General features: G+C 48.2%; 5 protein-coding genes across 6 annotated transcripts in view; 1 reads left to right on the top strand and 4 right to left on the bottom strand.

Moving 5' to 3' along the window:
* Nucleotides 1-9148: 9148 nt before the first annotated feature.
* On the bottom strand, nt 9149-10012 carry LOC103648254 (lipid transfer protein). Its single transcript, NM_001348391.1, has one exon. The coding sequence runs from the start codon at nt 9962-9964 to the stop codon at nt 9419-9421; it is 546 nt and encodes a 181-aa protein (NP_001335320.1). The 5' UTR covers nt 9965-10012; the 3' UTR covers nt 9149-9418.
* Nucleotides 10013-13611: 3599 nt separating this feature from the next.
* LOC103648255 (non-specific lipid transfer protein GPI-anchored 2) lies at nt 13612-15783 on the bottom strand. Its single transcript, XM_020548736.3, is given in 4 exon segments — nt 13612-14155; nt 14158-14202; nt 14319-14387; nt 14505-15783. Coding segments are annotated over 4 exon segments (663 nt in total). The 5' UTR covers nt 14854-15783; the 3' UTR covers nt 13612-13955.
* Nucleotides 15784-58125: 42342 nt separating this feature from the next.
* Nucleotides 58126-60793, top strand: LOC100279445 (uncharacterized). Its single transcript, NM_001152450.2, is given in 3 exon segments — nt 58126-58283; nt 59297-59478; nt 59752-60793. Coding segments are annotated over 3 exon segments (909 nt in total). The 5' UTR covers nt 58126-58189; the 3' UTR covers nt 60385-60793.
* A 1269-nt stretch (nt 60794-62062) lies between these two features.
* LOC100276567 (uncharacterized) lies at nt 62063-62864 on the bottom strand. The gene has a single exon (NM_001150325.3). The coding sequence runs from the start codon at nt 62622-62624 to the stop codon at nt 62112-62114; it is 513 nt and encodes a 170-aa protein (NP_001143797.2). The 5' UTR covers nt 62625-62864; the 3' UTR covers nt 62063-62111.
* Nucleotides 62865-65608: 2744 nt separating this feature from the next.
* The window catches only part of LOC100285065 (biopterin transport-related protein BT1), a 6441-nt gene continuing 1157 nt past the window's right edge, over nt 65609-70892 (bottom strand). The window contains exons 2-9 of one of the 2 annotated variants that reach the window (XR_004855974.1): nt 70892; nt 70668-70732; nt 70427-70589; nt 68606-68749; nt 68260-68508; nt 67200-67368; nt 67029-67121; nt 65609-66660 (exon numbers count right to left, since the gene is read on the bottom strand). The exon at nt 70892 is cut by the window's right edge and continues 256 nt beyond it. Coding sequence is in view for 1 of the 2 variants with exons in the window: in NM_001157960.2 (NP_001151432.1) it covers nt 66376-66660; nt 67029-67121; nt 67200-67368; nt 68260-68508; nt 68601-68749; nt 70427-70589; nt 70668-70732; nt 70892 (1174 nt within the window). In the remaining variant the exon portion in view is untranslated. Of the gene's footprint in view, nt 66661-67028; nt 67122-67199; nt 67369-68259; nt 68509-68600; nt 68750-70426; nt 70590-70667; nt 70733-70891 lie in introns of both variants that reach the window. The other variant, NM_001157960.2, reaches the window with a different exon arrangement.

Below are 70892 nucleotides of genomic sequence, written 5' to 3' on the forward strand. Positions count from 1 at the left end.
GCAGTAGGCTTCCATCCTTCGGTCACGGCAGTGGGAGTTCTTCATGACTTGGTCAATGACAAGCTGCGAGTCGCCTCGAGCGTCGAGGCGTCGGACCCCTAGCTCGACGGCGATGCGTAGCCTGTTAACAAGTGCTTCATACTCGACCACATTGTTTGACGCCGGAAAATGGAGGCGAATGACGTAGCGGAGATGCTTTCCGAGGGGTGAAACGAAGAGCAGGCTAGTGCCCGCTCCTGTTTTCATGAGTGACCCATCGAAGTACAGGGTCCAGAGCTCGGGCTGGATCGGAGTTGTCGGTAACTGGGTGTCGGTCCACTCAGCCAGGAAGTCTGCCAAGACCTGGGATTTTATGGCCTTCCGAGGAGCGAACGATAGCGTTTCGCCCATAAGCTCCACCGCCCACTTTGCTATCCTACCCGAGGCCTCGCAGCATTAGATGATCTCCCCCAGGGGGAAGGATGACACCACAGTTACCGGATGAGACTCGAAGTAGTGTCGCAACTTTCGTCGTGTCAGGACCACTGCGTAGAGCAGCTTCTGGATCTGTGGGTAGCGAGCTTTGGTCTCGGAAAGTACTTCACTGATGAAGTAGACCGGCCTCTGGACAGGCAGTGCATGCCCTTCTTCTCGTCTCTCGACTATGATCGCGGCGCTGACCACCCGAGTAGTCTCGGCTATGTAGATCAAGAGGGCTTCTCCTGCGGTGGGAGGCACCAGGATGGGTGTTTTCGTAAGGAGCGCCTTAAGGTTTTCGAGAGCTTCCTCGGCCTCGGGGGTCCAAGTGAAGCACTCAGCCTTCCTTAAGAGATGGTACAGAGGCAAGCCTTTCTCGCCGAGGCATGAGATGAAGCGGCTTAGAGCCGCAAGGCATCCCATGACCCTCTATACTCCTTTCAAATCTTTGATCGGTCCCATGCTGGTGATGGCCGTGATTTTCTCCGAGTTGGCCTCGATGCCCCGCTCGGAGATGATGAACCCAAGGAGCATGCCTCGGGGGACTCCGAAGACACACGTCTCAGGATTGAGTTTCACGCCTTTCGCTCTCAGACACTTGAATGTCGTTTCAAGGTCGGAGAGGAGGTCGGAGGCTCTCTTCGTCTTGACAACGATGTCGTCGATGTAAGCCTCGACCGTTCTGCCGATGTGTTCTCCGAATATGTGGTTCATGCACCTCTGGTAAGTGGCGCCTGCATTCTGAAAGTTCCCTTTGGCCCGGGAACAGGATCTGGATGTCGCCTAGAGGGGGGGTGAATAGGCGAATAAAACTTATAGCTTTAAAACTTAAATTCTCACTCTACTCGAAGACTAGAACGCAGTGGAGTGAAGACCCTTCGAGTAGGTTGCAGTGGAATAGAAGATCCTGTCTCAAAATGTCCTGCACTTCAAATAAAGCTTATACCACAGATAAGTGTTGAGGTGCAGATATAAAAGCGAATAAGACAGATAGTCAGAATACAATACGGAACAAAGCACACAGACGCAAGGATTTATCCCGAGGTTCGGCCAAGCCTGAAATGCTTGCCTAGTCCTCGTTGGAGTTAGCCACACCTGGGCTTGGAGTCTGTTTCAACTCCTTCCTCCGTTTGCTCAGATCTGTCAGTATGACAGATAGAGCCTTTCACTATATTGAGTTGGGTTACAACAAAACTGTGGCTGCTTACAAACTTTTTGACAGCACCCCTGCAGAGTAACGATACGCTCAAGACCTTGCTCTAGCTCTTAGCAGCTCTTCTCCACTCTCTAAAGGCTTATAGTTGTGCCTTCTACACAAGCTAGAGAGATACACACAAGAGGGAGAGTGAGAATTGATCAGAGTGATGTCTACACTTGTTGGCTGCACTTGTTTACTGCTTGAGACGCCTAGGGGTCCCTTTTATAGGCGCAAGGGGCCTAGGAGCCGTTGAGAGCAATCCAGGAAGGCAATCCTCGCCTTCTGTCGGGTGGCGCACCAGACAGTCCGGTGCACCACCGGACACTGTCTGGTGCCCGATTTCCTTCCATAACTGGCGTAGACGACCGTCAGTTTTGGAGCCGTTGGCGCATCGGACACTGTCCGGTGCACACCGGATAGTCCGGTGCCCCCATCTGACCGTTGGCTCGGCCACGCGTCACGTGTGGATTGCGCGGTCGACTGTTGGCCCAGCCGACCGTTGGCTCACCGGACAGTCCGGTGAATTATAGTCGTACGCCGCCTACTTCTCCCGAGAGCAGCCTGTACACCGGAGTTCAGCCTGGCGCACCGGACACTGTCCGGTGCACCACCGGACAGTCCGGTGTGCCAAGCCGAGCTGAAGTTGGCTGCTCATAGCCAACACTTTTCCTTTTCTTTTCTTCTTCTTTTCTTTCTGTTTCCAGCACTTAGACAAACATGTTTGTACTCAAAAAACAATGTATTGGGTCTGGAAACATACCTCCTCTTGGAATTTCACTTCTCTAGCACTTGACATGCTTAAGGTTGATGTTGGACTCATAAATCATCAAGTCAGCTTAACTTGATCTAGATTGATATTTCTGAGCTCCAACATCCTGCAAAGGTCACATAGAATATCTCCAATCATAGAACAACCCAAACTAAAGGTCATAGTGCACTTAGCTCTTTTGGGTTGCTTCCCGTTCTGTTTTTGACATTTGTTCTCGTTCTAGTGACCTTGATCTTCTTCTTAGAGCTTGGTCTTGAGCCTTATGACTTACACCACATAACTATAGATGTTTCCTCATTGGTTGTAAGTCACGTCCCTATGTAGTGATCCTTGATGTGCCATAGCTCTTCTCAACTCGATCACCCTTGACTTTGCAAGTCTTCTCCTTCACCCTTGGCTTTGGGTTCCTCAGCCTCTTTGACCTTCTCCCGTGCACTTGGTACCTCGAAGCTCTTCTTGCCTCCATCCTTGGCTGATCAGTTGTCTCCGAGCTATGCACCCGAGTATCACTTTTGCAATGTCCATCTTACTTGTGATGCCCATTATCTATCCATCGTCTAGTCCTTGGACCATCACACTTGTTCACTTGTGTTGAACCCTGTTAGCTTTACATTAAGCACATGTTCAACACTTAGCACACTTGTTAGTCCTTTAATTGAGTTGTCATCCAAACACCAAAACCCACAAGAGAGCTTTCACATTCCTCAATCCAAATGACATTGTGGTGTAACAGTACATGCCAAAAGGTGTGATGAAAGAAGTCCCGAGCTGATCAGACTCTTTAATCTTGATTTGGTGATAGCCTGAGTAGGCATCAAGGAACGACAGGGTTTCGCACCCAGCTGTGGAGTCCACGATTTGATCGATGTGAGGTAGAGGGTAGGGAACTTTCGGACATGCTTTGTTTAGACCAGTATAGTCTACACACATCCTCCATTTCCCATCCTTCTTCCTTACAAGAATAGGGTTAGCTAACCATTCGGGATGGAATACCTCTTGATGAACCCTGCTGCGAGTAGCTTGTGGATCTCCTCACCTATGGCCCTGCGCTTTTCCTCATCGAAACGGCGCAGGGTTTGCTTCACGGGCCGGGCTCCAGCTCTGATGTCCAGTGAGTGCTCGGCGACATCCCTCGGTATGTCGGGCATGTCCGAGGGACTCCATGCAAAGACTTCGGCGTTTGCGCGGAGAAAGTCGACGAGGACTGCTTCCTATTTGGGGTCGAGCTCGGAGCCGATCCGAACTCGCTTGCTGGCGTCGTTGCTGGGGTCGAGAGAGACGGACTTGACCGCCTCAACCGGTTCGAAGTTGCCGGCGTGCCGCTTCACGTTGGGCGCCTCCTTGGAGAGGCGTTCAAGGTCGGCGATGAGGGCCTCGGACTCGGTGAGAGCCTCGGCGTACTCCACGCACTCCATGTCGCATTCGTACGCGTGGCGGTATGTGGACCCGACAGTGATGATCCCATTCGGGCCCGACATCTTGAGCTTGAGGTAGGTGTAGTTGGGGACGGCCATGAACTTGGCGTAGCACGGTCTTCCCAACACTGCATGGTAGGTTCCTCGGAACCCGATGACCTCAAAGGTGAGAGCTTCCTTTCAGAAGTTTGAGGGAGTTTCGAAGCAGATGGGTAAGTCAATCCGTCCGAGGGGGTGGATTCGCTTCCCGGGCATGATCCCGTGGAAGGGTGCCGCACCGGCCCGGACTTCGGATCGATCAACCCTAAGAGTTCCAGGGTCTCGGCGTAGATGATGTTAAGGCCGCTGCCCCTGTCCATGAGGACCTTAGAGAGCCTAACGTTGCCGATGATCGGATCGACGACGAGCGGGTACCTTCCCGGGCTCGGCACGAAGTCGGGGTGGTCGCCTTGGTCGAAGGTGATAGGCTTGTCGGACCAGTCTAGGTAGACTGGCCCCGCCACCTTCACCAAGCAGACTTCGCGGCGCTCCTGCTTGCGGTGCCGAGCCGAGGCGTTCGCCGCCTGCCCGCCGTAGATCATGAAGCAGTTATGAACTTCCGGGAATCCCTCTTCCTTGCCGCCCTCCTTCTTGTCGTTGTCATGGCCCTTGCCATCCTCCGCCGGGGGCCCGGTCTTATGGAAGTGGCGTCGGAGCATGTACATTCTTCGAGGGTGTGTTTGACGGGCCCCTGGTGATAGGGGCACGACTCTTTGAGCATCTTGTCGAACGCGCCGGGCCCTCCAGGTGGTTTATGAGGGTTCCTGTGCTCGGCCGCAGCGACGAGATTCGCGTCTGCGGCGTCGCGCTTCGCTCGCGACTTGTTTTTGGCCTTCCTCTTCGTGCCCCGCTGGGCAGACACCTCAGGGGTGTCTGTCTTCGGCTCCCCTGAGGCTGCTTGTCCTTCCGGAAGATGGCTTCGACCGCCTCTTGACCCGAGGCGAACTTGGTGGCGACGTCCATTAGTTCGCTCGCGCGGGTGGGAGTCTTGCGCCCCAGTTTGCTCACCAGGTCCCGACAAGTGGTGCCGGCAAGGAAAGCCCCGATGACATCCGAGTCGGTAACGTTGGGCAGCTCGGTGCGCTGCTTCGAAAACCATCGGATGTACTCTCGAAGGGACTCCCCTGGCCGCTGGCGACAGCTTCGAAGGTCCCACGAGTTCCCAGGGCGCACGTACGTGCCTTGGAAGTTCTCCGCGAAAGCTTTGACCAGATCATCCCAGTCGGAGATCTGCGCAGGAGGCAGATGCTCTAGCCAGGCTCGGGCGCGTCGGAGAGGAAAAGGGGTAGATTACGGATGATGAGGTTGTCATCATCCGCCCCTCACAACTGGCAGGCCAGTCGGTAGTCCGCGAGCCACAGCTCCAGCCTGGTCTCCCCTGAGTACTTGGTGATAGTAGTCGGGGCTCGGAAACGGGCAGGGAACGGTGCTCGTCGTATGGCCCGGCTGAAGACTCGCGGGCTGGGTGGTTCGGGTGAAGGACTGCAGTCCTCCTCGCTGTTGCAGCGTCCCCCACGCCTGGGATGGTAGCCTCGGCGCACCTTCTCGTCGAGGCGGGCTCGATGGTCGAGATGGTGGTGCTCGTTGCCGAGGCGTTCCTGGGCGGTGGGCGCCTCGTCCCGTGTACACTCGGGATGGACCGAGGCTTCCCGAATGCGCCGGGAGGACACCGCGTGATGCTCCGAGGGGTCAGCTCGCCTACGGGAGGCGGAGCTTTCGGCTCGTCGAACCGCAGCGCCCTCTAGAAGATTCTTGAGTTCGCCCTGGATGCGCCGTCCCTCGGTGGTGGATGGCTCCGGCATGGCCCGAAGCAGCATCGCCGCTGCAGCTAGGTCTTGGCCGAACCTGCTGACGGCCGGAGGCAGCGCTGCCCTGGCATTATCGACGATGCGGTGCCGGATGTCTTGGGCCTGGTGATAGGCTTCTCCGGCGAGTGATCGGCCTGCCCACTCCTGTTCGATGTTCTATCGGAGCTGTACAAGCCGGCCTGCTTCCCCGTCGACCCGTGCCTACATCTCACGGATTTGCTCGAGCTGTATGTCCTGACCCCCCGCAGGGACTGGGACGACAGCTAGCTCCCGCAGGATGTCAACACGAGATGAGGGCCCAGGGGGATCGTCAACCTTTGGCATACCGAGGTGGTTGCCTTCGTTGTGATCTCCCTGATCGACGTGGAAGCATTCGCGACTTGGGTCATAACCCTCGTCGTCAAGGTCATGGCCATCGTCAGAACAACCAGAGAGGCAGTGGTCACATGCGGACATGAAGCCCCGCATGGCACCGGGGTCATTGAGGGCAGAGAAATCCCAACCGGAGTCAGGGATGTCCTCCTCCTCAGAACCCACCGGTCCGAAGGTCGAGACGGCTGTCAGTCGGTCCCAAGTCGACCACATGTGGTACCCCGGAAGGTTTGGATACGCCTTTACGAAGGCGCTCACCATTGCGGGGTCGCTAGGTGGATCGAAGCTGAACTGAAAAGGTATGGGATGGAAAACGGACGGTACCTCTTGGTCGTTGGACGGTGGTGAAGTCGCGTCGGAGGCGGTGCACACCGTCATCTCAGGTACGAGGGTAATGCCCAGCAAGTCCTTCGCGAGGGTGCTGGCGTCATCAGTCCGCTTGGGGCTGACACGTCGCGGGGAAGTGACACCCGCCGTCGCCTCAGGTGCGAGGGCAATGTCCGACATGTCCCGCGGGGGAGTGCCGGCGTCGTCGACTCGCTCTGGTGCGACAGCCGACAATGTGCCGCCTCCTGCGTGGCCATGGTTGCCCCGTCTCCGCCTCCTCCGATGAGGAGGGTGGCGGGGAGGACCGGAGTGCTCCTCTTCTGTCGCGAGGAGATGCTGTCGTAGAGCTCGTCGTCGCCGTGCGAATCGAAGACCGTCGTTGTCGTCGCGCCGCGGGGGGAGGAGTACCATGTCGTAGCTGCCGTCGAGGGACATGAACTCAAGACTCCCGAAGCGGAGCACCGTCCCGGGCTGGAGAGGTTGCTGAAGACTCCCCATTTGGATCTCAACGGGAAGGTGTTCGTTAACACGCAGCAGACCCCTACCTGGCGCGCCAACTGTCGGCGTTTCGACCCCGGGGGGGGGTCCCTGGACCGACGAGTAAATTGTCGCTGCATGTCCCTGCCCAGATGGGTTTGCGCGGGATGGAACACAAGATGTGGGACAAGCCTTGTATTATCCTGCACCAGGGGTGCCGATCGCAGTAGGGGTTACAAGCGTGTCGCGTGAGGGAGAGAGAGAGGGGGGGGGGGACACAGAGCTCGTCCGCCGCTTTCCTCGCGCGAACCCCCCTTCAGGGTGGCCCTGGACTCCCTTTTATAGAGGCAAGGAGAGAGTCTAGGTGTACAACGGGGGGCGTAGCTATGCGCTAATGTGTCCGGCAGTGGAGTGCCTAAGCCCTGTGTACATGCCAACGTGGCCGTCGGGGGAGAGCTTGGGCGCTGTACATGTGATGGCGTGGCCGCCGGAGGAGCGCCTGAGTCCTGTAGGAGCACAGCTGGCAGCGCGACGAGGACCCTGCTGACGTCTTCTTGCTGTCGTAAGGGACGGAGAGCCACCGGTGTCATGGCGCACGCGGGGCACCATCATTACCCGTCGCCGGGGTAAGCCAGATGGGACGCCGGTCTTGTTCCTTGTAGCCTGAGCAGGCTAGGAGTAGGGGAATGATGCATCCCCTATCAGCATGGTTAGTCCGAGCCCGGGGTCGGTCGAGGCGGAGACTTCTCTTGTGGTCGAGGCCGGGGTCGGACGAGGACGCGATTCCTCCCGAGACCGGGGTCGAGGCCGAGTCCGGGGGTCGGGCGAGGCGGAGACCTCCTCCCGAGGCCGGAGCCTGAGGTCGGGCGAGGCGGAGACCTCCTCGTGAGGCCGGAGCGTGAGGTCGGGCGAGGCGGAGCTTCCTGTTGCGCCCGAGGCTTGAGCTCGGTGGTTGATCGTGACCTGTTGTCAGTCGTTGCCGGGGTGGCTGACACGGCAGTCGAAGCGGAGCGAGCGGTGTTGTTTTCCTGTCATATCGGACAGTAAAGAGGAGGGGCGAAGTGACTGCGGTCACTTCGGCCTGGCCGACTGAGGCGCGTGTGTCAGGATACGTCGTCAGGCATCCCCCGTATTTAATGCGCCTGCGAAGCGGTTGGTTGGTGAGGCGGTATGGCCAAGGTTGCTTCACAACGAAGCCTGCCCGAGCCGGGCCTCGGGAGAGCCGAGGGGGCACCTGCCGTCTGAGGAGGCCCTTGGGCGAGACGTGAATTCGTCTGGGACCACTGTTCCAACCCGAGGCTGGGCTCGGGTAAGATCGCGTCCTTCGGGTAGACGAAGTCTTGGCTTGAACCGCACTCGTCAGTTGGTCTGAGGGTGTTAACCGACCGTGATTAGGAGCGTTGGGGGTACCCCTAATTATGGTACCCGACAAGCTGTCTTACGTCCGCGGAGAGTCCTGTTTCTCTGACCACAGATCGGTGTTAGAGATGGCCAAACGGGTAGCCCGGCCCGAGCCCGATGAAGCCCAAACCGTTTTAGGTCCAGCTCGCTAGGCACGGTTAGAAAACCGGACCGGGTTGTCTAAGCCCGCGGGGTCATTCTCCTGTCTGAGCCCGGCCCGCTGTGGGCCTAAACGGGTCGGGACGACCCGGTAAGCACGGAAAAAGCATGTTAAAAACGGTCTAAACGGGACGGTAAGCATGATTTAGTACAAAAAACGAATTTGACGGGCTTAGAGGTAAACGGGTCGTGCCGAGCTAGCCCGCCGTGCTTAGTTTCCTGTTCGGGCCTAACCTGCATATTCGTGTCGGCCCCGCCCCGTATAAAAGCGAGCCGGACTAGGCTCTTACCGGACTAAAAAACGTGCTTCGAGCCGGACTTTCGTGTTTCGTACTTTCTGTACATCCATAGCGGGTATCTATAGCGGGTGTATAGTGTTTTTCAGGCAGAGGTTTAGGGTTCAGGGTTGTAACTAACGTCCTGAGAGAAGGAAATTTTAGTGCGAATTCATCACCACTTGGAACTGTTCTAGCTCATCAACTCTAATTGTATTATCACCTTGGAACTAACGTCCTGAAGACAGTCTTAGATTAGATTGAGGCTTGGAACTTTTCTAGCTCATCAATATTAGTACAAATTCATCATTTTTTAGCAGGAATCGTTACAAAGTAAACTAACACCCTGATAGAAGGAAATCTCTTACTATTCAAAATCTCCTCAATCAACTCTAATTGTATTATCACCAAACCAGCTCACCAGCTATTAATGATTTAGGGAGTGTTTGTTTGGGAGATTATAATCACCCCTTATTAGGGAGTAGCTTAAATTTTCTCATAGCCAAATGAGAAGCAATAAAGAAAAAACCGAGACAGGCGATGTCTTTATTCAGAGCGATGCGCGATTGCTGTGACGAATCGAGTCGATCGATGAATAAGAGACGGCTCTCTCTCACGGCCACTGAACGAATCACAAATGCACCACCACCACCGATGAAACAAACAACACAAACTCCGCTGCGATTCCTACGCGCACAAACGGTACCGAAGCTAGCTTCGGATCACGCGGCGAAGCCAGCGACGACGGCCGCGGCGACGAAGAAGCCGGCGACGAGACGGGCAGCCGAGCCCGGCGGCGACGCGGCGGCACCGGGCACGGACGACGTGGCGGGCGTCGTCTTGGACCCCGTGGCCGGCGCCGTCTGCCCCGCGGGCGTCGCCACAGGCGCTCCCCCCGCGGCGGCGGCGCCGCCCTTGCAGCTGCTGACGTCGGGCGTCGTGACCTTGCATGCGTCGGGGAGGCCCAGCGCGCGGGTGCGGTTGACGGTGAGGCCCAGCGACGCCGGGTCCGCGCTGAGCGCCACGCACAGGCACTGCGGGTCCGACTGCACCACCTTGCCCAGCTGCGCGCAGCACGACGGCGGCGCCGCCGACACGTTCCCGGAGATGTAGCTGAGGCACGGCGACAGGCTCACCAGCGCCGACGTGCACTGGCTCGACGGCGACGCCGACTGCGCCCGCGCCCCGCCCGGTCCCGCCGCCAGCACCAGCGCCGCGAGCAGTAGCACCGTCGCCGCCGCCTGGGTGGCCGCCGCTATCGCCGCCATCTGTGGTTTCTTGCTAGCTATCTCTGTGGCTCCCGTCCCGCTTTGGCCTTTGGTGGTGTGTGTGATCTGAGCCAGTGGACCTGGGGATCGCGAGCGGTTTTATAGCTGGGTTTCTTTCTTGAGGAGGCGTGGAGCGTGGTGTGGTGTGGAATGGTGGGAACGACGAGCAGTCGACCACGGACAGGCCGACAGACAGACATGGTGGTTGGTTAAGCAGGTGAGCAGCCGACCTTTCCTTCCAACTCCGGCCAAAAGGAAAATGGTTTGCGTGCAGGAGTTGTTTGTTATGCTGTGCAAGTATGCGTATGCAGGTGCAGCAGCCATCGCTTCCAGATTCCAGAAATTCAGCCATGGACATGGACTCTTGAGTCTTGACCCGCGTGTGCTGTCTGAAAATCTGAACTTTCGTCGTCACCAATTCAGACTTGATGTCGGACTCGGACCAGGTGTGTCGTGTGTGCCGTCGATCATCTCGGCGCAGCCGTGTTATCTCCAACGCTGACACGGCTAGAGTTAGAATCCACCAGGTTGGCCGGTGTGACTGGCGAACGACAACTAACGGTGGAGACGGAAGAGGAGGAGGTTGTTCTAGACATCACTTGCGTTTGCGTGAGGAAGAAGAAGAGCAAGTGCTTCGGGATTTCACAGCTCTTCTTTTTTTCCGGAACAATAATAATTGTCCTCGACGTGAAAGAACTCGCCTTTAACGATCTCGCATATCATTGGTGAGCTTTGGACGTTCCATACGGGCCGGCTAATCATGATTTGTTTTTTTTTTAAAAAAAAGAAAAAAGAAAGAAAGAAAGCATTGGCTCCTTTTGCTGCATTCCCTGCCTGTTTCCTGCGCGTCGGATCTCTCGCTCGTCGTCAGAGCCAATCAAAAGTTAGTTTGCAGTGGTTAAGAAAGAAAAGGGCCGGTTAGTTAGCAGCTGACGACACCTTTCGGTAGCAAGTATCATCTACTTTGCTCTTGTTTACGCAGGCAGATGCAACCACCCCATGTGTTTTGCTCGTGTCGCGTATGCTAACCTCACAGAATACTGTAGCAGCTGCCGAACTATTACCCGGAAAGGTTTTCAGGAAACATTTACCCGGAACCTTACAAATTAGTTAGTTTGGTTTAAATATAAAATCTTGTCATGGTATGCTAGCTACCATTAGTAGAAAAAAGCTTAAAGCCTACGGTGAGTAGGAGCGGGCACTTTTTTTTACCATAAACCGAAAATCGAACCGAACCGAACCGAAATTTCGGTTTTTTCGTATGTCGGTTCAGTTTCGGTTTTGTGTCTTAGAAGTTCGGTTTTCGGTATCGTAATCGGTTTTTACCGCATATCGTACCGAAATACCAAAAAAAACCGAATACCAAACTTTATCAATTCTAAAATTTGGCTATTCGATTATGTGAACTAAATGTGTGAAGCAATTAAATTGTGAGAGCACCTAGAGGGGGTGAATAGGTGATCCTGTAAAATTCAACACTAAATAGCCAACACTTGGTTAAGAAATGTTAGTGCAATTAAAACCAAGTTGCTAAAGTGTGAACTTTAGAAGAAAACTAATCACAAAGAACATGGACACAGGACATAGTGATTTATCCCGTGGTTCGGCCAATGCCTACTCCACGTTGTGGTGACCTCCTTCGGTCAAGGATTGCACTCAATCCCTCTCAAGTGATCCAATGATCAGCTTTGAGTACCACGGTTATCTTCCTCAGTAGTCTTTTCCCGTTTGCGAGGAATCTCCACAAGCTGGAGCCTCTCGCCCTTACAGTGTTTGATCACAAGAGAAACACAAGAGTAAGGGAGGGAAAACAACACACGCAAGACTCAATTCGCAGCACACACACACGCACAAGCCAAGATTTGAGCTCAAAACACGGCGCAGGGAGTTCACAACTCAAACGAAGCTCAAATCACTAACACAACGATCCAAATGCGTGGAGACGGAGTCTAGGTGTCTTAGGATGTTAGAGAGTGCTTGGTGTACTGCTCCATGCGTCTAGGAGTCCTTTTTATTGCCCAAGACAGCTAGGAGCCGTTGGAGATCAAATTGGAAGGCAATTCTTGCCTTCTGTCGGGTGGCGCACCGGACAGTCCGGTGCTCCACCGGACATGAACAGTCCCTGTCCGGTGCCCGATTTCCTTCCTTTTCTGGCGCAGTCGACCGTTCGGTCCCATTGGCGCACCGGACACTGTCCAGTGTGACAATCCGACCGTTGGCTCGGCCACATGCCGCCCGTTGATCACGCAGACGACCGTTGGCTGTGGGCGCCTTTGGCTCACCGGACAGTCCGGTGTACACCGGACAGTCCAGTGAATTTTAGCCGTAGCGCCTTAACTTTTTCCCGAGAGCGACGAGTCCGTCGCCGGAGTCTCGAGTGCAAGCGTTGATGGCTCACCGGACAGTCCGGTGATTTATAGCCACGTCGCCCCGCCGATTCTCGAGATCAGCGAGTTCACCGCCGGGCCAGCCTGGGCACCGTACACTGTCCGGTGCGCCACAGGCTGGTGCTGGTTTGGCTGATCACAACCAATTCTCCTCCAACTTTTTCCTCTTTTCTTGGCAATGTTTCTAGCACTTAGATAAACATGTTAGTACTAAAAAAACAATTTACTAAGTCTAGAAACATACCTTGTTCTTTGATGTGCACTTCTCATCTAATTACCACGTATGAGTTTAAAACAATGTGTTGGGCATCTAATCACCAAAACAATTATAGAAATGGTCCAAGGACACTTTTCCCGTTCAAATTGTTATTCGTTTATTTATATATGATGTATAATGTATCTCTAAATACTTGTATCTATATAATTTTTACTTTTTAAAATTATATGTAATCTATCATGTAAACTTGTTGTATGTGTTCTCTTGAGTATAAGTTTGGTATTCAGTTTTTACCGAGAAACCGAAGTAAAAAACGAAACCGAACTTCTTGGTTTTTCATTTTCTAGAAAACCGATCGGTTTCTAATGCCTAGAAAACCAAAGTTTTTTTAAAACCGAACCAAAGTTTCAAAAAAAACAAATGCCCGGCCCTAACGGTGAGATCTAATTTTTACAGGTGAATTCGGTTATCAACTGCCGGTGCTATTTTTGCAGGCGGTTTCTTAATAAAATCGTCAGTAGAAATCATATTTCTACAGACGTTTCGCTAAGAAAACGATCTGCAGAAATCCACGATTTCTAGTGGCGTTTTCTTAAGAAATCTGTCACTAGAAATCATTTGTATTCTTATTTTTTTGAGTTTTTTGAACGACCTCGGATGATAAAACTACCAAAAATAAAAGCTATAGATCTCGAGAAGTTATGAAACTTTATAGGCGACAACTTTTTTTTATTTGAAATCATCTCGACTATCAAAAATTACATCTAGATTTGTTAAATTTAAAATGCAAATTTTGCAAACGATCTCGAATGAGAAAAAATAATGAAAATAAAAGTTGTAGAACTTCAAAAGTTATTCAACTTTTTAGTTGACAACTTTTTTATTTAAATTAGTTTGGTAAAGAGAGCTTGAGCTCTCGAGTTTGAAAATAATTGTTGATCGGCTCCTGTTCCGAAAAGTGTTAGAGAGTGAATTGCTCACCTCTTTGTCAACTCAAATTTTTAGCTTAAATTGATTGTGGGCGTGCAAGTCAATTGCACAAGTGACAGAACAATTGCACATATATACTATTTGTAACAGAGCCATCAATCGCAAACAAACAGACAACGACTGTTATGCAAGCAGTCCTTCTGTGCAAGTGTGTAAGCAAACCATTTGATACATTAGATCGTGATCCAACCGTATGTCATATTTAACACTTAAATCCTTCCACCACCAGCTCAATAATCTTTATAAAAAAACCCTAACAAATTATGGTTGTATCTATGGTTGGATCGTAATCTAATGGATTAGATGGTTTATTTGCACGCTTGCACAGAAGCACTGCTTGTATAACATTCGTGGCCAAACAAATATACGTACGTACAGTTAATACAGTGCTACAATGCTACAAATTAATCAAGCACCACTGCACCAAACAAAGCACTCCACCAGACAATATATATAGCGCACCGCCGTGCGCGATCACACAAGCGCGGCCGCAACGGCGAGCAGGAGCAGCAGCACCAGCGCCGGCGTCGCGGCGACGCGGGCGCTGGCTCTCCGGGCGGAGCCGCTGGTGGGCAGGACCGCCTCCCGCCCCTGTGTCACCGGTGGCGTCGCCGTGGGAGCGTCCGGCGTCGTCGCTGCCGCCGCTGCACACGTTTGAATCGAGAGAGGACGTCAGAACGAGCGAACCGAACCAGCTGCTGGTGTTGGTCAGCTGAGCTCACAGAAGGACGGAACAGCAGCAAGGGTTTCGTGCTCTTACGCGACGCGGGCGTGGCGGGCGGCGTGTCTGCTGCGACGGGGCCGGTGGCCGGGCTCTGAGCCGACGTGTCTACATGCACAGCACAGCACAGCGACGGGTTAGCTAGTAGCTATAGCATCATCCTGTGGGACGACGTACGGACATGATATGCATGGAGTCGCACGCACGCCGAGCGACGACACGTACCTCGGCACTGCAGCGGGACGGACATGGAGTCGCAGGCCCTGGGCAGCGACACGGCGAGCGTCCGGTTGACGGGCACTCCGAGCGGCACGGCGCCCGTGAGCACGAGGCACGCGCAGCCGGTGCCGGCGTCCACCAGCGCCGCCAGCGACCGGCAGCACTCCCGCGTCGGCGGAGACCCGCTGCTGCCGTTGCTGCTGGTCAGGAAGCTGAAGCACGGGGTGAAGCTGGTGAGCAGCGACGCCGTGCACGAGGCCGCCGCCGGCGGCTGCTGCTGCCCCGACGCCAGCACCAGCAGCGCCGCCGCCGCCAGCAGCCTGATCGTTGTCATCAGCCCCATCGATCGATCCATATCTGCTGCTTTAGCTGCTGCTCCTGCTTGTCGTGTTGCTGTTTGCAGAATGCAGTCTTCAGTTCGAGCGTTGCGGTGTCGCTCGATCGAATGCTCGGCGCGCGTTTATGCATCGATCGCCGGCGCTCATATGCGGGCTGGTAGTTAGGGAGTCGGTTATGGTAGCATAACTACCTCAGCTAATCCCATCTATTCTGCACTGCAGTATCGCAGTTGATTGATTGATTGATGGTGACACGTGTGTCCTGCCGGGTAGGCAGGGTTCGTCACCTTCACGTCCATCTTCCAAGGAACCACGCCCCTTGCTTTCACCTCTCATTCTCTTGTAAAGACACGCGTGACGGTTGACCAACACTAAAGAATTCGACTAGTCTCGAGCAAGATTACTCACTCAAAAAAAAAACAAAATTTCTAGGGTGAATTATTTAATCGATTCTCTATTTTATGTCTTTTCATAGTACGTGCCAAAGGTTATTTATAGAGAGTGCCGCTTTCGTTAGTTCCTATATAAAATTCTAAAGTACTTTTAAATTGCTTGCTTACCATTATTCATTCGTGCAAGGGTAATCTAGTTATTGTATCCTAGATACTTGTTTTTTTTTCTAGGCACACAATCTTCGCCGGAGAGGCTTTGCATCCGACAAAGTGAACCGATATGTCTTTGTTCACTTCTGACTTTGCTTTGGGTTAAAAAAAGTTGAACAGTCGTGGTTTGCTACCGCTTTGGTGAAAATGAGGCATCGATGCTTTTTTTACGAAATAATGTTTTTTTGTAAAGACTATTTTTGAAGGTACCTATAACTCTTGCAAGAAAGTTCTTTACTTGTTGCTTGTGAGCCTTGCAAAAACAATTTTCTAACCTGTAACTTGGTTTTTTTTGTTTGTTGCGTTATGTTTGATTGAGTCCTTATGTAACTTGCTTCTGACTTTTGTTCTCTAAATGAGATGCACTGCCAGTTTAGCAACCGCGTTACCAAAAGGTGTTAACGTTATTGAGTACTAGCTGGATGCCCGTGCGTTGCAACGGGAATATATAATACCAGTATACTACGATAACTTATATACAAAATCTGTGTTATATTGTTATGAGAAAATGTTTCATAATCAATTTGTGATCTTAGCCATACATAAATTTTGTTATTTTAATCTAGTTATTTCACCACTACATTGCAACCATCAGTATCATGCAGACTTTGATATATGTCACGATTTGTATGGTCTCATCATTGGAGAGCACGAGCACGTTCCACACATACCGGAAAAATTCCCTCGTACATCGTTAGTCATCAGACACGCACCACCATATGCTCTTGCTTAAACAAAAAGGTAAGTGTGTATATGTTTGCGAAGAGAATTAAAGGCAGTCCGACACAAAAGCTACCCTGACGGTGGCGAGGATGACGAACTGGTCACTGTTGTCATCCTCCTCTGTGTCACCTCCAGCGCCAAGATGACGCCACAATCCTCGATATAGTAGTCGTCGAACGCATGCGACATGACGAGTACCGATGACTCTTGGTTGGGCTGCCAAACGAAGTGCACCCCGGGCTCATCAGCGAGGTAGTCACTACACGACGGTTCACTTACAGTGACCTACGGTTGGTTGCTAAAACGGCCTTTAGCGACCTACGGTTGGTCGCTAAAAGCTTTTAGCGACCCATAAGGATGGTCGTTGTAAGTGCCGTCGCTAAAGGCTTTAGCGACCGACATCTTTTTAGCGACCAACCGTCCCTTGCTAATATTGTATATTTAGCGACCAACCGTGGGTTGCTGTACTATAGATTTAACAACCAACCATAAGTCGTCATATTATACTTTTAGCAACCAATAGAAAGTCACTCTTTTTACAGTTGTTGTTAATAAAAATATACATTTAATTAAGCACCACAAATCATAGATTTTTATACACAAATCATAAAGACATACACAGTTAATCAGTATACTACAGTCATAGATCCATCACATAAACACAAAAGCACCACAATTATATATTCACAAAAGCATCACAATTATAATATCATTCACAACTAGATCATTTACAGATAGCTAGCTAGATCATTCACAACAGCTCCAGAGATGATAAGTCACAAAAGCACCACAGCGACATCACTCCAGCTTGAAGCAGTTCAAAAGCCCACAACTACATCACTAATGTTTCATATCACTCCAGCTTGAAGCAGTTCAAAAGCCCACAACTACATCACTCTAGCTGCTCCAGAGCTGATCAGTCACAAAAGCACCAAAGCTACACTAATGCTTCAAGCAGTTCAAAAGCCTTCAGACAACCACTCCAGCTTCTTGTATCCTCCTGTTTTAAGGTACAAGCTTTCTTTGTCCAGAACACCCTAGAAAAAAGTACATCAAATTAGTATATTGTTGCTACATTTGCAAATAAAAATACAGTTTTGATGCCTTATCTACCTCCACTAGACGGTGTTGCAGCCTTATGCACCAACTTCAGCTGGTGCAATCAAGGTTAATCATCATTAAGTTGATGGCTCATATAAATCTAAACATAAAAGTGAAAGTAGATGAAATAGAAATAGACACCAAATGCATTTGGTAAAAATTAAGGAGGGGGAGGGGCAAAATTTACTCTGCAGCAGCTTGCATGCTAGACAAGAAATCTTGAGCATCAACAACAAAGACAACCGCAACAACTTTAGGCAGGACTTCATCAAGTTTGGGTTTGAGCCTAGCATGACCAGGAACATCAATAACATGCACAGGTTTTACTTTGTCTTTCTGCAGGGAAGGACAACAGGAAGGTTTAGCAGAAATATCGCAGTCAGGATATGCATGTTTTTTCACAAGAAACAAAACTATTTACATTACTAGCAGAACTGATATCCGTCTAGAATGCTCATCCCACACCCTAAATAGAATCAAAAAATGAGGTTCAGATATTATTTTGCAAACTAGATGCTACAACCTTGTCCTTAACTTGTAAAAACACAGACCAAAAAAGTTAGAAGTTACCTGGTAGTAAATAGTGGTTTTGCCACTGCCACTAAGCCCAGATAGAACTATGGTGTTTGGTCTAGACGATTTCAGAAAAGATGCCGCAGAAAAAAAACACAAAAAGGAATTGCTTATCATTTACCACTCTAATATAACGAATTGTATCATAGAGCAGACATCATTTACCATCAGCATGCGCTCCACCTCCACGCCCTCAGGTAGCCTAGGCGCGAGGCATTTTATTCTTGGTTATGGCATCAATAAGTAGACAATAGTATCATAGAAATAATCTTGAGATCTCACCATCTGACAGTTCAATGATCTTAATGTACCAATTCAAACACATGAAGAGTCAGTTTAACTATTTAAGCCTTTTAGTGTAATTCCTATCTAAGCGAGCTCACCTGGCTGTCCTCCTTCAGTCTTTACCCCTTACAATCTACTTCCTGCAGAATCATATTGTTATCTTGAATTGCTAGACTGTGTTCCTGCTTGTACACTTCAATGCTTTGCTTGGTGAGTGATATGCAAACCTGTGGACTTGTAGAGTAATAGCATTATGAAAACATAAGCCTACTTTGAATTAGTACAATTATTTTTTCTTCCTGAGATATCTGGAAAGGGCTCTCTAAAGTCTCATGCGCCATATCTGCCATAATACTGCTTGTTAGATTATTGGTTACCTTCTGGGCACGGTATGTTCTGCGGTAACCGGAGGGGCAACTCGAATTCGCCGAGCGACGCCAAAGGTGAGTGCAGATGCAGGTTCTCTGGATGGATGTTGATGTTGAGCTGCCTCGCCACCTGTAGGTGAAGTGAGGCAGGTCATGGGAAAACTGAAATTTCAGGATGACGCATGGGGTTATCTAGAGCTGCAAAGGCACCTCGGAAACAATTTCATCTTTTGTTACAGGAGTACGCAACTCGTTTCCAGTCGAGATGAACCTCCTCAACACCTACCAAGTATCAGAGACGATCATCACTTACATGGTGCTAAAGTTTACATTAAATGAAACATGCAAATGCACACTACATGAAGACAGGGTCTAATGCTGAAAATGAAAACAAACAGTGTAGTAAAATTTCCACTTTTAGTGGGTAGCAGACTAACCAAGAGTGTGTTATCTAGTTGCTTCGCTGCCGTTTGGTACTGCTTCATTCTTTCTTCCTGTAGCTGTTCAAATGGTAATCAACAAGCAAAATATTACAATCAGAAAAAGAAAAATAGGAAGTGTGTGGCAGAGGAAAACACACAAAATCAATCAATCTTCGAGCAGAATCGGGAATTTTTAGATCCAAACTCATGCAGATAAAATTCGATCTTGCAGTTAAGAAATATGTTCATTATAGTTGGCAGAAGTATGAACGTCGCAATTTTAAGAGCCAAGAAGAAGCTGGTGAACTCATATTACACAGCAGAAAAACAGTGGTGGCTATATCTTTTTTAACAATAAATAAATTATGCAGCATGATCAAAACATAGACTAGCAAGTAGAGAGAAAAGAGTAAATTTCCAAGGCAATAATCAGGTCCACAGGTTGGAACAGAAGCAATGGACGGGATTCTACTTCTGCATGCTGGCTGAAAGGGAATTAGGCTTACACCTAGTTCCTAAGTAATTTTGGTGGTTGAATTGCCCAACACAAATCTTTGGACTAACTAGTTTGTTCTAGTGTATAAGTCATACAGGTGTCAAAGGTTCACAACATAGCCAATAAAATGACCAAGTGTTGGGTTCAACAAAAGGGCAAAGAGCCAACCGAAGGCCCTCTGGTCTGGGCGCACCGGACTGTCCGGTGTGCCACCGGACAGTGTCCGGTGCACCACCGGACAGTGTCCGGTGCACCAGGGGACTCCAGCTCGAACTCGCCACCTTCGGGAATTTCCAGGGGCTCTCGCGCTATAATTCACCGGACTGTCCGGTGTACACCGGACAGTGTCCGGTGCGCCATGGAGAAGCGGCCTCAGGAACTCTTCAGCTTCGGGAAAAGCCAACGGCTCGTCCGCTATAATTCACCGGACATGTCCGGTGTGCACCGGACTGTCCGGTGTGACTCCAGCACAACGGCTATCCCGCGCCAACGGCTACCTGCAGAGGCATTAAATGCGCCGCAGCGCGCGCAGACGTCAGGTTTGCCCATACTGGCGCACCGGACAATGAACAGGAGTTGTCCGGTGCGCCACCGGACATCAAGGGTGGCCCACAAGTCAGAACTCCAACGGTCAGATTCCAACGGCACTGATGACGTGGCAGGGGCACCGGACATGTCCGGTGTGCACCGGACTGTCCGGTGCGCCATCGAGCAGACTGGCTCCCCAACGGCCACATTTGGTGGTTGGGGCTATAAATACCCCAACCACCCCACATTCATAGCCATCCAAGTTTTCCACTTCTCAACCACTTACAAGAGCTAGGCATTCAATTCTAGACACATTCAAAGAGATCAAATCCTCTCCAATTCCACACAAAACCCTAGTGACTAGAGAGAGTGATTTGTCGTGTTCTTTTGAGCTCTTGCGCTTGGATCGCATTCTTTCTTTCTCTTTTGCTCTTGTGATCAACACTCAATTGTAACCAAGGCAAGAGGCACCGATTGTGTGGTGGCCCTTGCGGGGAAGTTTTGTTCCCGGTTGATTGAGAGGAAGGAAAGCTCACTCGGTCCGAGGGACCGTTTGAGAGAGGGAAGGGTTGAAAGAGACCCGGCCTTTGTGGCCTCCTCAACGGGGAGTAGGTTTGCAAGAACCGAACCTCGGTAAAACAAATCCACGTGTCACGCTCCTTATTTACTTGCGATTTGTTTTGCGCCCTCTCTTGCGGACTCATTTATTATTACTAACGCTAACCCCGGCTTGTAGTTGTGATTATTTTTGTAAATTTCAGTTTCGCCCTATTCACCCCCCCCCCCTCTAGGCGACTATCAATTGGTATCAAAGCCCGGTGCTTCATTAGAGCCTAACCGCTCGAAGTAATGTCGGGAGATCACGCCAAGAAGGAGATGGAGACCGGCGAAAAGCCCACTACAAGCTACGGGAGCACTTCATCGGAAGAGTCCCGCACCAAAAGGAGGGAGAAGAAGAAGAGCTCCTCCAACAAAGGGAAGGAGAAGAAATCTTCTTCTCACCACAAAGAGAAGAAGGAAAAATCTTCTTCCCACAAGCCGCATCGGAAAGGCGATAAGCATAAGAGGATGAGGAAGGTGGTCTACTCTACCTCCGACTCCGATGCGCCCTCCGTCACTTCTAAGCGCCAAGAGCGCAAGAAGTATAGTAAGATCCCCCTACGCTACCCTCGCATTCCTAAACATACACCTTTACTTTCCGTCCCATTAGGCAAACCACCAACTTTTAATGGTGAAGATTATGCTATGTGGAGTAATTTGATGCGATTTCATCTAACCTCTCTCCACAAAAGAATATGGGATGTTGTTGAGAATGGTGTACAGGTACCATCAATAGGGGATGAGGACTATGACACGGACGAAGTGGCCCAAATCGAGCACTTCAACTCCCAAGCCGCAACCATCCTCCTTGCCTCCCTAAGCAAGGAGGAATACAACAAAGTACAAGGATTGAAGAACGCCAAGGAGATTTGGGACCTACTCAAGACGGCGCACGAGGGTGATGAACTCACCAAGATCACCAAGCGGGAAACGATCGAGGGGGAGCTCGGTCGCTTCCGTCTTCGCCAAGGGGAGGAGCCACAAGACATGTACAACCGGCTCAAGACCTTGGTGAACCAAGTGCGCAACCTCGGGAGCACAAAATGGGATGACCACGAAGTGGTTAAGGTTATTCTGAGAGCTCTTATTTTCCTTAACCCCACACAAGTTCAATTAATTCGTGGTAATCCAAGATATCCACTAATGACCCCCGAGGAAGTCATCGGGAATTTTGTTAGTTTTGAATGCATGATTAAGGGCTCCAAGAAGATCAACGAGCTTGACGAGCCTTCCACATCCGAGGCGCAACCGGTGGCCTTTAAGGCAACGGAGGAGAAGAAGGAGGAGTCTACACCAAGTAGACAACCAATTGACGCCTCCAAGCTCGACAATGAGGAGATGGCCCTAATCATCAAAAGCTTTAGGCAAATTCTCAAGCAACGGAAGGGGAAGGACTACAAACCCCGTTCCAAGAAGGTTTGCTACAAGTGTGGTAAGCCCGGTCACTTCATTGCAAAATGTCCTATGTCTAGTGACAGTGACAGGGGCGACGACAAGAAGGGAAGAAGAAAGGAGAAGAAGAGGTATTACAAGAAGAAGGGCGGCGATGCCCATGTTTGTCGGGAGTGGGACTCCGACGAAAGCTCAAGCGACTCCTCCGACGACGAGAACGCCGCCAACATCGCCGTCACCAAAGGCCTTCTCTTCCCCAACGTCGGCCACAAGTGTCTCATGGCCAAGGACGGCAAAAAGAAGGTAAAATCAAGGTCCTCCACTAAATATGAAACATCTAGTGATGAGGATGATAAAAATGAGGAGGATAACTTAAGGATTCTTTTTGCTAACCTCAACATGCAACAAAAAGAAAAGTTGAATGAATTAGTTAGTGCTATACATGAGAAGGATGATCTCTTGGACTCCCAAGAGGACTTCCTAATCAAGGAGAATAAGAAACATGTTAAGGTTAAAAATGCTTATGCTCTAGAAGTAGAAAAATGTAACAAATTATCTAGTGAGCTAAGCATGTGCCATGACACTATTGCCAACCTTAGAAATGAAAATGCTAAATTAATTGCTAAGGTAGATTCTCATGTTTGCATTGATCCTAGAAATGATAATGTTGATTTGCTTGCTAGGATTGATGAGTTAAATGTTTCCATTGCTAGCCTTAGAAATGAGAATGAGAAACTAATTGCTAAGGCTAAGGATTTTGATGTTTGCAATGCTACTATTTCCGACCTTAGAACTGAAAATGATATGTTGCATGCTAAGGTTGTTGAACTAAAATCTTGCAAACCCTCTACATCTAATGTTGAGCATATTTCCATTTGTACTAGATGTAGAGATATTAATGTTGATGCTATCCATGATCACCTAGCCTTAATTAAAAACCAAAATGATCACATAGCTCAACTAAATGCTAAGATTAGAGAGCATGACTTAGAAAATGAAAAATTTAAATTGGCTAGAAGCATGCTCTATAATGGGAGACGCCCTGGCATCAAGGATGGCATTGGCTTCCAAAAGGGAGACAATGTCAAACTTAATGCCCCTCCAAAGAACTTATCTAACTTTGTTAAGGGCAAGGCTCCCATGCCTCAGGATAACGAGGGTTACATTTTATACCCTGCAGGCTATCCTGAGAGCAAAATTAGGAAGATTCATTCTAGGAAGTCTCACTCTGGCCCTAACCATGCTTTCATGTATAGGGGTGAGACATCTAGTTCTAGGCAACCAACCCGTGCCAAGTTGCCTAAGAAGAAAATTCCTAATGCATCAAATGATCATGCCATTTCATTTAAAACTTTTGATGCATCTTATGTGCTTACTAGCAAATCCGGCAAAGTAGTTGCCAAATTTGTTGGGGGCAAACACAAGGGCTCCAAAACTTGTGTTTGGGTACCCAAAGTTCTTGTATCTAATGCCAAAGGACCCAAAACAGTTTGGGTACCTAAAGTCAAGAACTAAATTTGTTTTGTAGGTTTATGCATCCGGGGGCTCAAGTTGGATACTCGACAGCGGGTGCACAAACCACATGACCGGGGAGAAAAGGATGTTCTCCTCATATGAGAAAAACAAAGATCCCCAACGAGCTATCACATTTGGGGATGGAAATCAAGGGTTGGTCAAAGGTTTGGGTAAAATTGCTATTTCACCTGACCATTCCATTTCCAATGTTTTTCTTGTTGATTCATTAGATTACAACTTGCTTTCTGTTTCCCAATTATGTCAAATGGGCTACAACTGTCTTTTTACTGATATAGGTGTCACTGTCTTTAGAAGAAGTGATGATTCAATAGCATTTAAGGGTGTGTTAGAGGGTCAGCTATACTTAGTAGATTTTGATAGAGCTGAGCTCGACACATGTTTAATTGCTAAGACTAACATGGGTTGGCTCTGGCACCGTCGACTAGCCCATGTTGGGATGAAGAATCTTCATAAGCTTCTAAAGGGAGAGCACATTTTAGGACTAACCAATGTTCATTTTGAGAAAGACAGGATTTGTAGCGCATGCCAAGCAGGGAAGCAAGTTGGCACTCATCATCCACACAAGAACATAATGACGACTGACAGGCCACTTGAGCTCCTACACATGGATCTATTCGGCCCGATCGCTTACATAAGCATCGGCGGGAGTAAGTACTGTCTAGTTATTGTGGATGATTATTCTCGCTTCACTTGGGTATTCTTTTTACAGGAAAAATCTCAAACCCAAGAAACTTTAAAAGGATTCTTGAGACGAGCTCAAAATGAGTTTGGCTTAAGGATCAAGAAAATAAGAAGCGACAATGGGACGGAGTTCAAGAACTCTCAAATTGAAAGTTTCCTTGAGGAGGAGGGCATCAAGCATGAGTTCTCTTCTCCCTACACGCCACAACAAAATGGTGTAGTGGAGAGGAAGAATCGAACTCTATTGGACATGGCAAGAACCATGCTTGATGAGTACAAGACACCGGACCGGTTTTGGGCCGAAGCGGTCAACACCGCCTGCTACGCCATCAACCGGTTATATCTTCACCGAATCCTCAAGAAGACATCATATGAACTCCTAACCGGTAAAAAGCCCAACATTTCATATTTTAGAGTTTTTGGTAGCAAATGCTTCATTCTTGTTAAAAGAGGTAGAAAATCTAAATTTGCTCCTAAAACTGTAGAAGGCTTTTTACTTGGTTATGACTCAAACACAAGGGCATATAGGGTCTTTAACAAGTCCACTGGACTAGTTGAAGTCTCATGTGACGTTGTGTTTGATGAAACTAACGGCTCTCAAGTAGAGCAAGTTGATCTTGATGAGATAGGTGAAGAACAGGCTCCATGCATCGCGCTAAGGAACATGTCCATCGGGGATGTGTGTCCTAAGGAATCCGAAGAGCCTCCAAATACACAAGATCAACCATCCTCCTCCACGCAAGCATCTCCACCAACTCAAAATGAGGATGAGGCTCAAGTTGATGAAGGGCAAAATCAAGAAGATGAGCCACCTCAAGATGACGGCAATGATCAAGGGGGAGATGCAAATGATCAAGAAAAGGAGGATGAGGAAGAACCAAGACCGCCACACCCAAGAGTCCACCAAGCAATCCAACGAGATCACCCCGTCGACACCATCCTCGGCGACATTCATAAGGGGGTAACTACTCGATCTCGGGTTGCACATTTTTGTGAACATTACTCGTTTGTTTCCTCTATTGAGCCACACAGGGTAGAGGAAGCTCTCCAAGATTCGGATTGGGTGGTGGCGATGCAAGAGGAGCTCAACAATTTCACGAGGAACGAGGTATGGCATTTAGTTCCACGTCCTAACCAAAATGTTGTAGGAACCAAATGGGTCTTCCGCAACAAGCAAGATGAGCATGGTGTGGTGACAAGGAACAAAGCTCGACTCGTAGCCAAAGGGTATTCACAAGTCGAAGGTTTGGATTTCGATGAAACCTATGCACCCGTAGCTAGGCTTGAGTCAATTCGCATATTATTGGCCTATGCTACTTACCATGGCTTTAAGCTCTATCAAATGGACGTGAAAAGTGCCTTCCTCAACGGACCAATCAAGGAAGAGGTCTATGTTGAGCAACCTCCCGGCTTTGAAGACAGTGAGTATCCTAATCACGTCTATAGGCTCTCTAAGGCGCTTTATGGGCTCAAGCAAGCCCCAAGAGCATGGTATGAATGCCTTAGAGATTTCCTTATTGCTAATGGCTTCAAAGTCGGCAAGGCCGATCCTACACTCTTTACTAAAACTCTTGAAAATGACTTGTTTGTATGCCAAATTTATGTTGATGATATTATATTTGGGTCTACTAACGAGTCTACATGTGAAGAGTTTAGTAGGATCATGACACAGAAATTCGAGATGTCGATGATGGGGGAGTTGAAGTATTTTCTAGGATTCCAAGTCAAGCAACTCCAAGAGGGCACCTTCATTAGCCAAACGAAGTACACTCAAGACATTCTTGCTAAGTTTGGGATGAAGGATGCCAAACCCATCAAGACACCCATGGGAACTAATGGGCATCTCGACCTCGACACGGGAGGTAAGTCCGTGGATCAAAAGGTATACCGGTCGATGATTGGTTCATTGCTTTATTTATGTGCATCTCGACCGGACATTATGCTTTCCGTTTGCATGTGTGCAAGATTCCAATCCGACCCTAAGGAATCCCACCTTACGGCCGTAAAACGAATCTTGAGATATTTGGCTTATACACCTAAGTTTGGGCTTTGGTACCCTCGGGGATCCACATTTGACTTAATTGGTTATTCGGATGCCGATTGGGCGGGGTGCAAAATTAATAGGAAGAGCACATCAGGGACTTGCCAGTTCTTGGGAAGATCCTTGGTGTCTTGGGCTTCAAAGAAGCAAAATTCGGTCGCTCTTTCCACCGCCGAAGCCGAGTACATTGCCGCAGGACATTGTTGCGCGCAATTGCTTTGGATGAGGCAAACCCTGCGGGACTACGGTTACAAATTAACCAAAGTCCCTTTGCTATGTGATAATGAGAGTGCAATTAAAATGGCCGACAATCCCGTCGAGCATAGCCGCACTAAGCACATAGCCATTCGGTATCATTTCCTTAGGGATCACCAACAAAAGGGGGATATCGAGATTTCTTACATTAACACTAAAGATCAATTAGCCGATATCTTTACCAAGCCACTTGATGAACAATCTTTTACCAGACTTAGGCATGAGCTCAATATTCTTGATTCTAGAAATTTCTTTTGCTAGCTTGCACACATAGCTCAGTTAAATACCTTTGATCATATCTCTTTTATATGCTATGACTAATGTGTTTTCAAGTCGATTTCAAACCAAGTCATAGGTATATTGAAAGGGAATTGGAGTCTTCGGCGAAGACAAAGGCTTCCACTCCGTAACTCATGCTTCGCCATCACTCCGAGCAACTCTCTCTTCTTCAGGGGAGAAATGAGCATCAAGGAAAAGGACTTCATCCTTGGGGGAGAGAGTTAAAGCTCAAACGCAAAAGGACTTCGTCTTTGGTATAATCTTAACTCACTTATTTATGACCAAAGGGGAAGATTGCACTTTGAGAGCTCTAATGACTCCGTTTTTGGCGATTTATGCCAAAAAGGGGGAGAGATGAGCCCAAAGCAAAAGGACCGCACCACCACCACCAAATTCAAAAACTTAGTGCTTTCCAAAAGTCTTTATCATCTGGTATCCTATTGTGTTCAAAAGGGGGAGAAAGTAGTATTTCAAAAATTGTATATCAAAACCCTCTTGAACACTAAGAGGTGGATCTCTCTTAGGGGGAGTTTTGTTTAGTCAAAGGAAAAGCATTTGAAACAGGGGGAGGAAATTTCAAATCTTGAAAATGCTTTTGCAAACTCTTATTTATTTACCTTTGACTATTTGCAAAAGATCTATGAAATGGATTTACAAAAAGGTTTTGCAAAAACAAAACAAGTGGTGCAAACGTGGTCCAAAATGTTAAATAAGAAAGAAACATTCCTTGCATATCTTGTAAGTAGTTATATTGGCTCAATTCCAAGTAACCTTTGCACTTACATTATGTAAACTAGTTCAATTATGCACTTCTATATTTGCTTTGGTTTGTGTTGGCATCAATCACCAAAAAGGGGGAGATTGAAAGGGAATTAGGCTTACACCTAGTTCCTAAGTAATTTTGGTGGTTGAATTGCCCAACACAAATCTTTGGACTAACTAGTTTGTTCTAGTGTATAAGTCATACAGGTGTCAAAGGTTCACAACATAGCCAATAAAATGACCAAGTGTTGGGTTCAACAAAAGGGCAAAGAGCCAACCGAAGGCCCTCTGGTCTGGGCGCACCGGACTGTCCGGTGTGCCACCGGACAGTGTCCGGTGCACCACCGGACAGTGTCCGGTGCACCAGGGGACTCCAGCTCGAACTCGCCACCTTCGGGAATTTCCAGGGGCTCTCGCGCTATAATTCACCGGACTGTCCGGTGTACACCGGACAGTGTCCGGTGCGCCATGGAGAAGCGGCCTCAGGAACTCTTCAGCTTCGGGAAAAGCCAACGGCTCGTCCGCTATAATTCACCGGACATGTCCGGTGTGCACCGGACTGTCCGGTGTGACTCCAGCACAACGGCTATCCCGCGCCAACGGCTACCTGCAGAGGCATTAAATGCGCCGCAGCGCGCGCAGACGTCAGGTTTGCCCATACTGGCGCACCGGACAATGAACAGGAGCTGTCCGGTGCGCCACCGGACATCAAGGGTGGCCCACAAGTCAGAACTCCAACGGTCAGATTCCAACGGCACTGATGACGTGGCAGGGGCACCGGACATGTCCGGTGTGCACCGGACTGTCCGGTGCGCCATCGAGCAGACTGGCTCCCCAACGGCCACATTTGGTGGTTGGGGCTATAAATACCCCAACCACCCCACATTCATAGCCATCCAAGTTTTCCACTTCTCAACCACTTACAAGAGCTAGGCATTCAATTCTAGACACATTCAAAGAGATCAAATCCTCTCCAATTCCACACAAAACCCTAGTGACTAGAGAGAGTGATTTGCCGTGTTCTTTTGAGCTCTTGCGCTTGGATCGCATTCTTTCTTTCTCTTTTGCTCTTGTGATCAACACTCAATTGTAACCAAGGCAAGAGGCACCGATTGTGTGGTGGCCCTTGCGGGGAAGTTTTGTTCCCGGTTGATTGAGAGGAAGGAAAGCTCACTCGGTCCGAGGGACCGTTTGAGAGAGGGAAGGGTTGAAAGAGACCCGGCCTTTGTGGCCTCCTCAACGGGGAGTAGGTTTGCAAGAACCGAACCTCGGTAAAACAAATCCACGTGTCACGCTCCTTATTTACTTGCGATTTGTTTTGCGCCCTCTCTTGCGGACTCATTTATTATTACTAACGCTAACCCCGGCTTGTAGTTGTGATTATTTTTGTAAATTTCAGTTTCGCCCTATTCACCCCCCCCTCTAGGCGACTATCACTGGCGTCGTGGATATATGTGTCCTGGATCCTAATCAGGTCCCCCTGAAATTTAGTAATACATGTCCAGGTGTCCTGGATCCTAATAACACATGATCAGGTCGTCAGAAATTTGTAGTTTCTAAAGCCTGAAATGCTGCTGGGGTATGCTGGCTGCATACACTAAGTGCACTCAGTGCGAAATGAATTTGATTTTTTATACCAAAGGCCATGGCCCTATTTATATTAGAGCACAAATTACTAGGAATATCATTTTACATTTCATTACACCAAGAAAACCTCCACTACAATGAGCAAGGAAAAATTGTCTGTCTTAAAGCAGCCTACAGAAACAAAAGATTTATCACTTGTATAATAATGTATTAGACTGTCCATCCGAGTTTTATCTGAGTATTGCATTCAGCGATCACGGATTTGTTATCAGATACTTGTACCTGATCATCCGGACAAGTACCCCTGTATCTGTATTCTAGTAACTAATAATGTTGAGAGATACGTTAACAAAATAATAGGAATTTACCATTGCTACTGTTAATGACATAAGTGGTACAGAAAATTTGAAATTAATATACCAGTACTTTTTTTCTCGTGAAAACTGGAGAGGAAAGGTGGACTACGCTAGTGCAGGATGGGATCCAATCTTCCAATCCAAACTACTAACCATCCGATCATCCAACCATCTAATCCAAACTACAAAACCTTTCTCGTTCCTCCTTCCTCTGCTACTGTGTGTGGAGAATGGAGAGGGTCAGAGGGAGAAATGGGGGAGGGCCGAGGTGGGGAGTGTCGCTGCTGCTGTGTACCTGCCATACCGCTGGAATGCTCATTGTTGTTGCCGCCTGAGCCGACGGAGGGCCGACAGAGCCACGTTGGGGCCAGCGAAGCTGTGCACTTTGATGGCAGGAGTTGGGATGGAGGGGCAGAGGGAAGAGCCTTGTAACTGCGAAAAGTGGTGAGTGGATCTAGCAGAGGGAACTTCACCCAAAGAGTCTGTATTGAACATTGGAAAAAAATACTGCTTAGACCAAGCAACCAAATGATCAATAACATTATTCAAAGGCTACAGTTAATCATATGCAGTTCCATGTAAAGCTTGGAAATCGAAAGACAATGAAAGCAAACAAATTATTTCTACAAAATTGCCATGTTTCTAGGTGAGGAAGAATATCGTATCCATATCATACAAATCTCTCACCTCCAAGTGAACACATCCCACGTAGACAGGTGCTAGGCAAGGATATAGAGTGTACGGACAAACCGCCATCTCCAGCTTCAACGATCTAAATTCAAACTTGGGTTAAAGAATGCTTGGACTTGTCAATCACTATGGCTTGAAAGCAATAGCCCAAACTCCAGACCGTTAATTGTATAGTTCAATTTCATAACTTGCATCCGCGTGCATACACAAAAACATGAACCAGAAAGTGCTGAAGAAGCACACCTTAAATCGTGGCATGCCCCATAAAGAAGCTCATCGAGAAGGAGCACTTGAGCAGCAAGAGGTCGCGCAGGCTACCCCAGGCGATGACGGAGGCGGCGGAGTCGTCGAGGAGGCTGCAGTTGACGGTGAGGCTGCGGACCGCACCATTCCCCGCGAGAATCCTGCTGAGGATGGCGTTCGATGGGGCAAAGGCCTGCGGCGGGCGAGCGACCGAACCGAAACCCTAGAGTGGGGGTTAGTGGGGGAGGAAGGGAAAGGAACCTGTTTGGCGGGCGGTGGGTGAGAAGGGGAGGCTAAAGCTCACGGAGAGGTCGATGGAGGTGAGGGCGGGGAGAACGGCGTTGGCGGCGGAGTAGAGCGAGCGGCAGGACGCGGCGGCGGAGCAGGCACCGTCGACATCGACACGGGCCAGAACCTCCACCAGGAGCGCCTCGGGGAGCCTGTCAACCAGGCCGCCGCCGTCGCCGGCGGCCCGAGGCTTCTTCTCTGCTATTGTGACCTCCATCCCCTTGGCTTCTGCAGCGTGGAATCTTGATTGGATTGAGAAGAACACGCACAGATCTGCAGAGAGGAGGACTGTGCCACTGGCACTCAGGGCCCACACGAGCACGATGTTTGGACTTTGGATAGGTCTAGGAGATAAATGTGTCCATGACATTTGGGTCCACCACTCGGTAGAGTGTAAGGAGTTACTACTCTACAAAGCGTCAAAGCGGGACGCAAACACGCGCAGTACTATATTGTGTGCAAGATGTTCCCATCAATGGACGAAGCTGCCTCTTAGACCAACAGTCACATGTCAATCAATAGCGACCAACTATCGGATGTCCACCTGTCTCTATAGCGACCAACCTTGAGTAGTTAAATTTCTAGACTTTTAGCGACCGGTGGCCCGTCGCTACAAATGCATTTAGCGACCAACTGTCGGTACATAACTTTTAGCGACCAACCGTCTGTCCCTAATAAGGGTCGCTAAAGATCAACCGTCGTATAGTGAGTACCCCTGGCCGTTGCACCACCAAATGCGTTATTCCACTACATACATCATGTTTGAGGACACTCACACAACGTCAGCAACGTCCATCGTCCCAGCGCACAAGAATTCATGTCCAGTCAGTAGCGACTTACGTGGTAGGTTGAGCTTCAGGTGGACGATGAGCTGGACGGCGTGATGGCGTCGTCGTCGGATGCGGTGTCCAGAACAACCCGAGAGTCGTCGACGTTGGCGACAACCATGAGGCCCCCCTGCTTAACGATGGACAGCGCGGTGCAGCTGCTCTGGACCGCGTCCAAGCGGCGGCTTCGCGGGAGCTTGTCGTGCACAGCGGCGCATGCGACCACGTAAGACTGCTTTTAGAGGTCGAACTGACAGTCACCAAGCTTCTTCTCGTTATCGATGAGCTTCGACAATGCGAATGCCTCCTGCTCATGGAGTTTGTTCGGGGTCTGAAGTAGGAAACATGGATTCATGCTTGGCGTTGGTTTATGAAAATGACTCACAAGTCTGATCCATGGAAAAAAACATTACGAAGAAAAAATTTCACACATGCAAAAAAAGGGATAAAAATCAATATTATAGAATTATAGAAATTGGAATGAACTCATTTGGATTTAATATGAAATTTCCATGAATTAAATGGGTTTCTGCAATTATTTTTAAACTAAAAATCAATTTCTAAACTCTTTTTCCCTATTTTCTTTATTTCCTGGACTGCGTCCCAAATTCCAGAAAGATCAGGGGTCAAGCTATAAATGTTTTTCTAGACTCAGTGAGCATAGGGTGGACGGTGGGTTAAACACAAAAGACGTTTTAGTTGAAATTGTACACAATTCAACATGAGTCATGTTGGCTAGAGGGTGGAAGGCTAGGCATTCTGCTAATAGATCCAAGGTTCGATCCCTAGGTAGCCATGGTTTGATTTTTTTTTTTGCGCGCGAAAAACTGGTGTGCGGGATTGGACGGCTGATTGTAGAACGGTAGAATGGACGGTTGAGATCGCAGAATGGTAGAACACAAAAAGGCAGGCTACTATTGCTAACTTAATAAGTAGTAGACATTTTGGATGCTGTAATTTCAAACCACGCAATAGTGTGAAGCAAATTGCTCCTGCCATATACAAAAGAAAAAAATGAATGTCATGATGGCAGATTGAAGTACTCGTTCTGTCACAAGGTTACGAAAGGGACCGAAGTGGGCTTATTTATTGTGGAAAGGGTTTAGGGGTTAGAGAAGAGAGGATAGTACGTATGGGCCTCCAGTTTTGGGCCCGTTTAGCCAATGGCCGGGATCGAGGAGGAACGGTGAATCGGTGACGGGGCAGGCCACCAGCATGCCATATGCAAATATGCAAAGCCATGGACCTGGACACCAAGGATTCCAAAACCGCCGAAAACCGGCGGTAAACCGCTCGGTAAACTGAAACCGCTAGGGGCGGTAACGGTTTTCCAGCGATTTTTTTTGAATTCAGTCCAAACTTAAAAAATTTGAAAAAATTTATAAGAAAATATATGATAAAAAACTACATGCTTTTCTGAGTAATTTGGTATAAAAGATATTTAAATTCAAATCAGTTTAGCCAACAAAAAAATAGAAACATATATGGACCCGTTATGGACCCGTTAACAAAAAAAAATCTAAAAACTCCTCTCCTCCGCGTCCTTCCCAGCTCCCCTCACTTTCCCCATTCACTTACGCTCTCAGCCACAGACCCGACGCCGCCGCACACGCAAAAATCACCGCCGCTGCAACTTTTACCGGCGGCTAAGCGCGGTAACTGCCGGCCAGGAGCGGTTTACCGCCCGCTTCGCCGCTGCCCCCCATCGTCGCCGCAGATCCCCTCGCCGATGGGTTTCATCGCAAAACTGGCGGTAAACCGCCCACAGGGAGAGGTAAATCGTGTTTTACCACCGGTAAACCGGTTGTGGTACCAAGATTTAGCTCTGCTTTAGATATTTAGTGCCTAGATTTGGATTTTTAATGTTTAGGTTTTCAGATGTCATTCATATTTGCGTTAATAACTTAGTTAATAACATAGTTATTGTTAGATTCCGTTCATGGATTTTTTTAATTATAGTATATGTAACTCTGCTTTAGATATTTAGTGCCTAGCTCTGTTTTAGTTATAATATATGTAACTCATAATATTATTTACTACTAATGTAAATATGATTTGGTATTGTTATTATAGATGTGTTGGCTTATGGTTTATGTATTAGTTATGGTTTAGTTATTGTTTCAAGTTATATGATATTTTTGCCACATTTGTAGTAGACATGTCGGATGAAGATAGAGATAGAGAAAGAGATAGAGATAGAGTCTGGTTGCACGGAGAGAAGGTTGGCGTAGGTTTCAAATGCAAGTATTGTAGAGAAACAAAGAGCGGAGGGGGTGGTACCCGATTGAAGGAGCATCTCACGCATAGAGGGAAGAATGTCAAGAAATGTCTCTCTGTTCCTCCAGACATAAAGACATACTTCCAGCTTGACATAGATAAGACAGAGGAAAAAAAGAGTTCTAGGTTCAGGCAGCAGCTGAGGGCAGATAGGCAGCACGAACCCATTTTGGGGACGATGAGTATGAGGATGAACTTAAAGCGGTTCTGCATCAGTCACGTGTGGAGCACGAATTTAGTCAGAGGGCTGGTGCAAGGTATGATAGGGGTGGTGGATCCTCCAGCCAGAGGGTACCTGAACGTGTTAGAGACTACAATCTTGCTCAAGCCTCTAGACTAAGGCAACAGAGGATAGATACTGGTCCCTGGACAAGTAAGGGAAGGAGCTCGAAAGAGATTCTTGGTAGGGCTTGGGCAAAGGCTTGCCATGCCATTGGCATCCCGGGTCGAAAGGTCGATAACCCATATTTTAGGGCCGCAATTATGGAGTCCCAAAAACAAGGTAACAAAAAACACAATATATTTTGTTGTATTTGATCTATGTTGTTGACATAATCTTGTTGCCTTAAATGCAGGTGTGGGGGTCAAATTACCAACTGGTCGAGAGATTGATGGCAAGTATCTTGATAAAAATGTTAAGGAGTTTCAGAAGGAGATTGACAAATGAAAGATTGAGTGGAATGAGTTTGGTGTGACTCTAATGTGTGATTCATGGACTGGTCCTACACAAAAGAGCATCATTAACTTTTTGGTGTATTGCAATGGGATGATGTATTTTTTAAAGACTGTTGATGCAACTGGAGAGGTCCAGGACCATAAATTCATAATGCAGGTACGTATGTTGTACATACTCGTAGTTGCTTCACCTTTTTTTTACTGGCCACTCATACATATGTTGATGTAGCAGGAGATCAAAAATATCTTGAAGATTATTGAACCAGAGAATGTTGTCCAAATTGTAACAGATAATGGTTCCAACTTTAAGAAGGCTTGTAAGGAAGATTGAATGGTGATGATGGCAGCCATGGTGATGCTGGATTATATGGTGTAGGAGGGAGTGGTGCAGGAGGGAGTGGTACGGGAGGGAGTGGTGTAGGAGATTGGAGGTGAGAGCACCTAGAGGGGGGGGTGAATAGGTGATCCTGTAATACTTCAATATCTTAAGCCACAAAACTTGATTAACTGATAGCACAGTAATTTGCCAAGTGGCTAAAGAAGGATCTCAACACAACACAATAACCAAGAGATATCAATCACAGAGATGGCACGGTGGTTATCCCGTGGTTCGGCCAAGACCAACGCTTGCCTACTCCACGTTGTGGCGTCCCAACGGACGAGGGTTGCAATCAACCCCTCTCAAGCGGTCCAAAGACCAACTTGAATACCACGGTGTTGCTTTGCTTTTCTTAATCCCACTTGCGAGGAATCTCCACAGCTTGGAGCCTCTCGTCCTTTCAAAAGATGTTCACAAAGAATCACGGAGCAAGGGAGGGATCAGCAACTCACACACGACACAAAGATCACAGCGAATACGCACACACAAAACCAAGACTTGAGCTCAAATGACTAGCACACTAGAACGGAGCTCAAATCACTAGAATGTCGAACAAGTGCGCAAGAATGTAGTGTGAGTGATCAACAATGCTCAAGGGATGCTTGGTATTCTCCTCCATGCGCCTAGGGGTCCCTTTTATAGCCCCAAGGCAGCTAGGAGCCGTTGAGCGCAAATCTGGAAAGTCATTCTTGCCTTCTGTCATCGGGTGCACCCGACAGTCCGGTGCACACCGGACACTGTCCGGTGCCCGATTTCCTTCCTAAAATGGCGCGGCCGACCGTTGCAGATCTGGGAGCCGTTGGCGCACCAGACATGTCCGGTGCACACCGGACAGTCCGGTGCCCCCTCCCGACCGTTGGCCCGGCCACGTGTCGCGCGCAGATTCCGCGGCCGACCGTTGGCCCGGCCGACCGTTGGCTCACCGGACAGTCCGGTGCACACCGGACAGTCCGGTGAATTTTAGCCGTACGCCGTCGGCGAATTCCCGAGAGCGGCCACTTCACGCCGAGTCAGCCTGGCGCACCGGACACTGTCCGGTGCACCACCGGACAGTCCGGTGTGCCAGACTGAGCTGAGTCTTGGCTGTACACAGCCAAGCCTTTTTCACCTCTTTTCTTTTCTTCTTCTTTCTGTTTCTAACACTTAGACAAGTATATTAGTACACAAAACCAATGTACTAAGGCTTAGAAACATACCTTTACTCTTGATTTGCACTTTGTCCATCCATGAGCATAAATTCACATTTAAGCACTTGTGTTGGCACTCAATCACCAAAATACTTAGAAATGGCCCAAGGGCACATTTCCCTTTCAATCTCCCCCTTTTTGGTGATTTATGCCAACACAACATAAAGCGACTAGAACAAGTGCAATATCACTTCAAATAAAACTCAAATTTATTTTGATTCAATTTTGGCATATATGGATCATCCTTTGCCACCGCTTGGTTTGTTTTTGCAAATCAAACTCAAATCTCTATCTCTAAGTCAAACACACATGTTGAAGCATAAATAGAGTCATTCCAAAAGAGATTGATCAAAGATTTCAAAAACTCCCCCTATTTCCCATAATCAACACTTCTCCCCACAAGAGGCCAACTTTTGACAAAAGAGACAATGCAAGAGTTTTGACAAAACAAAAAGCTCTATTTTACTATTTTCAAAATTTCTCAAGTGGTAGCTGATCCATTTATTGCTTTGGCCTTTATTTTCTCCCCTTTGGCATCAAGCACCAAAACGGGATCAATCTTGGCCCGATAACCCCATTGCCTCACCAAAATCTTCAATTAAGAGCAAATGGCAATAAGAGTTCATGAGATGAACTTAGAATAAGTTACCCTCTCATCGGAGTGCAGTGGAAGTCTTTCATGGTCCAAGTCCACCTTTTCCCTTTCAATCCTCCTTCGAGACTAAATCATCAAACTCAAGCACATGGTTAGTCTCAAAGGGTCAAGTTGTAACACATCTCCCCCTAAACATGTGCATCACTTGGCAACGGACTTGTGAGGTCCAGGGAGTGTTTGTACAACTTGAGCACCACAATAAGCAACAAAATGCAGAAGGAACATGATCAAAGGCATAAACACAAGTATGCTATAAATCAATCCAAGTTCCGCGAATCTAAGACATTTAGCTCACTACGCAACCTGCAAAAGGTCTTCTCATCTAGAGGCTTGGTAAAGATATCGGCTAGCTGGTTCTCGGTGCTAACATGAAACACTTTGATATCTCCCTTTTGCTGGTGGTCTCTCAAAAAGTGATGCCGGATGTCTATGTGCTTTGTGCGGCTGTGCTCAACAGGATTTTCCGCCATGCAGATAGCACTCTCATTATCACATAGGAGTGGGACTTTGCTCAGATTGTAGCCAAAGTCCCGGAGGGTTTGCCTCATCCAAAGGAGTTGCGCGCAACACTGTCCTGCGGCAACGTACTCGGCCTCAGTGCAACGGAGGTTTGTTTCTTAGAGTTCCATGACACCAGGGACCTTCCTAAGAATTGGCACGTCCCCGATGTACTCTTCCTATCGACCTTACATCCAGCATAGTCGGAGTCTGAGTATCCAACCAAGTCAAAGGTAGACCCCTTTGGATACCAGAGCCCGAAGCAAGGCGTAGCAACCAAATATCTAAGAATTCGCTTCACCGCCACTAAGTGACACTCCTTAGGATCGGATTGAAATCTAGCACACATGCATACGCTAAGCATGATATCCGGTCTACTAGCACATAAATAAAGTAAAGACCCTATCATTGACCGGTATGCTTTTTGATCAACGGACTTACCTCCTTTGTTGAGATCGGTGTGTCCGTCGGTTCCCATCGGAGTCTTTGCGGGCTTGGCGTCCTTCATCCCAAACCGCTTTAGCAGATCTTGCGTGTACTTCGTTTGGGAGATGAAGGTGCCATCCTTGAGTTGCTTCACTTGGAACCCAAGGAAGTAGTTCAACTCACCCATCATCGACATCTCGAATTTCTGCGTTATTACCCTGCTAAACTCTTCACAAGACTTTTGGTTAGTAGAACCAAATATTATGTCATCGACATAAATTTGGCACACAAAAAGATCACCGTCACAAGTCTTAGTGAAAAGAGTTGGATCGGCTTTCCCAACCTTGAAAGCATTAGCAATTAAAAAGTCTCTAAGGCATTCATACCATGCTCTTGGGGCTTGCTTAAGTCCATAGAGCGCCTTAGAGAGCTTACACACGTGGTCGGGGTACCGTTCATCCTCGAAGCCAGGGGGTTGCTCCACGTACACCTCCTTCTTGATTGGCCCGTTGAGGAAAGCGCTCTTCACATCCATTTGGAACAACCTGAAAGAATGGTGAGCGGCATATGCTAGCAAGATACGAATTGATTCTAGCCTAGCCACAGGAGCAAACGTCTCCTCAAAGTCCAAACCTGCGACTTGGGCATAACCTTTTGCCACAAGTCGAGCCTTGTTCCTCGTCACCACCCCGTGCTCGTCCTGTTTGTTGCGGAACACCCACTTGGTTCCCACAACATTTTGCTTGGGACGAGGCACCAGTGTCCAAACTTCATTGCGCTTGAAGTTGTTGAGTTCCTCCTGCATGGCCAATACCCAATCCGGATCTAGCAAGGCCTCCTCTACCCTGAAAGGCTCAATGGAAGAGACAAAGGAGTAATGCTCACAAAAATTAACTAATCGAGATCGAGTAGTTACTCCCTTGCTAATGTCACCCAAAATTTGGTCGACGGGATGATCCCTTTGAATCACTGCTCGAACTTGGGTTGGAGGTGCCGGTTGCGCTTCTTCCTCCATCACGTGATCATCTTGTGCTCCCCCTTGATCACACGCCTCCTTTTGATGAACCTGTTCATCGTCTTGAGGTGGGGGATGCACCGTTGTTGAGGAAGAAGGTTGATCTCGTTCATCTTGTTCCTGTGGCCGCACTTCTCCAATCGCCATGGTTCGTATAGCGGCCGTCGGAACATCTTCTTCATCTACATCATCACAATCAACAACTTGCTCTCTTGGAGAGCCATTAGTCTCATCAAATACAACGTCGCTAGAGACTTCAACCAAACCCGATGATTTGTTGAAGACTCTATACGCCTTTGTATTTGAGTCATAACCTAACAAAAACCCTTCTACAGCTTTGGGAGCAAATTTAGAATTTCTACCCTTCTTCACTAGAATGTAGCACCTGCTCCCAAATACACGAAAGTAAGATACATTGGGTTTGTTACCGATTAGTAGCTCATACGAAGTCTTCTTGAGGAGACGATGAAGGTAGACCCGGTTGATGGCGTGGCAAGCCGTGTTCACGGCTTCCGACCAAAAACGCTCGGGGGTCTTGAATTCTCCAAGCATCGTCCTCGCCATATCGATTAACGTCCTGTTCTTCCTCTCTACCACACCATTTTGCTGTGGTGTGTAGGGAGCGGAGAACTCGTGCTTGATCCCTTCCTCCTCAAGGAACTCCTCCACTTGAAGGTTCTTGAACTCGGACCCGTTGTCGCTCCTTATCTTCTTTACCTTGAGCTCAAACTCATTTTGAGCTCTCCTTAGGAAGCGCTTGAGGGTCCCTTGGGTTTCAGACTTATCCTGCAAAAAGAACACCCAAGTGAAGCGGGAAAAGTCATCAACAATAACTAGACCATACTTACTTCCTCCTATGCTCAGATAGGCGACAGGTCCGAAGAGGTCCATATGTAGCAGCTCCAGGGGTCTTGATGTTGTCATCATATTTTTGGTGTGATGAGAGCCTCCCACTTGTTTCCCTGCTTGACAAGCTGCACAAGGTCTATCTTTTTCGAAATGAACATTGGTTAGACCTATCACATGTTCTCCCTTTAGAAGCTTGTGGAGGTTCTTCATCCCCACATGTGCTAAGCGGCGATGCCACAGCCAGCCCATGCAAGTCTTAGCCATTAAGCATGCATCTAGACCGGCCTCTTCTTTTGCAAAATCAACTAGGTAAAGCTTGCCGTCTAGTACACCCTTAAAAGCTAGTGAACCATCACATCTTCTAAAGACAGACACATCTATATTTGTAAACAAACAGTTATATCCCATATTGCATAATTGACTAACAGATAGCAAATTATATCCAAGAGACTCTACTAAAAACACATTAGAGATAGAGTGCTCATTTGAGATTGCAATTTTACCTAACCCTTTTACCTTGCCTTGATTCCCATCACCGAATATTATTGAATCTTGGGAATCTTTGTTTTTGACGTAGGAGGTGAACATCTTCTTCTCCCCCGTCATATGGTTTGTGCATCCGCTGTCAATAATCCAGCTTGAACCCCCGGATGCATAAACCTGCAAGGCAAATTTAGGCTTGGGTCTTAGGTACCCAACTCATGTTGGGTCCTGCAAGGTTAGCACAAATATCCTTAGGGACCCAAATGCAAGTTTTGTCTCCCTTGCATCTTGCCCCTAATTTTCTAGCAACTATCTTCCTATCCTTTCTACAAATAGCAAAAGAAACATTTAAAGCATGATATATTGTAGAGGGTTCATTTACTTTCCTAGGAACATTAACAACATTTCTCCTAGGCAAATTATGAACAGCATTTCTCCTACCAACATTTCTATCATGCATATAAGAAGAACTAGAAGCAAACATGGCATGAGAATCAAAGGCATTATATGCATTACAACTTCTATAAGCATTTCTAGATTGTCTCCTATCATGGTACATAAAAGCATGGTTCTTTTGCACACTACTAGCCATAGGGGCCTTTCCTTTCTCCTTGGCGGAGATGGGGGTCTTATGGCTTGTCAAGTTCTTGGCTTCCCTCTTGTAGCCAAGTCCATCCTTAATTGAGGGGTGTCTACCGATCGTGTAGGCATCCCTTGCAAATTTTAGCTTGTCAAATTCATTCTTGCTAGTCTTAAGTTGGGCATTAAGACTAGCTAATTCTTCATTTAATTTAGAAATTGAAACTAAATGATCACTACAAGCATCAATGTCAAAATCTTTACACCTATTACAAGTTTCAACAATTTCTACACAAGAATTAGATTTACTAGCTACTTCTAGTTTAGCATTTAAATCATCATTAAAACTTTTTAACTTAGCAATACTTTCATGACAAGAAGATAATTCACTAGAGAGCATTTCATTCCTCTTAATTTCTAGAGCAAGAGATTTCTGAGCTTCTACAAATTTATCATGTTCTTCATACAACAAATCCTCTTGCTTTTCTAACAGTATATTCCTATCATTCAAGGCATCAATCAATTCATTAATTTTGTCTACCTTAGTTCTATCTAATCCCTTGAATAAGCATGAGTAATCTATCTCATCATCATCACTAGACTCATCTTCACTTGAAGAAGCATAAGTACTAGTATTAGGAGTGCTTACTTTCTTTTCCCTTGCCATGAGGCAAGTGTGACGCTCGTTGGGGAAGAGGGATGACTTGTTGAAGGAAGTGGCGGCGAGTCCCTCATTATCAGAGTCGGATGAGGATCAGTCCGAATCCCACTCCTTGCCAAGATGAGCCTCGCCCTTTGCCTTCTTATAGTTTTTCTTTTTCTCCCTCTTGTTCCCTTGATCCTGATCACTATCATTGTCGGGACAGTTAGCAATAAAATGACCAAGCTTACCGCATTTGAAGCATGAGCGCTTCCCTTTGGCTTTGGTCTTGCTTGGCTGTCCCTTGCGACCTTTAAGCACCGTCTTGAATCTTTTGATGATGAGAGCCATCTCTTCATCATTAAGTCTGGCCGCCTCAATCTGTGCCACCTTGCTTGGTAGCGCCTCCTTGCTTCGTGTTGCCTTGAGAGCAAGGGGTTGCGCCTCGTTGACCGGACCATTCAAGGCGTCGTCCACGTACCTCGCCTCTTTGATCATCATTCGCCCGCTAACAAATTTCCCAAGAACTTCTTCGGGCGACATCTTGGTGTACCTAGGATTTTCACGAATATTGTTCACCAAATGAGGATCAAGAACGGTAAATGACCTTAGCATTAGGCGGACGACGTCGTGGTCCATCCATCGCGTGCTCCCGTAGCTCCTTATTTTGTTGATAAGGGTCTTGAGCCGGTTGTATGTTTGTGTCGGCTCCTCGCCCCTTATCATCGCGAACCGTCCAAGCTCGCCTTCCACCAACTCCATTTTGGTGAGCAAGGTGAAGCGTCCCGATCCTTTGGGACTCAAATGTGATACAATTACTAGTCCAAGGAGGCTAGTAAACACATTCCTTACTTCAAATAGTACAGAGTTTAGATAAATTTATTACAATATCGGGGTACAAGCTCGAGAGAGAGCCAAATAGAGAAGCGTAGTAGGAAAATACACTAGCCCAAACCACAGACAGAACTGGGTGCAGACACAGCCCTCTTAATCAAGCATAGCAGAAAAGAAGTCCTCGGCTGCTGAAAAACATAAATAAATCTGGGTGAATACACTAGGTATTCCGCAAGCCCACCCCGCTCCCGTAGAGAGAAAGAGACCTATGATGTACATGCTCAATTTGGTGGAGTTGTAGTCGCTCATCATTTTCTTAGAGAGAGGTAGTTGCTTGAAGGTTTTCCCGTGGTATTACCAGTGACCAAAAACTCAACCACCACTGAGCTTCCTGCTCCCGTGGCTTCATTTTCTTTTTCAAAACCCATTTAAACACACCTTTTCCTTGATAAGAAACTTAGAGAAAGAGTGCTAATTGTCATACCACACCAGACTCATCCATACCAGTGGACACGGACTATTCGAATAGGTTTCAACTCTGCGCAGAGGGGTACACTTTACCCACTAGCCCGGTTTCTGCGATCTCACCGTCGCGAGACCCGAATGCCGGATCTCTTTCCTTACTCGTGCATCCTAACCTTAACGGTTATCCGGAAGGAGTCAGGCCACCACCATGCCCAAACCGGACAAAACTTCCCCCTCCTTATCCTCCCGGTGCTCCCCAGCCTTCTTAACCCTGGGGTTGGACCGCACGAGTTCGGATTGAGTGACTGCCCACACAGTCTCGAGTGGTTGTACGATAAAGGAGTACAGGTAGTGAAAAATGACAAACCGGTCCTTATATGAGGGGACAATCCTCCTGCTCACGCCTAAACCAGCTGAGCCAACACCTTAGGCCCTCCCCTAAACCAGGGAGTCCCTGATCATCCCACTCTCAAGGTGATGAGGGTGAGTACCCTTCATCGCATAACTTTTCAGAAAGAGGTTTTATTTGGAGAAACACTTTGCCCTACTTCCAGATCCACATTTCGTAATCGGAAATAATATGTTAGTGCGGGCCATCTCTTACTCACAATGCAATATTCCCCCATAGCTCCCGGCCTAGGCAGTGGTAGAGAGAATAGGAAATTTATGCATCAAGGGAAGGATGGACTTGCCTTCGTCGAAGCTTTCCTGGCACAGAAGACCTACTTCCGGAAGTTCGGGCTCTGGTCCCTCTTCCGGGGCTACGGGTTCCGGATCAACGATCCCCGCTTCTTCTAGGAAAACAGGCAATAAAACAATACATCAACAGGGATTTACAAATTATAGTGTGTCATTTTCTAACATCAATGTTGTATGAGATCTTTAGAAATTCTTTGGATAATTTTTGGTGCATAAAATATTGAAGAATACTAATTAAATGGGAAAAAGGGGTGGAAAAGAAAAAGGAGAAGGGATTTCCCCTTATCTGGGCCGGGGGCATGAATTTTGGCCCACCCCGGGCGCGAGCGCGCGCGCTGAGGCGCTTTCGGCCCCGCGGCGGCCCACGAGCGGGGAGAACGGCGCGGCCGTGGGAGGGGGTGACGGCGTCGCATAGGGCCCACTTGCCAGCGAGAGGGGGGGGGAGAGAAGGAACGGCGTTACGGTTGACGGGGGGGGTGAACCGGCCGTCCGCGGGGAGGACTGGCCGCCGGTGAGCTCGGCGGCGGTTCGCCGCCGGTGGCCCGGTTCTTGGACAATGCGCAGGTGTCTTAGCACGAGGAGGGGATGGCGGACCTAGAGGTGGGCTCAATTTGGTCAGAGGAGGTCGGGAGGGGGCTGCCCGCGGGGAGGTGGCGGAGCTCCGCGGCGGGGATCGCCGTCGGTGAGCTCTGGGTGAGCAATCGGGGTGGGGGAGTGATGTATTGTGTTTGCGGCAAAGAGAGGAAGCTGCTAGGCTAGCTTAATCGCTTGCTGGGCCAACCGAGAGGGAGAGAGAGGAGAGGGGAGGAACTCACCGGGGAGAAGGAAGACGACGGCGCTTCCCGAATTGGGCTCGGGCGAGGGGGGGGGGAGGGTAGCGGTCGAGGCTGGTGCGAGGAAGACGGGGTTCGGGGCGAGCTTTTTATAGGCGCGCGGGGGCGAGGGGAGCGGTGGAGCTCCCTGACTCCGGCGAGCTTCCCGGTGCCGCCATTAATGGCGCACAGCGCCGCCGAGGGGACGCTACGGCGGGGCGGTACTGGCGAGGACGCTGGTCAAGGGGAGGAGGACGGAGCGGTGCCAAACTTTCCTGTGCGGCGAGGAGACGGCGGTGAAGAGACGGCGGTGAAGGACGGCGGTGAAGGGACGGCGGGGCGTCGTATGCGGGGAGGATGACGAAGCGGCTGACCGGTGGGCCGGTCTTGCCAGTGGAAGCGAGCGCGTGAGAGAGAGTGACTGGCAGGTGGGGTCGGCCTGTCAGCGAGAGTGAGAGAGGGAGCGCGGAGCAGCTGCGCGCGCGCGGGAGCAGGCCGGCAATGGGCCGGAGGGGGGGGGAGCGCGGGCGTGAGGGAGGAAAGGCGGCCGCGGCATGGGCTGGATTCAGCCCAGCTAGGAGGGGGGGGGGGAGTTTCTCTTTTTCCTTTTTATTTTCTAATCCCTATATCCAAATCTTTTTATATTCTTTTCTTTTGAACAATTAATTTAATAGATAATCTAGGTGCTGAAAAATAAAATTTAAGTGAGGTGCTCATATTCATATGTTGGGAAGAATCTAAGGGAGTTTTGGGATAGATAAAAAGAAGGGGGGGTTAGATTAGGGTTTCAAACCTGGGTTAGAAATTGGGATGCTACAAACCTACCCCACTTAAAGGAATCTCGCCCTCGAGATTCAGACGGGGCTCGAGAAAAGGTAAGGGTATTCCTTCCTCAGAGAGTCCTCACTTTCCCAGGTGGCTTCCTCTTCCCCATCTCTGCTCCACTGAACCTTACAGAGCTTCACTTCTGAATTGCGGGTCCTTCTGACTGCTGAGTCGAGAATCTTCACTGGCTTTTCCCGGTACTGGAGATCTTTTTGAATCTGAATTGCTTCTGCCTCAATACGGGTTTCTGGTACTTTTAGACATTTGCGCAGTTGAGACACATGGAACACATTGTGAATATCTGACATGGATTCTGGTAGCTCAAGACGGTATGCCACAGGTCCTATTCGGGAAATGACAGGGTAAGGACCGACGAAACGGGGTGCTAGCTTTCCTTTCATCTGGAACCTTTTGACACCACGCATCGGGGAAACCTTGAGATAAACAAAATCTCCTTCCTCAAATCTGAGCTCCCTTCGCCTATTGTCTGCGTAACTCTTCTGTCGACTCTGAGCTTCAAGTAACCTTCTGCGGATCAAAGCAACTTTTTCTTCGGCTTCTTTAACAAAGTCGGGTCCTTCTAATGTTCTTTCCCCTACATTGGACCACATTAGGGGAGTCTGGCATTTTCTTCCATACAGTGCTTCGAATGGTGACATTTTGATGCTGGCCTGATGGCCGTTGTTGTATGAGAACTCGGCGTACGGTAAACTAGACTCCCAATCTCTGTCGAAGGCTAATACGCAGGCTCTAAGTAAATCTTCAAGGACCTTGTTGACTCTTTCTGTTTGACCATCTGACTGGGGGTGATAAGCAGTGCTGAAATCCAGCTTGGTGCCCATTGCTTGCTGAAGGCCCTTCCAAAATTTTGAAGTGAACTGCGTTCCTCTATCTGATACTATCTTCCGTGGAATGCCATGTAGCCTGACTATCTCCTTAAGGTATAATCGGGCGAGGGCTGCTCCTCCAAAGGTGGTCTTTACTGGAATGAAATGGGCCACCTTGGTGAGACGGTCGATGATTACCCAAATGGAGTCATTTCCTCTTTGTGATCTGGGCAGTCCGGTGACGAAATCCATGCCTATTTCTTCCCATTTCCATTCGGGTATTGGGAGGGGTTGAAGCAGGCCTGCAGGCTTCTGATGTTCGGCCTTTGTTCGCTGGCAGGTGTCACATCGGGCCACATACTGTGCTATTTCCCTCTTCATCCCTTTCCACCAATATCTGGCCTTAAGGTCTAGGTACATCTTGGTGGTCCCTGGGTGGATAGAGTAAGCTGAGTTGTGGGCTTCATTGAGCAGGGTTTCTCGTGTTTCTCCCACTGGCACGCACAGGCGATCCCTGAACCAGAGGGTTCCTTGATTATCTGCCCTGAGGTCCGGAAGTTGCTCCTTTCGTGCTCTTTCCATAAGCTTGGTTGTTTCTGCGTCCATGCGTTGGGCCTTGCATATGAGATCTTCTAGGTTGGGCTTGACTTCCAGGCTACCGTTGTCTCCCAGACATGCATTTAGCTGAGCAGATTCTTTCTTCCAATCTTCCAGAAAGTTTGCTCCCTTAATCCCAAAGGGTTTTCTGCTGAGGGCGTCAGCTACCACGTTGGCCTTTCCGGGGTGGTAGTGGATTTCGAGGTCATAATCTTTGATCAATTCGAGCCACCTTCTTTGACGGAGGTTGAGGTCCGGCTGCGTGAAAATGTACTTTAGACTCTTGTGATCAGTGAAGATGTGGCATTTGTTCCCAATCAGATAATGCCTCCAAATTTTTAGGGCGTGCACTATGGCTGCCAATTCCAGATCGTGGGTAGGATAGTTCTGTTCGTGCGGCTTGAGTAAGCGAGATGCATAAGCAATGACCTTCTCATTTTGCATTAAGACACACCCCAAGCCTTGCTTGGAAGCATCACAAAAGATGACGAAATCCTGGTGTATGTCTGGCAGAGTCAGGACTGGTGCAGTTGTAAGTTTCTCTTTAATGATTTGGAAACTTTCTTCACGCTTGGGAGTCCACACAAACTTATTGTCCTTTTTGAGAAGTTCGGTCAAGGGCTTTGCTATGCTGGAGAATCCCTTGATGAAACGGCGGTAATACCCTGCCATTCCCAGAAAGCTTCGTACTTCGCTGACATTGGATGGTTGCTTCCAATTTGAGACAGCTTCTACCTTGGATGGGTCCACTTCTATCCCTTCTGCAGTCAAGATATGCCCTAGGAAAGCTATCTTCTCCAACCAAAACTCACACTTGCTGAGCTTCGCATAAAGTTGATGCGCTCTGAGTCTTCCGAGGACGATTCGAAGGTGATGCTCATGGTCCTTGCGATTCTTTGAGTAAATAAGGATGTCGTCGATGAAGACCACGACAAACTTATCCAATTCTTCCATAAACACCTTATTCATGAGGTTCATGAAAAAGGCGGGTGCGTTGGTTAGTCCAAATGGCATCACTGTGAACTCATATTGCCCATATCTGGTGACAAATGCAGTTTTCTGAATGTCTGCCTCTTTGATTCTCAGTTGGTGATACCCTGACCTGAGGTCTATCTTGGAGAAGTATTTGGCTCCTTGTAGTTGGTCGAAGAGGTCATCGATCCGAGGAAGAGGGTACTTATTTTTGATTGTAACCTCGTTCAAGGATCGATAATCAATACACATCCTCATACTCCCATCCTTTTTGGTAACGAAAAGAACGGGTGCTCCCCAGGGAGACGAACTGGGACGGATGTACCCTTTTTGTTGTAGTTCCGAAATCTGAAGCTTCAATTCTGCCAACTCAGTGGGGGCCATGCGGTATGGTCTCTTTGCAATGGGTGCAGTGCCGGGAATGAGATCTATATAGAACTCTACTTCTCTTTCTGGTGGCATCCCGGGCAGCTCTTCTGGAAATACATCTTCAAATTCCTTAATTACAGACATGCTTTCTACTGCCAGATTAAATATCATTGGGTCATTTGCGGGCGGTTGGGCTTGACAGGAAACTGCCTTTCCTTGGTGATCTATGAGAAGAACAGTCTTGCTTGCGCAGCTGATAACACCCTTGTGCTTAGCTAGCCAATCCATTCCTAGGATTACATCAATTCCTTGGGATGGCAAGATGGTTAAGTCTGCCAGGAACACTACCCCACTTAAAAGAATTCTGACTTGGGAACACCTGAGTTTGCACAGAAGGTCTGACCCCGGGGTTCGGGTGACCAAAGGGATAGCTAGAGGCGTAGAGGGTATGCCATGTTTCTCCACAAACTTAGCGGCTATAAATGAGTGGGATGCTCCTGAATCAAAAAGCACAGAAGCGGGAGTAAATTCAACGAGGAACTCACCGAGCACTACTCCCGGGGCTTGCTGGGCTTCCTGCGCGTCGACGTGGTTGACCCGGGCCCTGCCCTGGTACTGAGTCCTGCTCTGCTGGCTGTTGGAGGGGAGCGCCTTGGGGGTGGGTGCTGATGGAACCTTGGGGCCATTCACCGAGTTGGAGTAGGTTGGCCCTGGTGCCTTCAACTGGGGGCAGTTGTTTTTGAAATGACTGGGGTCCCCGCAGTGCCAACAGGCGTTTGCTGGCGGCTGGTTGCTTGCAACGGAAGGTGCCTGATGGGAGCTCTGACTCTGCTGACTGTAGCGTGATGGAGAGGGCCTAGATTGTTTATGAAAGCTTGGACCCCTGGGTGGGAGCCCAAAGGGTCGAGCTCTCTGGTGACGTTCTTGCTGTTGTGCTCGGAGGACCTGGAACTTTCTCTTGATGTGCCCTTTTTCTTCCTCTTTTGCTCTCTCCACTTGAATAACTTTGTTGGAAAGGTGAGAGAAGCTGTGGAAGTCCTGGCTGGCGAGGATGGTCTTAAGCTCGGGTCTTAACCCTCTCAGAAAACGAGCCATCTTTCTGGCCTCGGTGCTGACATCCTCGGGCGCGTAGCGGGCCAACTCTGTGAACTTGTGCACATATTCACTGACTGTTCTTCCGCCTTGGGTTAGCTCCCGGAACTCATCTTCCTTGAGTTGCACTATCCCCTGGGGTACGTGGTGCTCACGGAAGGCTGCTTCAAATTCTGCCCAAGTAGCGTCTCTGATGGCTTCACTGAAAGTGTCCCACCATGCTAAAGCCATTCCTGAAAGCTGATGAGCTGCCAGCTGAACACGTTGATTCTCAGGACAAGCGATGGCTTCCAACTTCCTCTTGATTGTGCGAAGCCAGTCATCTGCATCGAGGGGATTGCTGGACCCCGCGAACGTGGGCGGCTTCAGTCTCAGGAATTCTCCCATCCTGTCCTGGGGCCTTCCACCGCCTGGGCGCTGATTCTCCAGGCTTCGAGTGAGGACTTCAATGAGTCTGGTTTGATTGGCCAGAATTTGGGCTAGGTCTAGTGGTAGTTCTGGAGGTGCGGGGAGGTGGGTCTCACCCCCTTCTCCGCCAGCCTCTCCCTCAGCTCCTAGAGGAAGTCTTGCTCCAATCCCGGAGGCGATAGGCGTGGTTCTATCCGAAGCCATCTGCCATGGGAAGAGGGTTGCTATTATGCACATGCCATTTTTTTTACTAGTTATTTTATTCATTACATCAAGCCATTACATTACATAGCACACCACTACCACAAGCTTATTACACACGAGTGCTACCTAGGGTACCCCCGAACTCTTTCTCTAAGGTGTCCCCAAATTCCAAGAGAAGGTCATCAAGACTGGCCAGGGACATGTCCTCGGGGTCGGACTGGTTCCTGGGAGGGTTCTCTTCCTGCTGCTCAGTCTGACATCCTTGGCTTTTGGTCTTCTTGCGGGTTTTTCTTGCGGGGGCGAGCTTCTTCAGTTTCTTGTCGTAGTCCAATTTGAGGGTGCGGTAAGCTTCACGGGTATTGGCCTCTTCGCCTTCAGCTAGCGAGAGGCTCTCTTGAAGGGATGCTTTTTCTTCTGAAAGTTCCCTGACTTTCTGCTCCAGGCTTTCCACCTGGGAGGTTAGGGAGGTGCAGTGGAGGGCGAGGTCATCATATTGGTTATCAAGGGTATGAAGGTATCCTGCCATGTAGACAATGGTGGGATCATTCTCAATAGGATCTCCTCCTGATAGGGCCTGAAGTCTTTTCCTCCAGGTGGGGGTATTCTTGTTGCTGGGTGGAAAGTAGCGAAGGGGGGTTTCAATGATTACTTTGTTGTAGTTCTGACAAAGCTGTCAGAGGGCTTTTCGGGCGACATTTTGGCAAGCATCTAGGAAATGGGCTCCGGTAAAAGTGACTTGGAAGGAACGTTGGTTGGGATAGCTTTGGCTTTTCCCCAGGTAGACTGCCATAGATCATCTTATCATTCCGCCCTCGAGATGTTCCGTCCAGACGTATTCCGGCTTCTTACAGATTCCCATGCGGAGCGCACAGCTTCGCAAGAGGCGTGGGAACCCTTCCACTTCCGAGCAGTAGGATGACTTAATGGCCAGAGAGGCTTCCATCTGGAATAGGAAAAGAAGGGTCTTGTTAAAATCGGGGAAGGGAAGAGAAAACTTTTCTTGAGGTAAGAGGTATTTTCTTTTTAGAGTAAGTTTTAGGGTTAGGGCTGCGACCTACGGCCAGTCCTATGGGCTCTGATACCACCTGAAGCGTCCCGATCCTTTGGGACTCAAATGTGATACAATTACTAGTCCCAGGAGGCTAGTAAACACATTCCTTACTTCAAATAGTACAGAGTTTAGATAAATTTATTACAATATCGGGGTACAAGCTCGAGAGAGAGCCAAATAGAGAAGCGTAGTAGGAAAATACACTAGCCCAAACCACAGGCAGAACTGGGTGCAGACACAGCCCTCTTAATCAAGCATAGCAGAAAAGAAGTCCTCGGCTGCTGAAAAACATAAATAAATCTGGGTGAATACACTAGGTATTCCGCAAGCCCACCCCGCTCCCGTAGAGAGAAAGAGACCTATGATGTACATGCTCAATTTGGTGGAGTTGTAGTCGCTCATCATTTTCTTAGAGAGAGGTAGTTGCTTGAAGGTTTTCCCGTGGTATTACCAGTGACCAAAAACTCAACCACCACTGAGCTTCCTGCTCCCGTGGCTTCATTTTCTTTTTCAAAACCCATTTAAACACACCTTTTCCTTGATAAGAAACTTAGAGAAAGAGTGCTAATTGTCATACCACACCAGACTCATCCATACCAGTGGACACGGACTATTCGAATAGGTTTCAACTCTGCGCAGAGGGGTACACTTTACCCACTAGCCCGGTTTCTGCGATCTCACCGTCGCGAGACCCGAATGCCGGATCTCTTTCCTTACTCGTGCATCCTAACCTTAACGGTTATCCGGAAGGAGTCAGGCCACCACCATGCCCAAACCGGACAAAACTTTCCCCCTCCTTATCCTCCCGGTGCTCCCCAGCCTTCTTAACCCTGGGGTTGGACCGCACGAGTTCGGATTGAGTGACTGCCCACACAGTCTCGAGTGGTTGTACGATAAAGGAGTACAGGTAGTGAAAAATGACAAACCGGTCCTTATATGAGGGGACAATCCTCCTGCTCACGCCTAAACCAGCTGAGCCAACACCTTAGGCCCTCCCCTAAACCAGGGAGTCCCTGATCATCCCACTCTCAAGGTGATGAGGGTGAGTACCCTTCATCGCATAACTTTTCAGAAAGAGGTTTTATTTGGAGAAACACTTTGCCCTACTTCCAGATCCACATTTCGTAATCGGAAATAATATGTTAATGCGGGCCATCTCTTACTCACAATGCAATATTCCCCCATAGCTCCCGGCCTAGGCAGTGGTAGAGAGAATAGGAAATTTATGCATCAAGGGAAGGATGGACTTGCCTTCGTCGAAGCTTTCCTGGCACAGAAGACCTACTTCCGGAAGTTCGGGCTCTGGTCCCTCTTCCGGGGCTACGGGTTCCGGATCAACGATCCCCGCTTCTTCTAGGAAAACAGGCAATAAAACAATACATCAACAGGGATTTACAAATTATAGTGTGTCATTTTCTAACATCAATGTTGTATGAGATCTTTAGAAATTCTTTGGATAATTTTTGGTGCATAAAATATTGAAGAATACTAATTAAATGGGAAAAAGGGGTGGAAAAGAAAAAGGAGAAGGGATTTCCCCTTATCTGGGCCGGGGGCATGAATTTTGGCCCACCCCGGGCGCGAGCGCGCGCTGAGGCGCTTTCGGCCCAGCGGCGGCCCACGAGCGGGGAGAACGACGCGGCCGTGGGAGGGGGTGACGGCGTCGCATAGGGCCCACTTGCCAGCGAGAGGGGGGGGGAGAGAAGGAACGGCGTTACGGTTGACGGGGGGGGGGGGGGGGGGTGAACCGGCCGTCCGCGGGGAGGACTGGCCGCCGGTGAGCTCGGCGGCGGTTCGCCGCCGGTGGCCCGGTTCTTGGACAATGCGCAGGTGTCTTAGCACGGGGAGGGGATGGCGGACCTAGAGGTGGGCTCAATTTGGTCAGAGGAGGTCGGGAGGGGGCTACCCGCGGGGAGGTGGCGGAGCTCCGCGGCGGGGATCGCCGTCGGTGAGCTCTGGGTGAGCAATCGGGGTGGGGGAGTGATGTATTGTGTTTGCGGCAAAGAGAGGAAGCTGCTAGGCTAGCTTAATCGCTTGCTGGGCCAACCGAGAGGGAGAGAGAGGAGAGGGGAGGAACTCACCGAGGAGAAGGAAGACGACGGCGCTTCCCGAATTGGGCTCGGGCGAGGGGGGGGGGAGGGTAGCGGTCGAGGCTGGTGCGAGGAAGACGGGGTTCGGGGCGAGCTTTTTATAGGCGCGCGGGGGCGAGGGGAGCGGTGGAGCTCCCTGACTCCGGCGAGCTTCCCGGTGCCGCCATTAATGGCGCACAGCGCCGCCGAGGGGACGCTACGGCGGGGCGGTACTGGCGAGGACGCTGGTCAAGGGGAGGAGGACGGAGCGGTGCCAAACTTTCCTGTGCGGCGAGGAGACGGCGGTGAAGAGACGGCGGTGAAGGACGGCGGTGAAGGGACGGCGGGGCGTCGTATGCGGGGAGGATGACGAAGCGGCTGACCGGTGGGCCGGTCTTGCCAGTGGAAGCGAGCGCGTGAGAGAGAGTGACTGGCAGGTGGGGTCGGCCTGTCAGCGAGAGTGAGAGAGGGAGCGCGGAGCAGCTGCGCGCGCGCGGGAGCAGGCCGGCAATGGGCCGGAGGGGGGGGGGAGCGCGGGCGTGAGGGAGGAAAGGCGGCCGCGGCATGGGCTGGATTCAGCCCAGCTAGGAGGGGGGGGAGTTTCTCTTTTTCCTTTTTATTTTCTAATCCCTATATCCAAATCTTTTTATATTCTTTTCTTTTGAACAATTAATTTAATAGATAATCTAGGTGCTGAAAAATAAAATTTAAGTGAGGTGCTCATATTCATATGTTGGGAAGAATCTAAGGGAGTTTTGGGATAGATAAAAAGAAGGGGGGGGGTTAGATTAGGGTTTCAAACCTGGGTTAGAAATTGGGATGCTACACAAGGTGACGTCGTTTCCCTCATGAGAGATCTTGAGGGTGTCCCAGATCTGCTTGGCATTGTCCAAGCCGCTCACCTTGTGATACTCGTCCCTGCATAAAGAGGCTAGCAACACAGTAGTAGCTTGTGCATTTTTATGAATCTGTTCATTAATAAACACAGGGCTATCCGAGCTATCAAATTTCATTCCACTTTCCACAATCTCCCAAATGCTTGGATGGAGAGAAAACAGGTGAGTACGCATTTTGTGGCTCCAAAATCCGTAGTCCTCTCCATCAAAGTGAGGGGGCTTGCCAAGTGGAATGGGGAGCAATTGAGCATTTGAACTATGCGGGATGCGTGAATAATCGAAAGAAAAGTTTGAGTTAACCGTCTTTCGTCTATCGTGGTCGTCGTCGTCCTTTTGGGAGGAGGAAGATTCGTCGCTATCGTAGTAGACAATTTCCTTGATGCGCCTTGTCTTCTTCCTCCCGTCTTTTCTTTTGTGGCCCGAGCCTGAGTCGGTGAGCTTGTCATCATTGGGCTCGTTGACGAAGGTCTCCTTCTCCTTGTCGTTGATCACCATCCCCTTGCCCTTAGGATCCATCTCTTCGGGCGGTTAGTCCCTTTCTTGAAGAGAACGGCTCTGATACCAATTGAGAGCACCTAGAGGGGGGGTGAATAGGTGATCCTGTAATACTTCAATATCTTAAGCCACAAAACTTGATTAACTGTTAGCACAGTAATTTGCCAAGTGGCTAAAGAAGGATCTCAACACAACACAATAACCAAGAGATATCAATCACAGAGATGGCACGGTGGTTATCCCGTGGTTCGGCCAAGACCAACGCTTGCCTACTCCACGTTGTGGCGTCCCAACGGACGAGGGTTGCAATCAACCCCTCTCAAGCGGTCCAAAGACCAACTTGAATACCACGGTGTTGCTTTGCTTTTCTTAATCCCACTTGCGAGGAATCTCCACAGCTTGGAGCCTCTCGCCCTTTCAAAAGATGTTCACAAAGAATCACGGAGCAAGGGAGGGATCAGCAACTCACACACGACACAAAGATCACAGCGAATACGCACACACAAAACCAAGACTTGAGCTCAAATGACTAGCACACTAGAACAGAGCTCAAATCACTAGAATGTCGAACAAGTGCGCAAGAATGTAGTGTGAGTGATCAACAATGTTCAAGGGATGCTTGGTATTCTCCTCCATGCGCCTAGGGGTCCCTTTTATAGCCCCAAGGCAGCTAGGAGCCGTTGAGCACAAATCTGGAAAGCCATTCTTGCCTTCTGTCATCGGGTGCACCGGACAGTCCGGTGCACACCGAACACTGTCCGGTGCCCGATTTCCTTCCTAAAATGGCGCGACCGACCGTTGCAGATCTGGGAGCCGTTGGCGCACCGGACAGTCCGGTGCCCCCTCCCGACCGTTGGCCCGGCCACGTGTCGCGCGCAGATTCCGCGGCCGACCGTTGGCCCGGCCGACCGTTGGCTCACCGGACAGTCCGGTGCACACCGGACAGTCCGGTGAATTTTAGCCGTACGCCGTCGGCGAATTCCCGAGAGCGGCCACTTCACGCCGAGTCAGCCTGGCGCACCGGACACTGTCCGGTGCACCACCGGACAGTCCGGTGTGCCAGACTGAGCTGAGTCTTGGCTGTACACAGCCAAGCCTTTTTCACCTCTTTTCTTTTCTTCTTCTTTCTGTTTCTAACACTTAGACAAGTATATTAGTACACAAAACCAATGTACTAAGGCTTAGAAACATACCTTTACTCTTGATTTGCACTTTGTCCATCCATGAGCATAAATTCACATTTAAGCACTTGTGTTGGCACTCAATCACCAAAATACTTAGAAATGGCCCAAGGGCACATTTCCCTTTCAGGAGGTCCACTGGAGGAAGTCGGTTCACCCATTCCACACAAGATTCTTACCATGATGCACCTCATTCATAGCGGGAGACAATAAGTGGTCGACGTCGTTCGGTTTCATTTCCTGTCCAAGATGGAATCCGTAGCTCAAGTAGCTCTGGTTCTTCTAACTATCCGACTGGACAAGACCCAGTCTATAACCCTTATGCATGGCAATGGCAACCGAGTCAAGGAACCTATGGACCCCCTCTACCATCAGGCGAAGCACCACCATCGATCATGTACGGGTATGGAAACTATGGACCTCCTCCTAGGACTGGGCATTCGGGTTAGCCCAAATTTTCGGGTCGGGTATTTCGGGCTTTCAAGAATTCGGGTTTTCAAAAGCAGTACCCGAATATGGACCCGAACTTAGCTAAACCCGAAAATTCGGGTACCCAGAAAATTCGGGTTTGGGTATGGGTAGTCCATTCTACCCGATTTCATTATAGATCATTTTTATAGATAGTAATTGCGCACATATTTTGGCAAAAAAAATTGGAAAAAACAGCATCACGAGTGTTCACAGATCAGTAGAGTTGCTTCATGGAAATAGCACCACCACTACATCGATCAAGAGTGTGCATATATATACTTGGGCAAAAACTAAAAAGAGTCCATCTCAAAAATATATATGCACTAACCCTGCAGTCATCAACTCGTCATTTTCAAGCGGCACATCGCGTACATGAGCATGCCTCTGAAACCAAGCAGAACTCTACAAACCCTACAGTACCAAGCAACACATCACGTACATGAGCATGTGACTGCCTAGAGGTTGCAGGCTAAACATACCTTTATCTAATTTCGGGTTTTTTGGGTATTTCGGGTACCGAAGTTTGCTACCCGATTAAGCCCGAAATAATATCGGGTTTTATATTTTATTGCCCACAAAAACTTTTCGGGCATTGGGTATCGGGTTATACGGGTACGGGTTCGGGTTTTTCGGGTTTCGAGCTTCGGGCTCGGGTTTTATGCCCAGTGTGACCTCCTCCACCACCATATTCAAATTTATCAAATATGTATCCACCGGGACCACAATATGGGTATGGACAAGTTCCCGCTGCACCGATATGTTCTTTTGCTTTGTGGATAAGTATTTATTTGTCGTTCTTGTTTACTCACTAATGTATCTCATATCTTTTGTATAGGTCTATCACTATCAGTATGACGGATTGGATCAATATCACGACCCTTCCAACATGCCTGAGTACTATCACTATGACTCGAGCTGAACATGTGAGTATTGTGAAATAAGTCGACCTATGTGTCGTTGCCTCGTTGGAGAGGTGTAAAAGAACTTGTATTTGAGTATTGCGAAGTTCGCTGGATGTTTATTGCATGAGAACTGGAGTTTGTGGTTGCATATGTATGTTGTATGTTATTTTGATGAACTCATGTTGTGTGGATCAATTAATATTTACTGTACAATGTGAATTGAGCAAACTACAAATAAACTCTGCCAAAATTTTCATTTTTTTCTGCAAAAAACGGCAGAAAAAAACCAGTTTATTTCACGGTTAACCGCCGGTTTCTACCGATTTTTCGCCGGTAAACCAATTCGAATTCAAACTGATTTGGTTTAGCCAAACCGGTCGGTTTTTGCCGGTTTCTACCGGTTTACCGGCGGAAACCGTTACCGGTGGGGGGCGGTTTTTACCTCCCCACCGGTTTTGTAAACCCTGCTGGACACTGCTCACGGGTCACTACTACTCACTGCTACTGCTGGCCAGTGTGCCCAGTGGCGCTCGCTACTCATTGCATGGTGATGGTACCAGTAGCGTCGTCGTCCACTGCTGCTTGCTGGCTGCTCTTGTCCGCTGGTGCAAAGATGTAGATGGCGGGAGGCAGCGTCGGCAGCAGTCAGCTCCGCTCGCCGCCGGTGATGGGTACGCAAACGCAAGTACGTGTACGTTTGCCCGGGTGTGTGCATCCTGCACGCGCGCTCCGCTCCCGCCATCCCAGTCCCACGCACGCCACACTGTCACTGCCCGCCCGCTACGGAGTCCGGACGCAGCGCAGCCAGCTTTACCCGCCATCTCCTCCCGCCACGCCACCGCACCCGACCCACTGCTTCCTTCCCTCGACTGGGGCCGACTGGCTCGTTGCCTCCCACCCATCCACGGACCCACCTCTTTATTCACCCCCGACACCCCTCCTCCCTTCGCTTTCCCCTCCTCGCCTCGGGGGTGCGCGAATTTCGACTAGGGTTTCGCGGACCGAGAGGGAAGCGGGGAGAGGAGAGGGCGGGTAGGGTTTCCGCGGGCGGGCCCCGCATGGCCTCGGCGGCAGCGGCGGCGGTGGCGCCGGCCGCGGAGGAGAAGAAGGGCGCGGGCGGGCCGGTCACGGGGGACATGGTCAGCGCGGGCTTCGCGGAGCTGGAGCGGCAGCAGCGGCTGCTCGCCACCTGCACGCGCCTCTACCAGCACCTGTCCGACCACATCGGCTCGCTCGAGCGCGGGCTCGCCGCGCGCTCCGACGCGCTCCGCGTCCGCCGCAGGGCATTCGACGCGCGCACCCACCGCGCGCTCGACTCGCTCCACCGCCGCGAGGCCTCCATCGACGCCTCCGTCTCGCGCGCGCTCGACCACCTCCACTCCATCTCCGCCAAGGGGTCACCGCCGGCTCCGGATCCGGCACACGCCGCCGGCGCCGGCGCGGCCGAGGGCCTGCGCGCCCTCTGCGCGCGGATGGACTCCGCCGCGTTCCTGGGCTTCGTGGTGGCCCGCCGCAAGGAGGCCGACGCGCTGCGGGCGGAGATGCCGGCGGCTCTCAAGCTCTGCGTGGATCCGGCCAAGTTCGTCATGGACGCCGTCGCCGACGTCTTCCCCGTCGACCGCCGCGAGGCCCGGAGCCCCGCCGACCTGGCCTGGGCCTGCGTGCTCATCCTCGAGGCCGCCGTGCCCGCGCTCGCCGACCCGGACCCGGACATCGGCCCCGCGCGCCCGCTCGTGCCGCGGGCGGCGCGCGAGCGCGCGCGGGGCATGGCCAGGGAGTGGAAGGACGCCGCCGAGAAGAAGGGGGGCGTGGAGGGGGCCAAGCCGCCCGACGCGCACGCCTTCCTGCAGCACGTCGCCACGTTCGCCGTCGCGGAGAAGGAGGACATGCCGCTGTACCGCAGGATTGTCGTCAGCTTCTCCTGGCGCCGACAGATGCCACGACTCGCCCTCACTCTCGGCCTTGAGGAAGAAATGGCTGGTATATGCCCTTCTTTCCTGCTTTGTTGCTGCCTACATTTCCATTTTGTTGCACAATTTTTTTTGCCAATACCATAGCTCGTTGAAGTAGGTGTTTGTGCGCCAAGTGCTGAATTCAGATGATTGATTTGGGGATAGCTAAGTATGCAGTGGGTGTAAATTGTTCTAGATCTAGCAATGAATTGTCATTAGGAATTTTGGATTAAGTGTCGGCCATCCTTATTATTTAATTGTGGATCGGAGCTGTGGCGGCATTTCAATAGGCTCTAGAGGAGGGTAAAAAGAAAACCACCCAGACAAAATGAGTTGAAAAGTTCCTTCGTCATTCTCCACTGCTAATTACTCTACTGTTCAAGGATATGATACCAGTAGTATGGATATATACATTAGAGAATGTCTTTTTAGAGCAAGGCCCGTTTCCCTGGCCTGGGTGGTCTCTGACTCTCTGTCATAGCCATGCGCGACAAAAGGTGGTCTAGTGTTTTACCAAGTGCTCAGGGTAACGGGTAACCGTGTCTTCTGTACATGATGGCCATCATGCGCTTGTCTTGGGGGCCCATCGCTTTTAGCATTCAGATGTCGTCAGATTCTTGTGTCTACAGTCCTGTTGCCTTGGAGTGAAAGGCAATTCATTGTTGCAGTGTCGTTAACAGCAGGTTTCTGGACTCTCTTGTTCCAATGCTGCACACCCTCACTGCAATGCTCTGAAGTGCCAATGAGCCTTCTTTTCATTTCCAAATTAGAATGCAAACTACTACATTATCTTATTATAAGCTATGCTGCTACAACAACGATAATTTCGTGCCTTTTTTTGCTTCCAACTTCATGGCAGTTTGGTTTTCTCTTACAGAGGATACCCTCAATGCTGCATGGAAGATGCCTTTGTATGGACTACTACTATTTCTTGGCCATATATTTGTGTGTTTTCTGAGTGACAGCTAGTCTTTCGTGGTCTTGTCCAGACTTGAGCAGATTAGTCGCTACACGTTAACACCTTTTCTTTTGCATTTGCAGATATCATTGAGGAACTAATTGCTAAGAGGCAGCAGCTTGATGCTGTGAATTTTGCTTACGAGGCTGGGCTTCAGGAGAAGTTCCCTCCAGTTCCTCTTCTGAAGTCCTACCTGGAGGACTCTAAGAAGACGTCGACCGCCGCTTCAGATAATTCAAGCACTAGCAGCAGTGGGCAATCAGGGGTTCGTATAAATATAACAGCACTTCTGAAGTATCTCTTGAATTTCTTATCTGAAAGAGCGGTGCTCTTGCTCACTGTTTTCAACCAAAAAAAAAAAAAAACTGTCTCTTGAACTCAGGAATGAGTTTTATTGATGTGTGCCTAGTGCTATTGCCCTCTTCTAGCTACATATAATTTTCAGTTATCTATCACTTCCCTTGTTGGGCTAGCTCTGCCTTATTGTCTCTTTGTTTGATTGGCAGTCTTATGGGATCTGATGTTGTTTATCCTGCAGAGCAACGCGAACAAGAAAGAGCAGTCTGCACTGCGAGCTGTCATCAAGTGTGTCGAGGACCGTAATCTTGAAGCCGAGTTTCCACTGGAGGGTCTCCGGAAGCAACTCGAAGAGCTGGAGAAAGCCAAGACCGAGAAGAAGAAGGCGGCATCAAGCGCTACCAGTGGCGGCAGCAGCAGCGGCCCTGCAACCAAGCGCATCCGCGCGAGCAACGGAGGCCCAATGCCTCCCGCCAAGGCAGGTCGTCTCGCTACCAATGCCTGCGCGTCTTCTTTCCCAGGTCCCACCACATTCACCCAGTCTCCCTCCCACGCACCACACGCCAATACCTCCTCCCCTTCCCATGCATCACACGCCGCCACAGCCTCCCCTTCCCACACATCCTATGCCACGCCGCCTCCTTACCCGGTTGGACATGGCCTGTACTGCAGCCGGAGCCCGCCGGTGATCAGGGGGGAGCCATACGCTTACCCACCAGCCGAGGAGGTAGTCGGTTTCAACGTCGGCATCACCATGCCATACTCCACCCCACCCATGAGCTACCCCCCTGCCCCCTATGGCGGGTACGGCAGCGGGATGGCAGCTTACGCCAACGGAATGGCCCCTGCTTTCCACCAGGCTTACTACCGGTAGGTTCAGTCATGAAACAAACCAAAAACAAAGTAAAACAACAAAAAAAGTCGCTGATGAATGACATGACAACAACTGATAATCGCGCAATGGCCCTGTTTTGTAGCGACTGACTACAACGGTAGGTTGGGTATGTCATCTTCTATGTCCTTTCCATCACCACCACTAGGTTTGTGTGTTGTGTCTAGCTCGTCTCATCTTAGACCACTGCCTTTCTTTTTTCACTGGTAAGGAACCTGGAACCTGGGTGTAAATTATGTATGGTATCAGCGAGACTGTCGTCGCAGCCTTGTGTAACTCTGTTCGGAACTTTGATCTTTTTTTTTGTTGTTGTTGAAAAGATCAGCATGTGATCGTTAAGTACCGGATGTACCATGAACTTTAACCAAAAGTTTTCTCAGTTTAGTTGTGTGATTTGGTGTGTGGCATGGCCTCGGTGCCTCTCATTTCTCGTATGTGTTTTGTGTTTGGTGCCTCTCATCATCATGCATGTTTTATTTTGCTCGTAAACATATTTACGTTTAACAGATTTGCCTATGGTGCCTCTCTTCATCATGCATGTCCTCATTTATGATGAAAAAAAAAACCGTGCGATTCTCTATGGCCCGTCTGCGGCGACTAGGGAAAGCAGGAATGTTCACATCAACTCACATCAATAGGAAATGAGTGACTGGATAATATGCTCTCGCCTTTCAGTTTTGCAACGCTACTGCGAGGCATCTCGTCATCTCGCACCAAAACTTGCACCAGCAGCAGCAGATGCACGGATGAGGGAAAATATTCCCTCAAGTCCTTATCTTTACAACAAAAAAAGTGCGCAAAAATAATCCTAATAGCTAGGTTAGAAACTTAAATCCTCTATGGAAAGTCTTGAGGAGAAAATTAAACTTCCAGGAATCCCAGAATAACAGAGAGGATTTAAGTTGCCAAAACTAGCCCTAAAAGGGGGGAAAATAAACAAACTTCAAAGGGATTAAATTAGTGGACATGTATATTTGGAGGAGCAGCAAGCCTAAGAATAAGTATAATAATGGGCTCTAAACCTGTTTAGATATCATTTTTCTTATGTAGAAGAGAGAGACATTAAAAAGTAGAGAAAATATGCTCTCATGTAAAAGCCATGTGCTAGGCTCCAAGACAAAAGTATGAAAAAGAAATAGACAAGTAATTTATCTAATAGCCAGCTTTATTGTATAATTGTGTTTATTATTGACTCTATATAACAATAGTAGGAAGTTAGAGCCAACAAATTTGCTCTAAGTCAGTCAGTAGTCGTTCTGAACCGAGAAAGAGAATAGTATTTTGGGAAGCAAACTGAGCATCTTCGGAAAGCAAAAGATGCGATAAAAGACCGAGACCTAGAGCAGCCCAGGCTTTTAGATGCAGGCAAGGGAATGATACCAAGATGAGAAGTTGATTGAGTAAACTGGTGGCCTCTTACCCTCCAAATCGCAGCACAACCATGTCCGTCCATCCATCCATTCCATCCATTCAACTAAACCCGTACATGCATCTCTGTCTAGGCAGACGACTCTGTGCGATGCAAAATTTGCTTAGGAACGCAGAGCGAAACCGCTCTGGTTGATGAAAATATGGCCAAGCGCTCCGACTGCAATGGGAGTCTGAAGTGCATGCTCTACTAAGTGTTTGTATTTGAAGCTGGGAGAAACCAGTGACGGAGTGCACAAACCAGATGATATATAATTTAGGGAAAAGCTAGATTTACTATACTATACAAGCACAAGGACGCGCTCCGTGCCACCGAGGACAGCGGCCGCGCCGCCGTCGCCGGGGCCGGCGCCCTTGGGGACGGTGACAACGAGCTCGCCCGCGGCGTAGGTGGCGGTGGCCATGGCGGGGCGCGTGCAGGGCGGGAGGCGGAAGCGCCAGCGGTCGAGCTCGAAGGCGGCGGCGGCGGCCCCGTCGTCGTCGTCGTCGCCATCGCCGCCGAGGGAGGAGGAGGAGAGGCCGCGGACGACGACCTTGGTGACCCCTGGGTGGATCTCGACGGCGTGCGCGCGGGCGCCCGCGAGGGAGAACTCGTCGGCGGCGGCGACGAACCGCAGCGCCGCCGCGTCCTCCTCGACGGACACGTCCGCGTCGGCCGCGAACGGGAGCTCCAGCACCTTGTCGAATATGTGCGGCAGGCGGCGCAGCTTCTTCCCGCCGAGCGCGCCCGCCGCCGCGGAGGCGCAGCGTTGCACGGCGATGGTGCGCTTCCGCGGGGCCGGGTGGACCCTCATGGCGGGGGGGCTCCTTGCCGCGTCGGGGGGTGCGGAAGAAAGCGACCGGCGGCAGACGCTAGTTGCGGACGCACGCGCGTTGGGGGAGGGCCGCGCGGATCGATGGGGCGCGGAGGTCCGTCGTCTGGTCCTGGGCTTCTGGACCTTGCGCTGCTGGCTGCGTTGGGGAATTGGAGAAGACAACCGGAGGCGGGCGGAGGGGAGAAGAGAGAATCGGAAGCGCTTTGGACCTGTGATGATGTGCGGGAAACCGTGGGCACCGGATTTTATTTTAGACCTTTTTGTTTTGTTTTTTTGCTTGTATAAAAAAGGGTGAAAGTCTCTTGAAAAAGGATTAGGATTTAGGCCTAGTTTTTTTAATAAATTAGTTTATAGAAATTGAGGTAGTCCAAACATACCAGTTTATGACTTAGTTTATATAGAAATTAGATTCTCAGTTTTTAAAACCAAGAAGTTGACCTCTCGTGGCTAAAAAATAAAATCTGTTTTTTAAAACTGGGTTGCTTCCAAATATGACTTTAGAGAGTTGATGGAACGAGATTAGGATCAGGATTATGATATCCTTTTGGTGATGCTCTTCATGTCTAAGGCTAGTTTTACTGGCGGAAGCGTTGTGGACCTGTGATGATGTGCGGGAAAAAAATATTTCATCACATAATTGTATGTGTTTGAAATAGAGGGTAAGAACTGGTCAATTGGTTCTTTTTTCCCACTTTTTCTATAGCACCCAACTCTATTTAAGAGATCAAAAGCACACAGAAGAAATTTAACCTATTGCAACATAGAGCGCAGAGCAAAGGCCCAAAAGCAGTAGAAGGATTAGAGTTCACGTCTAGGCGTCATAGATCCTAGCATCAACCTGGACGCCATGTTTTACAGCGTTGGGATGCTGCCATGTCTGCACTACGCCGATCGGCCATGCAGATCGAGACTTCGACGATCTCACTGCCATGATCTTCGTCGAGACGTCGTGTCTCAACGTGGTAGGTCACAACGATGATATCCAAATCTAAAAAAATAAACACATATTTTTTTTGGAATGTGGCTACCTTTTTTAAAAAAAAATCTAAAATACAAAAAAAGTTAAATTTTATTTTCCGGTCCCCCGAGAACTAAAATCAGTGGGCTGCTTTTGCATCGTGATTGCGGAAGGCCTAGAGGACTTGGTGCAAGCAGGCTAATGGAGTCGTGCTCGGGTTAGCTTGGAATTGGAAATGAGGTGAAAAACAAAGGGGAGTGGTGATGCCTAGAGAGAGGATAGGAAAAGAAAGCACACACGATAAGATGTGACGTGCGCTCCCCCAATTCCATTTGCAATGCCCTCGTCCACGCAAGGGCCATACGCGTCACACTAGTACACTACCCCCCTAGTGGTGGCGGGCAACCACAACGTGGCCCCACATGCCTAGAGACAGCCAGCCAATCAGCCAATGCTACAACTCCTTTTCTATTTGAGGAAATCATCCACGACCACGAGTTAGGCCATGTTTGGTTCCCTTAGTCACTAGACTAAATTTTAGTCACTAAAGTTTAGTCGCTAAAGTACCCCGTTTGATTCCAGTGACTAAACCGGACTAAAGAACATTAATTGCTGTGAATAATAACTATTTTACCCCTATTAATTAATGAATGTTTGCTATAAGAAGAAAGCAGAGAGGACAAATAAGGTAAAAATACTACTTTAGTCCCTTTTAGTCACCCCTTAGTGACTAAAGTTTAGTCACCCCACTTTAGTCACTATGTTTGCTTTAGTCACCCCCAAACCAAACGGGGCCTTAGTACTGTCCCCGTGGTCTGACTTGACACGCGCACGCTCTCGAAAATACTGGTCTTTGGATCTTAAATTACAAAAAAAATAAACGACTTCTACAGGCAGATAAATCTGTATTTGCGAGCGGATGATGCATTCAGCATACAGATGATGACTCATCTTTACATTCTTTATCACGACGGGCCTTGTCTCGTTTCTTGTGAAAATCAAGAAAAACAGCAACCGTATTCCGAGTTTTTTTAATAATAAAAACAAACCAAAAACATAACATGCCTAGCAGCGAAACAGAACAAGTTTGATTGGCCACTTGTCACTTGTCACCACCATACAAACAAATGGGACAAGTACCATTTGTTACACCTACAATTTGTGCTCAATTCATGGCTGTGTTCTGTTCATGATTAGAGTTTAGACACTTGCATGTACATATCCTAAGAAAGATGATTGCGAATGGCACCAGGGGGGGGGGGGGGGGGGAATGCGTTCGCAAGAAAAGAGAAGGGGATACGGGCGGCAGGAGAGGTTGGATCTGACTATCTGAGACCAGAAACCGGACCAGGAAACGAAATCTCCAGCCATTTTATCAGCAAAAACAAAACGCTGCAGAGTTCAGAGTTGACCCATAACTGCAACGGAAACACAGGCTGGAACGCTGACAGCCTGACACGATGCGTACGCCTACCCGCACCCGACTGTGATATATAGAATAAAGATGGTAATGTCTAATGTGATCCACTGGTGCAAGAACACGACTGTGATATATAGAATAAAGATGGTAATGTCTAATGTGATCTACTGTAACCAAGTGGCGGCGTTGTTTTTGCATTCTGAAGCCTCAGGACTCCCGCGAGCAACGCAGGCAGAATACTCGGAATAATATATGACCATTCGTGCTGCTCTACATTACCATGCAAGAAACTGTTCGAATAGATCGTGCATATCTACATTCAATAAGATTCAATAATGAACTAGACAACCACAGCTGCATGTTTTTTTAAAGAGAAATATGTAAAACATCCAGAAACTAACCGACTGTTTTTTTTTATTCAACACTGATTCGTCCTCATGATATAATTTAACTGATCGTAGTCCTGGATAAATATCAACTATAGGAGCACTGAGCACACCCTCAAAAGAGAAACACACAGGTTAGTTCCTGGATGCTTTACACTCCGCTGATTCCAATGATCATTTCTTACTTAACTCTTATTCGACTCGCCAATAAATTGAAATCATATTTCAAGTTAACCCCCAAACAGACATCAAAGAATAGATCTGTGGTTATACACACTATTATCAATTTATCATTGACACCAGTACTTGGCACTGCGAAAATTCAGTGGGTTGTTACGGACCATGCATGGGTGCTGCAATTCTGTTGTGCTATAGTTTTCCTGTATGTGCCTCTGTGATTGCACTTCATTTGGGCCTAGTGATGTAAGCAGAACCTGATACTGTACGGCAAGGCGAATTGTGTGCAAGTATTTTCCTTTACGTGTCCGTACTCTAGGCCTCCATAATGCATAAATATTCCCTCTCTTTTTTTTTGGTTACAATACATTCGACTTTGTAAGGGAATCCTCAACTACTAGTCTTTGACCCCTACTCTAGTTTTCATGGGGTCGCAGCATTAGCTAACAAAAAACTCAAAGAATGTAGAGAAAGATAAAACCGACCTTGCCTTCGTATGCAAGGTAACTTATATAAACTAAAAAAAGTGGTGATTACCTGTGCGCCAATGAATCGCAGGTTAATAGTCGTTTTGATCACCAATGAATCGCTTTGATCACAGGTTAATAGTCGCAGGAGATACTGGCTGATGGTGGTGGTGACTAACTGAACTTATCTCCAGTATGATTTTCATATTTGCCCACTGATCTTTTGAACTTCAACTGGATGGGTCATATCTGAGTTGAAGCTGGGCACTGTGGTATGCTATACTTGAGAATCAGAACAAACAGAGATGAAACCCTCAGCAAGTCAGATATTCTTTGTTTCTCCATTGTCTGTGTCACCTGATTCCTCTGGCAGGAGACTTAGAAGAGGTAAGGGCAGCAGCGAACTAAGATTGCAGACGACAATCAATAGAGGTAGGTTCCCAAAGGTGTCCCTGGTGACCCCAAATATCCGAGTTAGACCAGCACCAACCAGACCACCAGTAACACTTCCAGCATTAGAAATTGACATCAAAGTTGCAAATAAAGTGGCTTCCATTCCTGGAGGGCACAGTTTTGCAGCTAACACCAAGACTGGCATAAATGAAGCCTACAAAAAAAAGCTTAAGCAACATAAGCTTGCATTCAAGGAAGCAATTGAAGGCAGGAGGTGTCAAAGCTAGATATTATTTAACTCATATTAATATACAAACGATGCTCTCATTGTACACATGGAACGTTGAGACTTCTCTCCTCAAAATAAGTCAACATCTTCCTAAGAATAGGTACAGCATTTCACAACTAAGATCAGCTGATCCTGAATTGTCAGTGGTCAGTCTAAATTATGGACATATAAAAGTACTATGTTACACGGCCACTATGTAACGAAAAAGGGTACATGATCAACTGAATACATTTTTTTATGCAATCATATAAATGCACTCTACTGTTATTAAACATTGCAGTAATGTTACTGACCTGACCAAGGACTGTGATGATTAATGAATCACCAATAGAAAACCACTCGTCACTAATCCCAAACTTCCGATTTAGCCCAGTTACAAGAAGCACCTAAATATATACGATGCAGTATATTTAAAGGATAGAAAAGAATTGCAGTAACAATCAAGAAAATAATATAAAGAGCACCTGTGTCATCCCAAGAGCTGAACCTATAATGGTTGTCACGAGAAATATTTTCCTTAGAGGAACTTCCTTCAGAAAATAGTTGTAGAGCCCAACACCGAGCAGGGATGCAAAGGAGGTTACAAGCTTCACACGCCCTAGAAACTCTGGTGTGAATCCAAGCTTATTTGTGCTGAAATATATTATTCAACATAAGATAAAAAGTAGTTAATAGTTTTTATTCATTATAAAATAAACAGTAGATAAAAAATACAAGCAATCAGACAAGAGACAGGTTTAGCATGGAAAACCCAAACAGGTAACACAGGTGCACAAAATAGGAGGATCCAAAGAGTAACAAGCAGAAATGAAACAGTAGTCCATCCTCAATAGGCTAAAGACCTGAAGTGTTTATGTAGGGTAGAAAAAAACTCCCAGCAACTCCCCACCACTACCACACAGACCAAAAAAAGGGACAAACCTAAAAAAAGTTCTGACATGTTCTAACCGGGCCATGCCACTTGCATGCTCCCATTAGGCCAGTTTAACTCATAATGAAAAGTAGCATCTATTACAGGTCACTAATATGCAAACAGTAATCATTAATCAGATGACGTACTTGTTTAATTATTTAATATCAAAATAAGCATAACATACTTAAGATCATGTTCAGTCAAAAAAGATTTTGAGATCATATTGGTAGATATCTACAAACGGCTAATACACAAACTAGTGAAAAAAGGACCAAACATAATGACAAACAACATTTTGTTGCTGTGTACAAAATTAGGATCCAAAGTTAACTAAAATCATTACTTTGCTCTGTACTTTGTGAAGCAAGATGAATTTTCTTGATTTTGTGTACAATTTTACAGCCTATGGTAGTGTAGTCACTCCAAACAAAGACAAGATAGAGGAGCATCCAACACTCATAATAACCTACTTTCTGCTAGTCTGTGAAAGTTATAGTTATTGGATCACAACTAACTCCAATGCAACAGTCAAACAGTAAGCGAATAAGCTATGATAGGAATATAGTATAGGACCCACACAGATCAGTACTGTAAAGATTTTTTGGACATACATGAAGAAAAACATAGCAGAATCTGACTGTGGTGTTGCTTGCCAAAGAAATATAAACAAGGTCGGCAACAATATGTTAGGCTGCTTTACTGAAGTCCAAAGCTGCCTGACGTGCTGCTTAGAACTCTCAACGAATCCTGAACCAGAGTGTAAGGTAGTACGTTCTCCAGAAGATATGCGATGTTCATTTACAAGAACTGCAACAGCAGATGTCATCAGGGGTAAAAACGCTGTTACACCAAAGACAAATCTGCATTTACAGGAATACTTTCATCAGTAGACTGAACTATAAAACAATGGGACGCGTGTCAGCTCAAGTGGTCGTGGTACAATAGGACAAACCTTACTCCATAAGTATCCACAAGCGAACCGCTGAAGTAAGCACTCACAATTCCTCCAAAGGCAGAAGATCCCCAACAGAGCGACTGGAGTGATCCAGATGTGCTTTGAGATTCTCCACGGGCTCTCTCAACAACCATAGAATCCACTACCTACAGTGTTCCCACATTGTGCTGAGATAAACCTTGAAGCGATATACATGCAAAAGTTCTTGTTCTACATTCCCAACATGAGGTGGAAATTATATGATGATATTTTTTGGTACAAAAAAGGTAAACTTGGATAAATGTTTAATCACACTGGCACACTTGGCCAGATGCATTCAATTTTATGGCTAGACAGGCCCCTAATGAAAACAATTAGTTTGAATAGCACTGTAAAAATAAGTTCAGATGGTCAGCCTTAGTGTAAAACTTCAACTGGAAATAAAACTATGTCGGGATTAACCAGTGTTTTCTTGAAGGAGCAGTGTTTATTTAGAGGTGCATTATTACCCCATGCAAACTAGAAGCTAGCTAGAAGAAACCCCTGGAAGTGGAAATGTTGTATACAATAACTCCCAGCCCCTACACAAGGATCCGCCCCCCTATAGGTCAGCCCATCTCATGTGCACATAACCAGGGGAACCAATGAGTTACCTTTTTTAACCTCAGCTTGAAATTCACTCCCACTAGGATTCAAAGTCAATACCTAAGGGGTGCTACTCAGACCACATAACCAACTCAGCTAGAGACCCTTTCGCAACTGTTTTTAGAAAAACCCAAGCTAATTCCAAAACTCATCTATGTGCTTGCACATTGTAACAATCCAATGGAAATTTTTGGAAGCAATGAGGTCATAAATGTGAGCTTGTATTTTTTTATAGTTTTGGCTTAAAGGTTAGTGACCATTTATTCTTTGGTTGTGCTGTAAAATTGATATATTTAGGGGTTGTTTGTTTGGGATTATAATATACTCAGATTATAATCTAACTTATATATTTTGAACTAAGTGTTAGTTCAAAATAAATTAGAATATATAATATGAGCAGATTATAATCCCAAACAAACATGCCCTTAGATGCCCCCATGCCTAAACTTACACAATATATGATTGGATTGTGTCAATAGCTAGAACTAGAAGGATGCATTTTATGGACATGTTTTATGAAAACGTGTTTTCAAGAAATGTCTGAATGAAAATTTGGAATCAAGACAAGGAAATAACATGTTAATACGCACCAGTAACTGATTCACAAACAGTTGACTAGTTGGTGTATTCAGTATTAATGGGTAGGGATTTTAAATGAAGCGTGCTGCAAAGCACAACAAATTTTTTTTACAAAAAAACATTTACAGGAACCAATGCAACTATGGAGATTCCCATGCATTTTAAAATTGTTTTCATACTAGACATTTGTTAGAGCTTTCCTCATGCCTGCATTTATTTTTACAGTTAAATTTGATTGTGAGATAACTCAATACAAATTTGCTCTATGCCCTTTTCTCTATGAAAAGTAAAGTACACCAAAAAAGGGAAAATACTGTATAAACAATGATCACAGATCCACTTGGAATATATAGAATAGAATAAAGAGCTCAGCATAGAAGGAAATAAATTTCTCACGTTCACAGAGAATATTTAATGGCATAGCAGGTTAAGAAATCTACTAGCATAAATATGGCATTAAGGAAGAACAGGAAAGTATCAATTAACAACTCAAGCATACCATCACTTCGATGATTTCTAACAACTGAATAAATGTAACAGACAGGACCTGATATTATTGATCATCGGCATAAAGGACAGACCAAGATAACTTGAGAGTAGAATATTCGGTTTGCACTTACAACATCTGAGAAGGCAACAGAAAGTGAGCCAAGAAGAATAGAGGATGCTGCACTGTATTTACTGCTCACTACTGTGGCCATTAAACTCCATGAAAGTGCTCCAAGTAACCCTGACAGAAAAAGGTACGACCTCCTTCGATATCCAAAGAGTGGAATGGAATCACTGAAAGGCAAAAGTCGAGGATCAAAATCAAGTGTACACTACATCCGAAAGAAATGGATGTGGGAGGATTTGCGAGACCTGATAAAGCCATAGAGGGGCTTGATCAACCACGGCAAGGACGAGAAACCAGATACCACTGCGGTCTATATTAAAGAAACCGGTTTAGTCCCCTAACAGCACCTATTAACTAAACAGCGGAAACGTTACATCATGTAACAAGAACTGAGCTCTACAATCTAAATACAAATATGGTGCATGGATGGAGGACAGGAAAACCTGGAAAAGGAATGAGCAACACACACC

This window comes from Zea mays, chromosome 2 (assembly GCF_902167145.1).
Source record: "Zea mays cultivar B73 chromosome 2, Zm-B73-REFERENCE-NAM-5.0, whole genome shotgun sequence".
NCBI classification, from domain to species: Eukaryota; Viridiplantae; Streptophyta; class Magnoliopsida; order Poales; family Poaceae; genus Zea; species Zea mays.

What these genes read in the sequence shown, in the direction of transcription:
- LOC103648254 (NM_001348391.1), bottom strand. Translation starts at nt 9,964, where the DNA reads ATGGCGGCGATAGCGGCGGCCACCCAGGCGGCGGCGACGGTGCTACTG.
- LOC100276567 (NM_001150325.3), bottom strand. Translation starts at nt 62,624, where the DNA reads ATGAGGGTCCACCCGGCCCCGCGGAAGCGCACCATCGCCGTGCAACGC.